Here is a 72089-nt window from a genome sequence, read left to right as displayed (position 1 = left end):
GCTTGTGTTGCCATGCTTTATGTGTTTAGTTGCTTCTTGGTAACATGTTTACGTGCTTATGTGGACGGATGTTTAGAAGTTTACTTTAACTGTCTCAGCATGATATATACACTTGTTGCTTTAGTACATTGTATATATTTGTGGGTCTTAGCATGTTGTATGTGCTTGTTTGTCTAAGTACATTGTATATGCTTGTCTTTTTTAGCATATTGATTTACACTTGTTTGCTTAGCATTAAGGTTATGCTTGTTTGCCTTAGCGTGTTGCATGTGTTTGTCATCCTTAGCCTGATTGTATGATGCATACATTGACTTGGCGTTAGGATTCCACCTTGTGCTTGAGCTAGTCTTAGGAAGACTTGTAGACTCTTTGTTTCGGGAACCTTAGTGTTCATTCTAGGAGATGATTCACTTCTTTGCTGTGAGGGATTGGACTCATCCAGGTGTTTGGGATTCACTTTAGTGAGTTTGTCCTTCTGTGGGACATTTCATCCCTTCTTGCTTGTTATTTTATGGGATTGTTATTTGCATAGTCATTCCTACCTGTTTATATGCCTTGTTGTTTTGAGCACGCCTTAGAAACATGTTAGGGGATGTGACTATTTGATGGTTATGTACTGGTATAGATGGTGTTTTTTCCATTTACTATATCTGTTTGCCATGTTAGCGTCATAGGTGATGTGTAGCTTGTCTTTGATGCTTGACCCCTATGTGATAGGTAGCATATTTGATTGCCCTTGTACACTATGTGTTTAGATGTTTGGTGCGTGGATTTTTGTTTACGTTTAGTATACTTGTACCTAGTGTGCTTGCGCGTTGTATATTTCAGTTCATTTTGGTTTTAGTATACTTGAGCCTGTATACTTGTCTACCATGGATTTATTACTGCTTAGTATACTTATGAGTGTATACTTGTACCTATACATTTATTGCGTTTCCGTTTTGACATTTCTTAGTATACTTGTGAATGTATACTTGCATATATATATATATATATATATATATATATATATATATTTCATGACTAATTGCTCTATTATTTCATTTCTTTTATCATTCCTGTACTGTGCCTGGGGTTGTGTGACCTTGGTTGTCGGGATTGTGTGTGTGAGCTTGATCCGATGTCTTGATTCTTAGGCGTAGTCTTGTGGTAGGTTAGCTTTAGGATGACGTGGAGGTTCTTGGGTGCATTGTTTTGTTAGGAGTCGTTGTGACTAGGGTGATGATGATGTTGTTTGATTTGTAAAGTCCGATCCATTGGCTTGAGGGCATAGACTTGTCAGGCTTTGGATTCATGACTGATGTGGTTAACAACAGCGTTTTGAGATTTGGGGTTGTCAGTTTCTCCAGTATTGAGGATTTAAGGCATTAAGCATAACGATGTCTATGACATTGTTTTTAGAGTTTTGGGATTGACCAGAATGGTCCGGCCGGACATCTTTGGACCATATCTCAACTCTTACAAAATGCTTGGTTTCCGTGGTGCTTTTGGTAATGATTGTTTAACATTGATGTCATTTGTATCGATAGGTTTCACAGGTAAGCTTGTTGGGGGCAGGTGACAAATTAAGGCTTTATACTGTCTTGCTACCATATAGGTTGTGTGTGGGCGAGTGCTAGTTGTCGTCAATGCTACCTTGCATTACCTAGCTAGTAATGTGAGTATGGGCAGGCACTTGACACTGTGGATGTTACCACACCTTGGTTACGTTGTGGGCGGGTTCTAGTCAGTATTCGTGTTGCCATGTTGCTTTTGGTTGTGTTCTTTGTTTCGATGTGTAGTTGCCTTGATCTCGTTGGGGTGGTTGACATTGGGTTAGTATGTCAATTTGTTGGAGAGGTGTCTCACGGTTCGTGGGTTCGTGTCCTTTCGTTGATCTTGAGACCTTTGGAGTTGTCCTTAGGTACTTTATGATCTATCCTTGGTGTGACCTTGTGTACGGTCCTTCTTCGGTTCTTCTGGGAATGTTCCTAATTTCGGGGATGAAATCTTTTTAAGGAGGGTAGGTTATAATGACCCGATCATTTCCTTCCTTTTCTTTTTCCTCAAAATTTTACGGATGAATTTTTGTCGTTGAAATTTCTTTTCTGAGTTCAGTTTCTCGTTGCTTAGTTTCATCTCGAGTGCTCAGAAATGGTTTCTGAGACTCTTCCCTTTGGATTGACAACTTCCTTTGAGAACCGAGTTATTTCCACATTTTTCATTTTTCGACACTATTCACTTTTCGTCCTTTTCCCTATTTTGTCTTTTTCCTTATTTTGTCTTTTCCCAGTTTGTCACTTTGTTGGCATAACCACACTCCTTGTGTTCGGAGTTGGTTTTTGACCTCACGTATCTTCATTCGAAGTGGATTCCACGAAATACGTATATTTACTTTTGCAAGAAAGTACTCTAGTTGCTCCCGGTGCCCATAGGGGCATGGATGCACAATTCTTCAAAATCTTTTTCTTTTCTTGGAGTGTTTTTCGTAAATATCTTTTGAAGATATTTTATGTCAGGGGGGTTTTAAAAAAAATATTTTTAGAAGATATTTTCATTCTGGGTTATTAGTGCAGTTTTCACTTTTTGGAGGGGCCATTATGCAATTAATGAAAGGTATTGCAAAATGCCTTGTTTTGAGCCTGGATCCTCGTACGAGATTCATTTTCATATTTTTTTGAGTCGTGTACTCTTAGAATTCCCTTCTCGTCGTTTTTCTCCAGTTTCAGGGTTTTTGGCTCCGGTTGCCGTTGAACTTGTTCAGGGTATATCTCTCTGCTCGGGACTCAGTTTTTGATGTTGTTTCTTCCATTGTTCATATTTTCTCATTTTGAATCTTTTTTATTCATGGAGTTTCACCGTTTGAGCACGTCTGCTCAAATTCCACTTTTCCGGACCTGGAGGGGCCCTTTCATGGCACTTTTAGGGTTTTTCTATAAATAGGGGACTTAAAGAGAAAAAATCAGATTTTCTTCTCTCTTTCCTCTCTCTTGGCCGGCAGCCATGGCTGCCATGGGGCTGCCACCCTTCTTCTTCTTTTTCCGGCCACTTCCCTCGAGTGAAATGTTGTCGTGCCTTAGTGTTTTATGTTCGCCATGGCGAGGCCTTCAATTCCACCGATTGGAATCTCATTTTGGCCATTTCTTGAGATCGGGTTTTAAGTCAAGTTGTGATTTTGATGGGGCTTCTTGGGGGTTCTTGTAGATCGTGTTGTCCCCGATAAAACCTAGGAGTTTCGTCGGATTCGAAGCGGTTTCATTTTGGTGGCTTTTAAGATTTTCATCTCAAATTGAGGTAGGGGATGTATTAGGATTATATATGTGTTGTATTGATTGTTTTATGAACTTATACAACTTGTATGCATGTTTTGTATAAATCCTAGAATTTAATTTAATTATTTTCTTGTATAGGATTTAATTCTAATGGATGTATGTGGCTTAGAATTGAATTGTGGCATGCTTGAAAATTAAGCCTTGATATATTGAGTAACATATATTAAATTTGGAGTATTTGAATAAGAATTGCAAAACTTATTTAATATTTATCTTTTATGAAAGTTTAACTCACATAGTTGAAACAAGCATGAAATCAACTTGTAATGTGAGATTAAAATAGGCATTGGCATGTTCTCTAACCTATGTTAAATTTAGAGCATTTGGATAAGTTTAGAAATCTAGAGATTTTGAATTAAATGAATTAATTAAAAACTAATTAATGGTTTCACTAGTTTGATTGAGTTTTTAACTTGATAATGGCAATGACTTGGGCTTGTTTACTTGCATATCCATTTGGGGCCATTTGGGGTTATTTTAGAAAATCTAGAGATTTAATTACTATGTTTCAATTAAACTCTATTTTGTTGTCTCAATGATCCAAATTAGTTTTTGAGTTGGTTTATGTAGTGACCATAGCATGTTGTTTAACATATTTGAATTAGGGATCGTTTGGATGAGATTGCATTTTAATATTGAAATCAAATTATCATAGCGTGTAACGAATCGTACACTGAAGATTCGATATTGTGAATGTCATTGTAGACTTGAACTCTAGGACATGGTTTGTGTGGATTCAACCTTACTTGTGCATGTAAATTGATTCCTAGACATTATTTGAGATGTATAAGTTTGGTTTAACTTATTGATTTTGCATAAGTTTTAAACTTATTATTTTTGGAGGCTTGTAAGGATCATGTTCATGTGATGGCTAGGGTTTGGCCCTAGTACGGATTCGTGAGTTTCCTAAGTCATATGAACTGCGCAGTAGGTAGTACCTTGTGGGTTGTAATTACCCGAAATAACTTATACACGTGAGCACTAGGTAGTACCTTGCGGGCTAGTAACCCGGAATAACTCGATTGGTCTGTAGCCAAGGATCCTAGTCTTTCCACTATTTGATTTCGCATTTAATTTCAAGTTGTTAATCATGGATTACTTGTAGCTTGAAAATTGATGCTTAATTTGGGTATTTAAATCCTATTTAGTATACTTGAACCTATATACTTGCTCCATGTTTCATTTTAGTATACTTGTGCCATATATACTTGTCTTGTGCATATTTGTTTAGCTTAGTATATTTGTACCATGTATACCTGTCTTGTGCGTATTTGGTTAGCTTAGTGTACTCGTGTTTGTATACTTGATTAATGAGTACTCTATACATATATCTTATACTTGTGTATGTATGCTAGATATTGCTTATCTTGTTCAACATGATTTAGGGTACTTGAACATATATACTTGTATGTCGTGTATTATGTTTTAATATGATTTAGTGTACTTGAGCATGTGTACTTGGAAGTCGTTGTTCATTCCAATTGCATGAGTGGCTTAGGATGCTCCCTGAGTCTCATTTTGACGTAGACATTAGGTGGCATGAGCCCCTTTAACATGTTTCACCTAAAGGTGATATAATTATAAAATGCTAGGTCGATGCATGCTCATCTCCTACGAGTAGCTTTATGTTACTCACCCACGTAGTGGGGAGATTTTTCAGGTACGAAGACTTGGTTCATTATACTTGTTGCTCCATGGATGATTTGTAGCTTTCAAGTTTTCATTTCATGCAAATGTTAGCATGGAATATCATTTGGTAGCCCTATGTATCAAAACTTGTATTCTTTGATTTCCAACTTGTAATGTGTGCCTAAGCACACTTTTTGACGCTTATTTCTTGTATATGATATAAGGCCAAGGGCAGAACTTCATTTGAAATTCATGTATATCCACAAATATAGAATATTGCCTTAAATGAAAATATTATGAAAACCATGCGTTTTAGTACGCTATTTTGCACCGGAATGTGCATTATGTATGAAATTCATTATTTGCCATTCATTTACCATGTATGAGGTGTGGCCAAGGGTCAAACACTCTTTAGTTTTCATTTTTGCATTTTAGTTTCATATTTTGTGTTTTGGGCTAAAATAGTAAAATCCGAGCCTTTAAGGGTTCATTTTCAAATCGGGTTGTGCAAAGTGTGTTCCGGCACATCCACTAGGACCTATTTGGTATGGATGAAGTATGGCCAAAGGCCAAACGGCCTTTTGAAAGCATTTAAGTCCGGTTGTTGCATTCTTTGTCCTTAAAAGGCATTTTTCACGCATTTGAGGTTTGAGAGGTCAAATTTTGCATCGGTGGTATTTTTAAGCTGTGGATCACTATAGCGTATCCTAATAGGTAAGTTACGTCTGCGTGCATGATCATTTTCGAGAAAAGCCCCTTCCATGGTGAAATGGGCCTCCTTTGGATTCATTTCACATTTTTCTTACATATTAGGGTTTAAGGGCATTTTGGGGTTTTCCTTTAGGAAATAAATTCCTGTCTTAACTCCGTCACATAGAAAATGTGATTTTAAGGGTAGTTTCTTCATGACATTTTTCCAGAAAATGTCGTCTTGGCCTTGAAAATCCCAATTCCATTTCTATTTTCCATTTCTGCTATTTTTTTTCCCAAAGTAGCAGGTTACAGTATGCCTCAGCCCAAAAAAGCCGGCTCTTTTATCAACTCAAGTGGCTTAGTTCTTAAAAGAGCCGACTGAATTGATTCGCACCTTATTCTAGTCATTTTTGGTGCTCTCGGCCTAACTCAGCCGACTAAGTTCTCAATTGTAATGACCTAGTCTTTTTCCTCCTTTTTCTTTTTCAGTAATTTTCTTTTTTCGTCTTTTTCTTATTTTGTCTTTTCCCTATTTCGTCTTTTTTCCCATTTATCAATTTTTCTTTGCATAACCTCACTTCTTGTGCTCGGATTTGATTTCGGTTTTGCATTCATTCATGATATTTGATTTCCATGACATTTGTATTTTTACTTTTGTAGAAAATACATTTTAGTTACTTACTTTTTCATAAAGGGCATGGGCGCATACTTTATTGTAATTATTCATTACTTTTGGGGTTTTTGTGTAATTACATAAAATAATTATTTTTCGTCTTAGTGACCTTTTTGCAATTTAATTTGTAAGATATTTTGAAAAAGGACCTTTTTACAATTTTTAGAAAATGTGACAAGTGTTACATTCTCATGGTGCCACTTGTTGGCAATGGGGTGGAGTGACTTGGATGTGTTATCTCTTGACATTTGGAGAGTGGAGATTCACCCACTTGTTGGCCTAAGATTGGAGCACTTGTTGGCTTAGATGGTTGACAAGTGTAAGCTTAGAATTGAGCCTAGGGAGGAGCATTGGATTTATGACAAGTGTAGGGTCATGATTTAGTTTTGCATTTGTGTGTGTGTGTGAGGTAGTGTAAGAATACATAATGAGTGGAGGATTTCTAGCCCTTCCATTCACCATTTCACACTTTATCTTTTTCATTTCACATGTTCTTCAAGAACCCTAGCCTAGCCACCATTGGAGAAAAGCTTGATTAATAGCTTTGACTTCATTTTTGGCCTCCTTCCATTCACCCTAGACTTAAGACCATAGAACACAAAAGTTTCCCCTCACTCTCCTCTTCATTAACCCTAAACTTGTTTTCCATTTTAAGCTTGGCAGCTTGGATTATAGAGATTCAATTCTCTATTGAGGTAGGGGTGGTAGTATGTTTATATTTTAAGTGTTTTAAAATCCTTTTGGGGTTTAATATATATTGTATACATGCTTTTAGAATTGTAGTATTGCATACTATAGGAAATCCTTATGATTAACTTAGGATTTTATTGATTAAGCATGTGTATTGTGTATGTATCTTGAGTAGGATTATTGATGTCGTATAGAACTCTCATTGATTTAAATTACTATACTATTACAAAAATGATTATTTAAAACATGTATGCATGTAATTGTGATTACTCTCATATTTGATTTCTAGTAGATTACTATTGGTAATTGTGATTATTTTAGAAGCTTATTGCAAAAATGTTAAGATTTAGTATTTAAAGCTTGTTGTTGAAGCATGATTGAAGTTGATAAGTTAGTAGTATTATTTTGCACATTATATCATGTTAAAGACTTGTCATTTATTATGCCATTCTAGACTTGGAACCCTAAGACATGGTTTGTGTGGTTTCAAAATGCTTGTGCATGGAAGGTGGTATATGTGCCTTAATATTATGTATAAGTTTTGAACTTGATGTATTTTGGATTCTCTTGGAATATGGTTACTAGTGACATGGCTAGAATTTGGCTCTAGTGCGGGAAGTATGAGTTCTCCCCAATTGAGATAGTGCACACATAGGGTGGTTTTCCCTACGAGGTATGAGTTCTCCAAGGATTCCACTTTTTGATTTCGCATTCAATTCCAAGTTGACAATCAATGTTTAAGTTGTAACTTGTAATTTTAGTTTCATGCGATTTGATGTTATAAAGTGCATCCATTTTGATATTGTGTTGCTAGATTCATTTAAGTTAGCTTAAGATGATCCTTTAAAACACCTTGAACATAGACGTTAAGTGGAATGCTCCTTTGTATTCGTCTATATTGATCTTGTAATGGTATTAAAACTTTAGGGTATACGCATATGCTTCTTCCTACGAGTAACTTGATTACTCACCCTAGTGGTTTGAGTTTTTTTTCAGGTAAGGAGACTATGTTCTTGGATGCGCATCATCCTTAGAGGCTAATAAGCAATTTGCAACATTTTTTGTATATTGACATGCAAGTGTTTAGTATGCTTTACTTTTGATGTTATATTTTTGTATACCATGGATGTATGGTATTTTAGAAGCTTATGTAGCTTTCTTGACATGTAATGATACTTAAGTATTCACTTTTGACATTATAAACATGTATGTATGGAGGCCAAGGGCCAAGCATGATTACTTTTGTACTTGTACGCTTTTGGTATCAAACTTTTACTTCAAAATGTGTTTTAACCATCTTGGAGGTTTGCCACATGAAATTCTTGTAATTGACATGTTCATATGTTCAATCTTCCTTAAAATGAATCAATTTTTAATCTATGCATGTGGGTAGAATGAATCCCATAGGTTCCATTGCAATTTCACATGTTTGGAGGAGCTTTCAGCAATAATTCGAGGAGTTTTGGTCGACCGAAACACCATCTCGGTCGACCGAACCCTTTTTGAAACCAAATGAACAGTAAAAATCAGCCTTCAGAAAACATTCTGTGAGTTTCGGTCGACCGAAACTCTAAGTTGGTTGACCAATCCCTTTTGTGACCAGTTTCGGTCGACCAATACTCCTAGTTGGTCAACCAAAATAGCCCCTGTGCACCAACACTTCCAGATTTCAATTCAACACTGATGGTCCAACTTCGAAAGGCCATAACTTCTTCGTTTCTTATCCAAATGGGGTGATTCTTAAGCCTAAACTCAAGGATTTTGAGTCAGATTTCCAATGGTACCTATGCAATTCTCAGATTCCAAAAACATTGAGAGATGTTCATATTTTAGTGGAGTGGTGTCAGTTTGCACTTCAACAGGGAAAGGGCATTTTGTGGGATTCTTAGCCAATGTTCTTAAAATCTCTTGGTATGTCTTGAAATGATTAGATTAGGTTGTATTCATCTTATTTAACTTGTTTAGAGTCAAGTTTCTCTCTTTAATTGTGAATTGATCAATTTGCCCCTCGGATAACGAATTTTGTCCTTTTTAACCTTTGTTTCCGCTTTTGCTCTCTTTAGGTCCCGTCATCTCATGAAAGGTCACATTCGTGTCTTAGGAATGATTCCTATCTCTTAAGACCATGGTTTATCATTTGCTTTCGCATTTCGGATCCGTTATCGAATTAACTTTCGGATTATCACTGACGCACCGGGTTGAAAAACTTGGGCCGTCACATCAACCAAGGCGACTCGGTTGCTCTCAGCCTAACTCAGCCGACTAAGTCGCTAACTCAGCCAACTAAGTTTGGTTGACCTATTTTCAAATGGTCATAACTTACTCATCTAAGGTATAAATTAGGTCATTTTTGAGCCTAAACTCAAGAGCTTGAAGTCAGCTTTCCAATGGTACCAACCACACCCTGAAACTCCAACTGTAGTGAGAGTTATGATGGTTTTAGTGAGATAGGTTCCGAGTGTCGCTTAGTCGCAGGACGCCGCTTTGTTCTATCTTCATATCTTTGTCATACAGACTCCGAATCAAGTGATTCTTGAGTTTATCCTTGTTAATTTTTCATTGTCTTTCCAATGTTGTGCACTGTGGCACCCATTTCAGTGTGAAATGACCATTTTTCCCTTAGATCATTTCTTTTCAGGTTTGGCATTCTTGCCTCATTGCTTGGCTCATTTGAGTTCTATGGCTTCATGTGGAGTCACTTTGGTGCCTTAGGGATGACGTACATCTCTAGAGGTCACCTTTCTTTTTTTGCTTCCGCATTTTGGATCCGTTTCGGGTCATCGCAGGACATACTGGGTTGAAAAATCCAGGGTCGTCACAAGTGGTATCAGAGCTTCTAGGTTCGAAAACCTTAGGACGACGGGTTTTGGGTACATATCATGCTTGTGTTGCCATGCTCTATGTGTTTAGTTGCTTCTTGATAACATGTTTACGTGTTTATGGGGACGTATGTTTAAAAGTTTACTTTAACTGTCTCAGCATGATATATACGCTTGTTGCTTTAGTACATTGTATATATTTGTGGGTCTTAGCATGTTGTATGTGCTTGTTGTCTGAGTACATTGTATATGATTGTCTGTTTCAACATGTTGATTTACATTTGTCTGCTTAGCATTAGGGTTATGCTTGTCTACCTTAGCGTGTTGCATGTGCTTATTATCCTTAGCCTGATTGTATGATGCATACATTGACATGCCTTATGTGACCTTACTACTTGTGTGAGTATGTGGTTGATTGCTAAGTTACGTGTGAACTGCTTACTTTTATGTCTTGTTTAGGCATTGTGGGTTGTTCCAACTTGGTTGGTTGAAATTGATGCTAAGGTATCATCTCTTGGGATTTCGTGGTGACCTTGATGTGATGACGTCATTGGGGTTTTGTTTCTAAAGTCATGGGACGACGAGTTGGATTGACTCGAGTCCTTCCTTGGGGATTGGGAGATTTGTTTTCGTGAGCGTCACGGTGAGGTCCTCGTGCCTTTTCTTCTTAGAGTGGTGGTTAAGGATTTGATAGGTGCATTGACCTGGGATTCTTCTTATCTTGCCTTGGACAGCTCTTACGAGCTAAGGTTGGGGCGTGAGTGTTTCTGAGTAATTATTTGCATTGGTGTAATCAATTATTCTTCCTCGTCATTGGAGTCTTGGGGTTGTGTTTAAGGTTCCGATAGGATCCTGTAGAGTTCTCATCGAACTCATCGACGTCTTGAGTTGATTTCTTCTGTTGATGTCTCATAATGGTTAGTATTGGGGCTATCTATTACCTTATTGTTTATTTTGTGTGGCGTTAGGATTCCACCTTGTGTTTGAGCCAGTCTTGGGAAGACTAGTAGACTCTTTGTTTCGAAAACCTTAGTGTTCATTCTAGGAGATGATTCACTTCCTTACTATGAGGGATTGGACTCATCCAGGTGTTTGGGATTCACTTTAGTGAGTTTGTCCTTCTGTGGGACATTTCATCCCTTCTTGCTTGTTATTTTATGGGATTGTTATTTGCATAGTCATTCCTACCTGTTTATATGCCTTGTTGTTTTGAGCATACCTTAGAAACATGTTAGGGGATGTGACTATTTGATGGTTATGTGATGGTATAGATGGTGTGTTTTCCATTTACTATATCTGTTTGTCATGCTAGCGTCATAGGTGATGTGTAGCTTGTCTCTGATGTTTGACTCCTATGTCCCATAAATAATTTAACACCAGTCCGTTTAAGTTACTAAAACAAACTAGCAATTTAAACATTCCTCCTTCATTGACAACATGCCTATTATATGATTAGGTTTCATGATGCCCCTTAGGATTCGTACCCTAGCATAAACCAACTATTTTAAGGCTTTAACAAGTTAATTTTAAACATTTAAAACCCCACAACATTTTTCAGAAATTCCATTTAAGCCCTTGGACTCAGAAAATTACCCGAAAATAATTTATGGGCAATTACAAAAGGTAGAGCCTGCTCAACCCACCTTGGAGCCACCTCAACACCTTGTGGAGCTGGCTCCACTTCAATGGAGCCGCCTCCACTCACCCAGCCTCCATTTTTCCTTCTCCGCTTCCTCCGTTTGCTTTCTTCGCTTCCGGCGAAGTTTCAGCTCTCTGTCCCACTTTTGTTAAAGATTTTTAAGGTTCAATTTAAGTCCTAACAATCCTAGAAACTTCTCCAATTCCAATATAAATTACTTAACAAAAGCGTAAACCATGATCGAAACAGTTTATACTTCCTCTGTTTGTCTTCTTCGCTTCCGGCGAAGTTCAATAAACTATTCCAAACTTTTCTTAAAGTTCCTCAGGTTTAATATAAGTCCCAATAGTCCTAGAAACTCCTCAACTTCTATTATGAATTGATTTACAGAAGTTTAAATAAAAAAAACAACACATATGCAAGAAACCTATTTCAGTTATTTAATCCGATGTAACATGCATCAACCATCAGTTTTAACAGTTGAATTAATCCCTGGAGACTATAAAAAATGCACAGAACACAAGTTTACAGAAAGGAGATAGAATGAAACTTGCCTTTAGGTTTTGGTTTGAAACCTTTCAACATCGTCTCTAGATTCCGGCGAATCCCAAGACTATTCTCCCCTTCTACTCATTGTTCTCCTCCTCTGTTGCCTCTTGGTTCCACCTACGAGCAACTCCTTTTCCTTACACCTTGAACCTCTCTGCTTCCTCTCAAATTCCTCTCTCTTAATCTCCCAAACCCTTCTCTGTATCTCTCTGCCTCACAGTACGTGACTAGGGTTCTCCACCCTAGCAGACATAACCAAGCATATATATATATATATATATATATATATATATATATATATATATATATACGGCTAAACCCTACGTTAGATTATACAGTATATATATAAGCTTCCACTAAACCCTAGTTCTAAACCCCAAATAAAATACAAGTCGGTGACCACAATTACCTAAAACAATAAAATCCTATGGCACATACAAATTATATAAGCTACCAAATATAAAACCCTAAATTACACGTCAATTAAATCAACAATAATCAAGTGTTTAAATAAACCAACAATTAAATTAAAACAATTTCAATTAAATAATTAAGTTAAAACAAATACACACTTAATCAATTAAGAAACCAAAACACATAAGTCACATAATTAAATAAAAAGTAATAAAAATCAAAATTAAATTCCCATCTTATCTTTTTGAAAACTAGGGGTATTACATTCTTCCCCCCTAACAAAAGGAATTTCGTCATCGGAATTCACGAAACTCTGAATTAATGTCTGTTTAAAATTCATTTCCGTTTTCGTTTGGTACAGTTTCTTTAGATGAGCTCCACCAAATTCCAACACATCCAACAATATACCAAGTTTTTATGTTTAAGAAAAACTATAAATGTACAACTCCTAGGTCGTATCAATCAACGATCCAATCCCTATCACTCCAAGTTCCATTAAACAAACGCATAAAATTCCGATGCATCCAGCGCTAACTAATTGGTAACGCTAAGCAATAGGCTACTGCCTAAATCAATAAACAAAATCCTTGAAAAATCAGTGTAATACGTAAAACTGACCTTCCTCCAAAAACATTGCTTCCAATATGGAAGATATCCCAAACAAACATTTCCTGATAGAAAACTCCTATGGACGAGTTCAACTATCTACCAAAATCCGACTGCCGCCTCCAAACCATGCACAATCATTACAAAAGAGAGTATTTTTCTCCGATGGATCCTTAAATAAAGGTAAGTTCTTATTATAGAACCTCGCTTCCATGCCAAACCAACCAATGAGAGATCTGCGCTACATACTATCCAAAATCCCAAACATTGTCGCACTAACCTCCTTGTACCAATAATAGCACAGATAAAAACTGAAAAACGAAAGAACACTTCCAATTACCCATGCAAACCTAGGATATATATCCTAAGTATATCCTCCATGATCAAATATAATGTCTCGATCAAATCTCCCGTCTAGAGATGTGAAATATAGTTGTTGCTCCAACATCTTCAGAAAATTCCCTTGACACGGCACTGTTAATTGATTAGACAAAAAAAACACATGTTATAACTCTGTTATCAGTGTAATGTAAAATTGATACCAAACGCCAAAGTAAACACTACTAGAATTAGGGTCCACAAGCAAACTCTCTCGATCCATTACTCAAAATCCGTATGGAATTAAAATTCCTAACTAATGGCGGTAATTTATACCAACCATTCCCTTCTGAGTAGTCCTACTCCCATTTTGATATAAGAAGTGGCTAAAACCTCCAATGATATCCAAGTATCAATTTTCCACCTTGTTAGTAGGTGACACTCTTGGAGACAGTGATGTACATGTCTCTATCTGTACCGGCTCACCAAAACGTACCTGGTATGTCGTGCTACAACTCCTAACCATTTGACTGCATCGTAAGATTTAGGAATTTTATAACTCAGTCCCTTTGACCTTCCTAGAACCAGTAAGACAACTACCAATCCTCCTTCAGTACCCGAAACTCATCTGAGTAAGGTACTACCTCCTGCGGGGTCAGCTCAAACATTCCAAGTTGACCGCCTCCACTTCCCGAGTAATAGCAAGTGTTAGTATTTTCACTTACTAAAAATGCAACAGATTGCGCAATAACCACCGCAGGTTCAATTACCATAGCAGTGGATATAATCATCCTCCTCCCTATTACCTCCACCAGATGAAACTTAATGCAAAGTGTGAACCACCACATCTATTCATCTAAGCCGTGTGTTGATCCATGTTATTCGTACGAACCGATATCTTACTAGTTCCAAAATAGAAAACAAAGCTGATTTAATTTTATCAATCAGGCAATACCCCAATCGGAATCCTGACCCTTGTGTAAAATCATAAATCTTTTAACTAAATCCGTAGAAACTACTCCGTCATTTCCATATTCAACAAGTAAGTGTTGACCTTCATGTCTTTGACATCCCACTTCTCTAACACAAGTAAGTGTCTATTAGATTTCCTGTCGAACTGGAAAAGCATATGGAATCTTTCCATCCTCCAAATAGTCAACAATTTCCTAGCAGCAACTGTTTGTTGCGAATTGGGACCTAAAAATAAAAAAATAAAAAAATTTCCATATTATTTGTGTAAATGAAGAGACTTGTTTCCGCCTCGATATGCAACTCCAACAACGCCTCCTAATGACACCCCCTCATGAAAGAAAATTCTTGATTAAGGATAAACTGATGAATAGTTAATCCGTATACTATCCTCAGTTGGTGGCGTTCCAATAAGTACTTAAACCATTACAAGATCCTCCTGCTGACTCAGGAGTACCTTTTAAAATTCCCGAGAAGCTATTCAGCAAAGTCAGTTCCTCTGATGAATCAGCGTGGCTTTACAGTTTATCAAATGAATCTATATCATTTGACTCAAACTGCTGGTTTAATTATTCCCTCCTGAAAACGCACTAAAACTACGCATGTCCAGGTTCATTAGATTGGCTAAAGTTAGGTATACTGACCAAATCCTATGACCCTAAGCCCAAAATCCTAGCGTAATTAACGCTATTCCTCCAAAATGGTAGTTGGTTGATCACACACTTGTGTCCCCAACTAAACCGCAATCCCGATCCTGAATAATTGATAAAAGTAAAACACATAATGCACACACAATAAAACACAATAAAAATCTACGTAAAACATCGTTCCTCATAGCAGAGAAAATCTCTTTTAGAAATCAACTTTACCTGATTGGTTCACAATCTCCTTTCTACAGTTTCGGAGGTAATCATCCAACCTCGGAACATAAGCTCAAACCATAGCTCAAAATAAAATCCATTTGCTTCAGCAAATTCCCAAGGATTAACCCTCATCCTCCTTATGCACAGAATGCAAACAGTCTAGTGTAGCTTAATAAAGCAACTTAGACCGTCACAACCTAATCCCCATACTCCCCGGAACGAGATATAAAATCATTCCTGCGTTCCGATAAGAACTCCATCCGATCCTAAACTCCTGAAGAGTTCTCTTTATTTACCTCTTTTAAAGGTAATACAAAAGGTGAACCATATGTAGGTCGATCCACACCAACTCTACAAGTATCGTTGACTATACCAATAACGAACAAAATCATCCTCGCACGATCCTTGGTTGTCAAGATTTAATACCCTCTTTCTTAGTTATGCTGAAATCCCTCCATGAGAATCCTCTTCAGAGTCCTATTCCTCGGTTGTCTCCTTTATGAGCACAACTGAAATCGTGTTGGCCCCTTTATGAAGTGACCTAAAACATACTCCTAAATCCTTCCTTGGCTTAGACTTCTAAAAGTATCGCCAACTGGAACTAAACCTTCGATCCCAAGTTCTGCTTCTGACAATGAACTCAATAACGTACTCCTTTACTCCTTTGGGTTTGTACTACTGTCGCCTTGGACCCCATCCTTCTCCTAGTGTCAACCATTCCATAAGTATGAAATATAATTGACATCAGCTGTTCCTCCTAATGAACCATAAAAGAGTACAACGAACCCTAAAAGGGCTCTAAGTTTTTAAGAGACGCAACGCGGAAGTCATATAATGAAAGACACTCCTAAGGACACTAGAACCTGGAGTGTTCTGATACTAACTGTGATACCCCTCGATTCTAGAGCCACGGGTGATTAAATCCGAGCACAAATCCGAGGGACACCAGACAATCAATATATAAACAAGCAAGAATACAAACTAAAATAAGAATAAATTAATAATACGCTGAAAGAATTCTAAAATAAAAATCCTTAAACTTTAAATAATAAATTAATATCATTTAAATCCTTCAAATCCGTACAATTCGGGAAACCGTCTAGTGGACCCCTAAATTCCAAATGAACAATAAATACAAAACCAAAATCCAAAACTAAAATAAGAAAGGAAATCCTAGGTAGTCGAAAGAGTGAGTGTCTGTATCTGCATCAATACGATCAAGCTCTAAGCCTAGTACTGACGAACACTTGAAAAATAAGAGTGGGTCAGGCCCACATGCAAGCTCCATCCTACTATAATCCATACATAAACCCGATACGCAGATACATCCTAAATAGCTTGGCAATATCTGAAATAGTCCATATAGATATAGATACACACTATAGGATACTCACTGACCTATAGACATCACACTTGAGTAGAAGGTAACACGCAAAACGCACGTAGCGTAGTCATGCACACCTAGACCTACCAAGGAACGTCATTAGGTCCAATTATCCATCCAGGCAATATACGCACCCTAACCATGATCAAGAGACTCAAGCTCGTATCATGGTATCATAAATATATATATAATATCCTTCCTAATACAGAAAAATAAAACAACCATCCGTTATGTCGTTCATCTATTTTAATCGACAGGACATGCATCCATGTAGGATTTAACTGTTTTAGTTAATCCATTCCATATGTATGACGAGGTAGGACTTAGCTTTTTGATCTAATCTATCTCTAATATGCCACCGTCACATACCGGTGCATATAATGCATATGATCCAATAAATGATGCACACTCAAATGAACATCAAATCAATCCAGAAACTAGCATAATAGAAAACAGATATTATTAAGATCCTATCATGCACCCAGTATATGATTATAATCATAAAAACTCCTTTTAAACTGTTAGAGTACTGATAAACAATTTAAATTATCCATATCCATCCAATTGACAAAATAGAAATTAAAACAGTTTATCAATAAACATCCATAGCATGGTATAATGATTATCAGAATTATGAATTGAGTACACTATACTAGAAATCCCAAACCATACTCTCATACTAGTTCATTTAAATCACTAAACAAAGACTAGTAATGAAATCCTCCACAATCCTTGACAGCATGTAAATTAGTATTTAAATTCCATGATGTTCCTTTAATCCTCAATGTATAAATCTTGCTCCTGACATAATGACACTCAGAAGTCTAGATAGAGTACACTATATGAATTCCAAGTCGTGGTTTCATACTAGTCCATTTAGTTCGCTAACACAAAACTAGCACTAAAACTTCTACAACAGCATAACCAACATTCTTGGAACTGAAATATGTCACATATATCATTAATATAAAATCCTATAAATCCCTTTTATATCAGTTCATTTAATTTGCTAAAACAACTAGCAATACAGTCCTCCTTCCTTCCTGACGGCATTCACATTAATATTTTATAATTCATGCCGTCTTCTGTAATTAACACACCAACTTATACTAACTGTTTTAAGAGTCTAACAGATTAATTTTAAGCATTTACAAGCTCTCATAATTTTCCAGAAACTCTGTTTAAGCCCCTGAGGTCAGAAAAATGGCCCGATACATAAAAAAAAAAAAAAAACACTTATTGGGCAATTACAAAAGTTAGAGCCGGCTCTAATTTAAGGTAGAGCCAGCTCAACCCACCTTGGAGCTCCCTCAACACCTTGTGGAGCCAGCTCCACTTCAATGGAGCCGCCTCCATTAAAGGGTGGAGCCGCCTCCACTCACCCAGCCTTCATTTTTCCTTCTCTGCTTCCTCTGTTTGCCTTCTTCACTTCCGGCGAAGTTTTAGCCCTCTGTCCCACTTTTGTTAAAGATTTTTAAGGTTCAATTTAAGTCCTAACAATCCTAGAAACTTCTCTAATTCCAGTATAAATTACTTGACAAAAGCATAAATCATGACTGAAACAGTTTATGCTTCCTTTGTTTGTCTTCTTCGCTTCCGGCAAAGTTCAATCATCTATTCCAAACTTTTCTTAAAGTTCCTCAGGTTTAAATTTTCTTAAACTTTTCTTAAACTCCTCAACTTCTATTACGAATTGATTTACAGAAGTTTAAATAAAAAAAAACAACACAGTTTATCCAAGAAACCTATTTCAGTTATTTAATCCGATGTAACATGCATCAACCATCAGTTTTAACAGTTGAATTAATCCCTGAAGACTATAAAGAATGCACAGAATACAAGTTTACAGGAAGGAGATAGAATAAAACTTTCCTTTATGTTTCGGTTTGAAACCTTTCAACATCGTCTCTAAATTCCGGCGAATCTCAAGACTGTTCTCCCCTTCTACTCACTGTTCTCCTCTTCTGTTGCCTCTTGGTTCCACCTACGAGCAACTCATTTTCCTTACACCTTGAACCTCTATGCTTCCTCTCAAATTCCTCTCTCTTAACCTCCCAAACCCTTCTCTGTATCTCTCTGCCTCATAGTACGTGACTAGGGTTCTCCACCCTAGGAGACATAACCAAGCATATATATATATATACGGCTAAACCCTACGTTGGATTATACAGCATATATATAAGCTTCAACTAAACCCTAATTCTAAACCCCAAATACAATACAAGTCGACGACCACAATTACCTAAAACAATAAAACCCTACAGCATATACAAATTATATAAGCTACCAAATATAAAACCCTAAATTACACGTCAATTAAATCATCAATAATCAAGTATTTAAATAAACCAACAATTAAATTAAATCAATTTCAATTAAAAAATTAAGTTAAAGCAAATACACACTCAATCAATTAAGAAACCAAAACACATAAGTCACATAATTAAATTAAATTCACATCTTATCCTTTTGAAAACTAGGGGTATTACACCCATTATGTTAATGAACCTTTTTAATGTATGAACATCTAATCTTTGATTTAAAATGAGAGTTTTGAGTTTAATTTATTCGAGTTTCTTATGAAGTCGCGAAGAGTGTTTCAATGACAACAGATTGAATCTTTGAATGAAAATATCTCAAGGTACCAATTTTGTCACTAGACCTTTTTAATGAATAAAGATTGAATCTTTAAAAGAAAATGAGAGTTTTGAGTTAAACTTATTCGAGTTCCCTTTTACATCCCGAAGTGTGTTCAGATAAGTAAAGATTAAATCATTGAATGAAAATTCCTCACTCAAGGTACCTATTATGTCACTAGACCATTTTCATGTATAAAGATTAAATCTTTGAACGAAAATGAGAGTTTTGAATTAAACTTATTCGAGTTCCCTTTAATATCACGAAGAGTGTTTTAATTAGTAAAGATTCCTTGATTGAGTTAATAATAAATTCCTTGATTGCATAATATTCAATCTTTACTTATTAAAATACTCTTCGGGATTTCAAAAGGAACTCGTATAAGTTAAACTCTAAACTCTAATTTTCTTTCAAAGATTCAATCTTTAGTTATTAAACAGGTCTAGTGACATAATAAATTCCTTGATTGAGTTATTAAAACACTCTTCGCCACTTCATAGGGAACTCGAATATGTTAAACTCAAAACCCTCACTTTCTTTGAAAGATTCAATGTTTATTCATTAAAAAGGTCTAGTGACATGGTAGGTACCTTGATTGAGGTATTTTCATTAAAACATTCAACATTTAGTCATTAAAACACTCTTCCCGACTTCATAAGGAACTCAAATAAGTTAAACTCAAAACTCTTATTTTCTTTGGAAAATTCAATCTTTATCCATCAAAAAGGTCTAGTGACATAATAGGTACCCTGATTTAGTTAATTTTATTGAAACATTCAGTACTTACACGTCAAAACACTCTTGATGTTGTCAAAGGCTACACGAATAAATTTAACAAAAAACTTTCATTTTGTTTCAAAGATTTAATCTTTATACATTTAAATGGTCTAGTGACATAATAGGTACCTTCATTGAGGTGTTTTCATTAAAACATTCAATTTTTACTTATTAAAACACTCTTTGAGACGTTAAAGTGAACAAGAATAAGTTTAACTCAAAACTCTCATTTTTTTTCTAAGGTTTAATCTTTATATATTAAAAAGGTATAGTTACATAATAAATACCTTGATTAGGGTATTTTCTTTCAAAGATTCAATCTTTATTCATTAAAACACTTTTCGCCACTTCATAAGGAATTCGAATAAGTTAAACTCAAAACTCTCGTTTCCTTTCACAGATTCAATCAAAAAAGGTTTAGTGATAGAATAGGTACTTTAATTATGTTATTTTCATTGAAAGATTCAATCTTTAATCATTAAAACACAAGTTAAACTCAAATTTTCTCATTTTCTTTCAAAGATTCAATCTTTATACATTAAAAATGTTTAGTAACATAATAGGTACCTTGATTGAGGTAATGTTATTCAAAGATTCAATCTTTACTCATTAAAACACTCTTCGTGACGTCAAAGGGAACTCGAATAAGTTTAACTCAAAACTCTCATTTTCTTTCATATATTTATTCTTTATACACTAAAATGGTCTAGTGACAAAATTGGTACCTTGATTAAGGTATTTTCATTCAAATATTCAATCTTTACTCATTAAAATACTCTTCGGGACGTTAAAGGGAACTCGTATAAGTTAAACTCTAAACTCTAAGTTTCTTTCAAAGATTCAATCTTTATTTATTAAACTGGTCTAGTGACATAATAAATACCATGATTGAGTTATTTTCATTCAAAGATTCAATCTTTAGTCATTAAAATACTCTTCGTCACTTCGTATGGAACTCGACTATGTTATACTCAAAACTCTTGTTTTCTTTCAAATATTCAATCTTTATTCATTAAAAAAGTCTAGTGACATGATAGGTACCTTGATTGAGGTATTTTCATTAAAATATTCAATCTTTAGTCATTAAAACACTCCTCGCGACTTCATAGGGAACTCAAATAAGTTAAACTCAAAACTCTTATTTTCTTTCAAAAATTCAATCTTTATATGTTAAAAAGGTCTAGTGACATAATAGGTACCTTGATTTAGGTAATTTTATTCAAAGATTCAATCTTTACACATAAAAACACTCCTCATGTCGTCAAACGCTACTCGAATAAATTTAACAGAACAGTCACATTTTCTTTCAAAGACTTAATCTTTATACATTTAATTTTTTTAGTGACATGATAGGTACCTTCATTGAGGTATTTTCATTCAAACATTCAATTTTTACTTATTAAAACACTCTTTGAGATGTCATAGGGAACGAGAATAAGTTTAACTCAAAACTCTCATTTTCTTTCTAAGGTTTAATCTTTATGCATTAAAAAGGTCTAGTGACATAATAATAAATACCTTGATTAAGGTATTTTCATTCAAAGATTCAATCTTTAGTCATTAAAACACTCTTCGCCACTTTATAAGGAATTCGAATAAGTTAAATTCAAAACTCTCATTTTTTTTTTAAAGATTCAATCTTTATACATTAATAAGGTCTAGTGACATAATAGTTACCTTGATTGAGTTAATTTCATTCAAAGATTTAATCTTTACTAATTAAAACACTCTTCGTGACGTTAATGGGAACTAAAATAAGTTTAATTGAATACTCTTATTTTCTTTCAAAGATTTAATCTTTATACATTAAAATGGTCTAGTGACATAATTGGTACCGTGATTGAGGTAATTTCATTAAAATATTCAATCTTTAGTCATTAAAACACTCTTCACGACTTCATAGGGAACTCAAATAAGTTAAACTCAAAACTCTTATTTTCTTTGAAAAATTCAATCTTTATACATTAAAAGGTTATAATGACATAATAGGTACCTTGATTTAGGTAATTTTATTCAAAGATTCAATCTTTACACATAAAAACACTCTTCATGTCGTCAAAGGCTACTTGAATAAATTTAACAGAAAACTCTCATTTTCTTTCAAAGATTTAATCTTTATACATTTAAATGGTCTAGTGACATAATAGGTACCTTCATTGAGGTGTTTTCATTCAAACATTCAATTTTTACTCATTAAAACATTCTTTGTGTGACGGCCTAAGTTTTATAAACCCGTTGCGTCGGTGATGACCGAAAGGTAACCCGATAATGAATCCAAAATGTGGAAGTAGAATGTGTAAACTAACCTCTAGAGATATATGTCATCCCTAAGGCACCAAAATGACTCCCCATGAAGCCATGGAACTCATATGAGCCAAGCAATGAAGCGAGAATGTCAAACTTGATAAGAAATGAACCAAGGGTAAAATGTTCATTTCAAACTGAAATGGATGCCACCGTGCATACCATTGGAAAGACAACAAAAAATTAACAAAGATGGACTCAGGAATCACTTGATTTGGAGTCCGGACGGCAAAGATATCAAATCTTGAAGTCGAAGAAGAAAAACCGTATCCCGGTTCGAGCCAAAAACTGACAACCCTCCACTAAAATTTGAATATCTTGAGCTACAAAAGGAATCTGAAACTCTAATTGGTACCATTGGAAATATTATTTCAATTTGGTCAATTTAGACTCAAGAACGAACCAATTCAGAGTTAAAATGAAGAAGATATTATGATTTGAAGTCAGAGGTGCAGTGCTGAACCTAGACACACACACACACACCCATGAACAGTACCATGAACGCTCATGTAAGGGCTTTGAGTGCTCATACAGCACACACCCAAGGGCCAAAACTCTCTGCCCCATCTTCGAGCGCTCGTGCGACATCTTCGAGCGCTTGTTCTGCTGAAGGCTTAGTAGAAAATTGAGTTTAAAATGTGATTTTGAGGACTTTCTGGGCCTTTTTTGGAAAAAAGTGGTGAAGAAATCCCCCTTAAAATAATGTTTTATGGTTAACCATGTCAAGACTAACATTTATTTTTCAAGTAAAATACCAAAAATACCCTTGAGGTCTGATTTAGCAAAAATGTGAAAATGAATGCTACTCTAAGTGTTCATTTCATAAAAAATGGTGTTGTGTGCCAAAGTGAACATGCACGCATATGTAAAATGAATAAATACACGTGTTCCAATAGCCCATGGCCACATAGCATGTCATATACAAAATACGACCTATCAAACCTCGAATTCTCATAATTTCATAAGACAAACTATGGGATTAAACTAGCATACATGTGATATAAATGTACATGGCACTTGGCCTCATATTATGCATACAAAATAGACATCTTCAAGTGTTCTTAGATATACATTACATATCAAGGAAGCCATCTTAGCTTTTACAATACCATACATCCATGGTATACAAAATTTAACATCCAAAAGGAAGGCATGCTAAACAAATGCATGTCAATATACAAAAATGCTTCAAGTAGCTCAAAAGCTTCTAAGGATGATGAGCATCCAAGAACATGGTCTCTTTACCTAAAAAACAACCCAAACCACTAGGGTGAGTAATCAAGTTACTCGTAGGAAGAAGCATATGCATATACCCTAAAGTTTCAACATCATTGCAAGATCAATATAGACGAATGCAAGGGAGCATTCCACTTAACGTCTATGTTCAAGGTATTCTAAGGGATTATCTTAAGCTAACTTGAATGAATCTTTAGTAATACATATCAATATCAATGTACTTAGCAACATCAATTCGCCAATAATAAGAATTTCAAGCTATAAGTAAGCATTGGTTGTCAACTTGAAATTTAATGCGAAATCAATTAGTGGAATATTTGGATATCACGTCTCGGACTAAACCAAGAACAAAATGGTTATTTGGGGCATTAACCTGCTGGGAAGACCACCCTAGTGCGCACTATCTCAATTGGGGAGAACTCATACCTCTCGCACTAAAGCCAAACTATAGCCATGTCACTTAAACAATGTCCCAAGATAATCCAAAATATATCAAGTTCAAAACTCATATATGTAGATAATAAAGCATATCAACCACCTTACAAACATAAGTACTTTGAAACCACACAAACCATGTCTTAGGGTTCCAAGTCTAGAATGGCATGCTAAATGACAAGTACTCTTCATGATATTATGCACAATACAATACCACTAACTTATCAATTCAAGTCATGCCTTAACAATAAGCTCTATATACTAATTATCAACATTTTAGTAATAAGCTTCTAAATTAATCACAATTTGTAATTCATAAGAACATAGAATTATTATCACAACAAATATAGTAATTCAAGTCAATAAAAATTGCATATGACATTAATAATTCTACTAGAGTTCTATATTACTACCACATGTGAATTTACTAGAATTTAGCATATCACTAAATTACATAATACTTCTACACATGGTTACACATATCATACATGTTTAAATCAATAAACCCTAAGTCAAGATGTGAGGGTCTCCTATAATATGCAAGACTATCATATTAAAAGCATGTATATAATATATATTAAACCCCAAAGATTATAAAACACTTAGAATATAAACATATTACCACCCCTACCTCAATCGAGAATCGAATCTCTATAATCTAAGCAACTAAGCTCAAAATGTAAAACAAGTTTAGGGTTATTGAAGAGGAGAGTGAGAGAAATCTTTTCTCTCCCAAGGTTTTTACTCTAAGGTGAATGGAAGTGAGCCAAATTGAAGGGATAAGCTATGAACTAAGCATTCCTCCAATGGTGGATTGGCTAGGGTTCATGAGAGACAATGAAATAAAAAAGGTAAAGTGTAAAATGGTGAGTGGAAGGGATAGAAATCATCCACTCACTATGTGCTCTTGCACTACCTTACACACACACACAATACAAGACTAAATCTTGATCCTACACTTGTCACTAATCTAATGCTCCACCCTAGGCTTAATCTTAAGCCTACACTTGTCACAAATCAATGGTTACATGTGCATTAATCTAAGGCCAACAAGTGGGTGAATCTCCACCCTCCAAATGTCAAGAAGTCATGGTGCCAAGTCTCTTCACCCAAATGCCAACAAATGGCTCCATGAGAGTGTGACACTTGTCACGCTTTCCAAAAATTGCAAAATGGTCCTTTTCCAAAATATCTTCCAAAATAAATTGCAAAAAGGTCCCTAAAATGAAAAATAATTATTTTACATAATTATACTAAAACTCCAAAAGTTATGAATAATTACACTAAAGTATGCATTCGTGACCTTTATAAATAAAGTAAGCAACTAGCATGTTTTTCAACAAAAGTAAAAATACCAATGTCATGGAAATCAAATATCATGAATGCATGCAAAACTGGAATCAAATCCGAACACTAGAAGTGAGGTTACGCAAAGAAAAACGATAAACGGGAAAAAGACGAAAAAAGGAAAAGACAAAAAAAAAAAAAAAAAAAAAAAAAAAAAAAAAAATAGCCGAAAATGGAAAAGGAGGAAAAAGACTGGGTCATTACACTTTGAGACGTCAAAGGGAATGATAATAAGTTTAACTCAAAACTCTCTTTTTCTTTCAATGGTTTAATCTTTATACATTAAAAAGTCTAGTGACATAATAAATACCTTGATTAAGGTATTTTCTTTCAAAGATTCAATATTTAGTCATTAAAACACTCTTTGCCATTTCATAAGGAATTCGAATAAGTTAAACTCAAAACTCTAGTTTTCTTTCAAAGATTCAACCTTTATACATTTATAAGGTCTTGTGACATAATAGTTACCTTGATTGAGTTAATTTCATTCAAAGATTCAATCTTTACTAATTAAAACACTCTTCGTGATGTTAATGGGAACTCGAATAATTATAACTCAAAACTCTTATTTTCTTTCAAAGATTTAATCTTTATACATTAAAATGGTCTAGTGACATCATTGGTACCTTGATCGAGGAATTTTCATTCAAAGATTCAATCTTTACTCTTTTAGACACTCTTCGGGATGTCTAAGGGAACTCGAATAAATTTAACTGAAAACCCTCATTTTCTTTTAAAGATTCAATCCTTATTAAAAAGGTCTAGTGACACAATTGGTACCTTAATTGAGGTATTTTCATTCAAAGATTCAAACTATAGTCATTAAAACACTCTTCGCGACTTCATAGGGAACTCGAGTAGGTGTAACTCAAAACTCTCATTTTTGTTCAAAGATTCAATCTTTATAGATTAAAATGGTCTAGTGACATAACTGGTACCTTGATTGAATTAATTTCATTCAATGATTCAATCTTTTGTCCCTAAAACACACTTTACGACTTTATAGGGAACTTGAATAAGTTAAACTCAAAATTCTCATTTTTTTTCAAAGATTCAATCTTTATACATTAAAAAAGTCTAGAGACTTAATTGGTACCTTGTTAGAAGTAATTTCATTCAAAGATTCAACATTTACGCATTAAAACACTCTTCGGGACGTCAAAGGGAACTCAAATAAGTTTAAAACAAAACTTTAATTTTCTTTCAAAGATTCAATCTTTATACTTTAAAAAGGTCTAGTGACATAATAGGTACCTTGATTGAGAATTTTTCATTCAAAGATTCAATCTTTTCTCATTAAAATACTCTTTAGGACGTCAAAGGGAATTCAAACAAGTTTAACTCAAAAATCTCTTTCTCTTTCAAAGATTAAATATTTTTACATTAAAAAGGTCTAGTGACATAATAGGTACCTAGATTGAGGTATTTTCATTTAAAGATTCAATCTTTAGTTATTAAAACACTCTTCGCGACTTCATAGGGAACTCAAATAAGTTAAACTCAAACCTCTCATTTTTTTGCAAAAATTCAATCTTTATACCTTAAAAGGGTCTAGTGATATAATATCTACCTTGTTGAGGTATTTTCATTCAAAGATTCAGTCCTTAGTCATTAAAACACTCGTCAGGACTTCATAGGGAAGTCGAATAAGTTTAACTCAAAACTCTCATTTTCTTTTAAAGATTCAATCTTTATACATTAAAAAGGTCTAGTGACATTATAGCTACCTTGATTGAGATAATTTGATTCAATGATTCAATCTTTACTCATTAAAACACTCTTTGTGATCTCAAAGGGAACTCGAATAAGTTTAACTCAAAACTCTCATTTTCTTTCAAAGATTTAATCTTTATACATTAAAATGATTTAGTGACATAATAAGCACCTTGGTTGTGGTGTTTTCATTCAAATATTCAATCTTTACTCATTAAAACACACTTTGGGACGTCAAAGGGAACTCAAATAAGTTTAACTCAAAACTCTCATTTTCTTTCAAAGATTCAATCGTTATACATTAAGAAGCTCTAATGACATAATAGGTACCTTGATTGAGATATTTTCATGCAAAAATTCAATTTTTAGTCATTAAAACACTCTTCGCGGCTTCAAAGGGAACTCGAATAAGTTAAACTCAAAACTCTCATTTTCTTTCAACGATTCAACCTTTATACATTAAAAAGGTTTTGTGACACAAAAGGTACCGTGATTAAGGTAATTTCGCTCAAAGATTCAATCTTTACTCATTAAAACACTCTTCGCGACGTCAAGGGGAACTATTATAAGTTTAACTTAAAACTCTCATTTTCTTCGAAAGATTTAATCTTTATACATTAAAAAGGTCAAATAACATAATAGGTGCCTTGATTGAGGTTTTTTCATTCAAGGATTGAATCTTTAGTCATTAAAGCACTCTGCGATATTACATTAGGAACTCGAATAAGTTACACTCAAAAATCTCTTTTTATTTCAACGATTCACTCTTTATACATTAAAAAGGTCTTGTGACATAATAGGTACCGTGACTGAGGTAATTTCTTTCAGATATTCAATCTTTACTAATTAAAACACTCTTCGTGATGTTAAAGGGAACTCGAATAAATTTAGCTCAAAACTCTCATTTTCGTTCAATGAATTAATCCTTATACATTAAAATGGTCTAGTGACATAATAGGTACCTTGAATAAGGGATTTTAATTTAAAGATTCAATCTTTACTCATTTAAACACAATTCGGGACGTAAAAGGGAACTCGAATTAATTTAACTTAAAACTCTCATTTTCTTTTAAAGATTCAATCTTTATTTATTAAAAAGGTCTAGTGACAAAATTGGTACCTTGATTGAGGTATTTTCATTCAAAGATTCAATCTATAGTCATTAAAACACTCATCGCGACTTCATAGGGAACTCGAATGAGTTAAACTCAAAACTCTCACTTTAAATCAAAGATTAAAACTTTATACATTACAAAGGTCCGTTAACATAATAGGTACCTTGATTGAGGTAATCTCATACAAAGATTCAATCTTTACACATTAAAACACTCTCCGTAACGTGAAAGGGAACTCGAATAAGTTTAACTCAAAACTCTCATTTTCTTACAAAGATTTAATCTTTATACATTAAAAATGTCTAGTAACATTATATGAACCTTGATTAAGGTAATTTCATTCAAAGATTCAATTATTTGTCATTAGAACACTATTCACGACTTCATAAGGAACTCGAATAAATTAAACTCAAAACTCTCATTTTCTTTCAAAGATTCAATCTTTATACATTAAAAAGGTCTAGTGATAGAATAGGTACCTTGATTGTGTTATTCTTATTGAAAGATTCAATCTTTAGTTATTAAAACACTCTTCGTGACTTTATAGGGAACTCCAATAAGTTAAACTCAAATTTCTTATTTTCTTTCAAAGATTCAATCTTTATACATTAAAAAGGTTTAGTAACATAATAGGTACCTTGATTAAGGTAATTTTATTCAAAGATTCAATCTTTACTCATTAAAACACTCTTCGTGATGTCAAAGGGAACTCGAATAAGTTTAACTCAAAACTCTCATTTTCTGTCATATATTTATTCTTTATATATTAAAATGGTCTAGTGACATAATTGGTACCTTAATTAAGGTATTTCATTCAAATATTCAATCTTTACTCATTAAAATACTCTTTGGGACGTCAAAGGGAACTCGTATAAGTTATACTCTAAACTCTAATTTTCTTTCAAAGATTCAATCTTTATTTATTAAAAAGGTCTACTGACATAATAAATACATTGATTGAGTTATTTTCATTCAAGGATTCAATTTTTAGTCATTAAAACACTCTTCGCCACTTCATAAGGGACTCGAATATGTTAAACTCAAAACTCTCATTTTCTTTCAAAGATTTAAACTTTATTCATTAAAATGGTTTAGTGACATGATAGGTGCCTTGATTGAGTTATTTTCATTAAAATATTCAATCTTTAGTCATTATAACACTCTTCGTGATTTCATAGGGAACTCAAATAAGTTAAACTCAAACTCTTATTTTCTTTGAAAAATTCAATCTTTATATATTAAAAAGGTCCAGTAACATAATCGGTACCTTGATTTAGGTAACTTTATTAAAAAATTCAATCTTGACACACATAAAAACACTCATCTTGTCGTCAAAGACTACTCGAATAAATTTAACAGAAAAGTCGCATTTTCTTTCAGAGATTTAATCTTTATATATTTAAATGGTCTAGTGACATAATACGTACCTTCATTGAGGTGTTTTTATTCAATCATTCAATTTTTACTCATTAAAACACTCTTTGGGATGTCAAAGGAAACGAGAATAAGTTTAACTCAAAACTCTCTTTTTCTTTCAAATGTTTAATCTTTATACATTAAAAAGTCTAGTGACATAATAAAGATCTTGATTAAGGTATTTTCATTCAAAGATTCAATCTTTCTACATTAAAAAGGTCTAGTGACATAATAGTTACCTTGATTGAGATAATTTTATTCAATGATTCAATCTTTACTCATTAAAACACTCTTCGTGATCTCAAAGGGAACTCGAATAAGTTTAACTCTAAACTCTCATTTTCTTACAAAGATTCAATCTTTATACATTAAAAAGGTCTAGTGACATTATATGAACCTTGATTAAGGTAATTTCATTCAAAGATTCAATTATTTGTCATTAGAACACTCTTCACGACTTCATAAGGAACTCGAATAAATTAAACTCAAAACTCTCATTTTCTTTCAAAGATTCAATCTTTATACATTAAAAAGGTCTAGTGATAGAATAGGTACCTTGATTGTGTTATTCTTATTGAAAGATTCAATCTTTAGTCATTAAAACACTCTTCGCGAGTTTATAGGGAACTCCAATAAGTTAAACTCAAATTTCTTATTTTCTTTCAAAGATTCAATCTTTATACATTAAAAAGGTTTAGTAACATAATAGGTACCTTGATTAAGGTAATTTTATTCAAAGATTCAATCTTTACTCATTAAAACACTCTTCGTGATGTCAAAGGGAACTCGAATAAGTTTAACTCAAAACTCTCATTTTCTGTCATATATTTATTCTTTATATATTAAAATGGTCTAGTGACATAATTGGTACCTTAATTAAGGTATTTTCATTCAAATATTCAATCTTTACTCATTAAAATACTCTTCGGGACGTCAAAGGGAACTCGTATAAGTTATACTCTAAACTCTAATTTTCTTTCAAAGATTCAATCTTTATTTATTAAAAAGGTCTACTGACATAATAAATACATTGATTGAGTTATTTTCATTCAAGGATTCAATTTTTAGTTATTAAAACACTCTTCGCCACTTCATAAGGGACTCGAATATGTTAAACTCAAAACTCTCATTTTCTTTCAAAGATTTAAACTTTATTCATTAAAATGGTCTAGTGACATGATAGGTGCCTTGATTGAGTTATTTTCATTAAAATATTCAATCTTTAGTCATTATAACACTCTTCATGATTTCATAGGGAACTCAAATAAGTTAAACTCAAAACTCTTATTTTCTTTGAAAAATTCAATCTTTATATATTAAAAAGGTCCAGTAACATAATCGGTACCTTGATTTAGGTAACTTTATTAAAAAATTCAATCTTGACACATAAAAACACTCATCTTGTCGTCAAAGACTACTCGAATAAATTTAACTGAAAAGTGGCATTTTCTTTCAGAGATTTAATCTTTATATATTTAAATGGTCTAGTGACATAATACGTACCTTTATTGAGATGGTTTCATTCAATCATTCAATTTTTACTCATTAAAACACTCTTTGGGATGTCAAAGGGAACGAGAATAAGTTTAACTCAAAACTCTCTTTTTCTTTCAAATGTTTAATCTTTATACATTAAAAAGTCTAGTGACATAATAAAGATCTTGATTAAGGTATTTTCATTCAAAGATTCAATCTTTCTACATTAAAAAGGTCTAGTGACATAATAGTTACCTTGATTGAGATAATTTTATTCAATGATTCAATATTTACTCATTAAAACACTCTTCGTGATCTCAAAAGGAACTCGAATAAGTTTAACTCTAAACTCTCATTTTCTTTCCAAGATTGAATTTTTATACATTAAAATGGTTTAGAGACATAATAGGTACCTTGATTGAGGTGTTTTCATTCAAATATTCAATCTTCACTCATTAAAACACACTTTGGGATGTCAAAGGGAACTCGAATAAGTTTAACTCAAAACTCTCATTTTCTTTCAAAGATTTAATCTTTATACATTAAGAAGCTCTAATGACAAAATAGATACCTTGATTGAGGTATTTTCATTCAAAGATTCAATTTTTCGTCATAAAAATACTCTTCGCGACTTCAAAGGGAACTCGAATAAGTTAAACTCGAAACTCTCATTTTCTTTCAAAAATTCAAGCTTTATACATTAAAAAAGTCTAGAGACATAATTAATACCTTGTTAGAAATAATTTCATTCAAAGATTCAACCTTTACTCATTAAAACACTCTTCGGGACATCAGAGGGAACTTGAATAAGTTTAACACAAAACTCTAATTTTCTTTCAAAGATTCATTCTTTATATTTTAAAAAGATCTAGTGACATAATAGGTACCTTAATTGAGAATTTTTCATTCAAAGATTTAATATTTTCTCGTTAAATTACTCTATGGGACGTCAAAGGGAATTCAAACAAGTTTAACTCAAAAATCTCTTTCTCTTTCAAAGATTAAATATTTATACGTTAAAAAGGTCTACTGACATAATAGGTACCTTGATTGAGGTATTTTCATTTAAAGATTCAATTTTTAGTTATTAAAACACTCTTCGCGACTTCACAGGGAACACGAATAAGTTAAACTCAAACCTCTCATTTTCTTCCAAAAATTCAATCTTTATACCTTAAAAACGTCTAGTGATATAATAGGTACCTTGATTGAGGTATTTTCATTCAAAGATTCAGTCTTTAGTCATTAAAACACTCGTCACGACTTCATAGGGAAGTCAAATAAGCTTAACTCAAAACTCTCATTTTCTTTCAAATATTCAATCTTTGTATATTAAAAAGGTCTAGTGACATAATAGCTACCTTGATGGAGATAATTTTATTAAATGATTCTATCTTTACTCATTAAAACACTCTTCGTGATCTAAAATGGAACTCGAATAAGTTGAACTCAAAACTCTCATTTTCTTTCCAAGATTTAATCTTTATACGTTAAAATAGTTTAGTGACATAATAGGTACCTTGATTGAGGTGGTTTTATTCAAATATTCAATCGTTACTCATTAAAACACACTTTAAAATTTTCAAACTTTGCAACAATTTAGGAAAATTTTCAAACCATTCCACATCACTTCAAGCTTTTGCAACCTCACACGATTCATTAAAAATTTTTGAGAAATTTTTTTTTAAGAATGCAATAAAAATGAGAGTTTATGCACATGAGTAGCATTCCAAAGCCAATGAAATTGCCGGATAGAGCTGAAAATTTCCAGGAGTGAAAGAAAAAGTTTCAGAAGGTCTAGGAAAGCCTAATGTGAAGTTTGGAACGCAATTAGAGACACTTCCGGAGGAGGTCAAATTTTTGGCTTTCCTTAGCGAATTTCCAGAAAACTCAAGGCTCAGGCAATTTTATTGGGAGAGGGAAGCTTGAACATCGAAAGAATTTCTTCCCTTGCTTTGCTAAATTTAATGTTGATAGCTAGACGAAGTTAGAGTTGGCACTAATCCTCATAAATTGGGTCCGTCAAGAGGACTTTCTCAACTTTGCGGGCTGGGATTGTGCCATCAATGCAAGGCTTAAGCCATTGGCCATTAACCTTGAAGAGTGATCCACTTGCAGGATCATGAAGTTCGATTGCTCCGTGAGGAAATACGGTAGTGACAATGTATGGACCATCCCATCTTGACCGGAGTTTACCGGGAAAGATTTTTAAGCGGGAATTGAAAAGCCAAACCTTTTGTCCCGGGGCAAAAGACTTTTTGACGATGTGTTTGTCATGAAAAGCTTTAGTCTTTGCCTTGTAGATTTTTGCACTTTCGTACGCGTCATTACGCAATTCCTCAAGTTCATTTAATTGCAACGCATGATTAGAGCCGGCTTGTTTGAGATCAAAATTGAACCTTTTTATGGCCCAATAAGCACGGTGCTTTAATTCTACCGGGAGATGACATGCTTTGCCAAAGACAAGTCGATATGGTGACATGCCAATGGGTGTCTTATAAGCTGTCCGGTAAGCCCAAAGCGCATCGTTTAGCCTTAATGACCAATCTTTGCGGTCCGGTCTAACCATTTTTTCCAAAATGTGCTTAATCTCCCGGTTAGAAATCTCTACTTGACCACTCGTTTGAGGGTGGTAAGGTGTAGCAACCTTATGAATGACTGAATACTTAGCAAGGACGGATTTGAGATAACGATTTCGGAAATGAGATCCGCCATCACTAATTATTGCTCGGGGCATACCAAAACGACTAAAGATGTGAGACTAAATGAAATGGATCACGACTTTATGATTATCGGTTTTGGTAGCCTCGGCTTCAACCCATTTAGACACATAATCCACCGCTACAAGGATGTACTCATAGCCATAAGAAGATGGAAATGGTCCCATGAAGTCAATCCCCCAAACATAAAAAATTTCAACAATTAAAATGTTGGTGAGGGGCATCATGTCTCTTCGGGACATGGATCCAAGTTTTTGACATCGTTCACACGATTTGCAAAAATTGTATGCATCCCGAAACAAGGTAGGCCAAAAGAATCCGCTTTGAAGAATTTTGTCAGCGGTCTTTCTAGCACTGAAATGGCCTCCACAAGAGAGAGTATGACAAAAATTTAGAATGCTTGTGGTCTCAGTTTCAGGAATGCATCGCTGGATGATTTGGTCCGGGCAATACTTGAATAATTCCGGATCATCCCAAAAGAAGTGCTTGATTTGGGAGAAAAACCGGTCCTTCTCTTGTTTGGACCAATGAGCTGGAATTTTGCCAACCGTAAGATAATTGACAATATCCGCAAACCATGGAAGAGTAGAATGTGAAACTTGAAGAAGTTGCTCATCCGGAAAGGAATCACGGATGGCTGCGAATTCTGAAGATTTCTCAATAAGTAAGCGAGAGAGATGATCGGCGATAACATTGTCAGTCCCTTTTTTGTCCCGGATTTCAATGTCAAACTCTTGAAGTAAGAGGATCCATCGAATTAAACAGGGTTTTGTCTCTTTTTTCGCTAACAAATGCCTAAGAGCTGCATGATCCAAAAAGACGATGACCTTGGAACCAAGAAGATAAGAGTGAAATTTATCCAAGGCGTACACCATAGCTAGCAATTATTTTTCAGTGGTGGTGTAGTTCAATTGGGCATCGCAGAGAGTCTTGTTGGCATAATAAATGACATGCGGAAGTTTATCCACACGTTGGCCCAAAACCGCCCCTAATGCATAGTCGGATGCATCACACATGATCTCAAAGGGAAGAGACCAATTAGGCGGTTTCATAATTGGGGCGGATGGAGAAGAGTGCGAAGTTTAATGAAAGCTTCCATGCAAGCGTCATCAAAATTGAACGGAACATCCTTGGCTAAGAGATTACACAAGGGCCGTGAGATTTTGCTAAAATCTTTGATGAAGGGACGATAGAATCCAGCATGGCCAAGAAAAGAACGGATTTGACGAACGGAATTCGGAGGAGGAAGATTAGAGATCAACTCAACTTTTGCCTTGTCTACCTCGATTCCCCATTTAGAAATGACATGTCCTAAAACAATGCCTTCTTGGACCATGAAGTGGCTTTTCTCCCAACTTAGAATGAGATTCGTCTCTTTGCATCTTTGGAGCACAAGAGATAAATTTTTGAGACACGAGTCAAAGGAGGAGCCAAATACGGAAAAATCGTCCATGAAAACTTCCAAGAACTTTTCAACCATATCGGAGAATATAGACGTCATGCACCTTTGGAACGTTGTCGGTGCATTGCATAGACCAAAAGGCATGCGTCGATAGGCAAAAGTACCAAAGGGACATGTGAATGTTGTTTTCTCTTGATCTTGGGGGGCGATTGCCACTTGGTTATAGCCGGAATAACCATCAAGAAAACAATAGAAGCTTTGGCCAGCTAACCTTTCTAGGATTTAATCAATAAATGGGAGTGAAAAATGATCCTTCCTAGTTGATGAATTAAGTTTTCGGTAGTCAATGCACACACGCCACCGGGTGGTGGTTCGTTGTGGCACGAGCTCACCCGCTGAATTTTCAACAACGGTGAGACCGGATTTCTTGGGGACAACTTGTGTGGGGCTCACCCACTTGCTATCAGAGATAGGGTAGATGATTCCCGCATCTAGCAATTTGATCACCTCTTTCATGACCACTTCCTTCATATTTGGATTTAACCGGCGCTGGACCTCTCTAGTAGGCTTTGCGTTATCCTCCATATGAATGCGGTGCATACAAATAGAGGGGTCAATTCCTTTCAAATCTGCCACTGTCTAACCAATAGCTTCTTTATGCTCTTGGAGCACCGTTAAAAGGTTGGTCTCTTGGTCTTTTTGAAGGTCTGAGGCAATGATGACCGGAAGGGTTTGCTTTGGACCAAGGAACACATACTTGAGATGGGCCGGGAGCGGCTTAAGCTCAAGTTGTGGCGGAGATAGTAATGATGGGACCGGAGGAGTAGTGGAAAGTTGGGGAAGTGGTTCTTTTGGAATTTTCCAAGGAGGTACATCCATGATAGCATTAATATCAAGCAAGGAATTGACTTCTTGAATGGCTTGATCAACATCAAAGTTTGAGAAGTCAAAATGGGACATACAAGTTTCAAGAGGATCTTTGCTTAGAATGAAGGGGAGAGATTCTTCGACCACTTCATCAATGACATCCACAAGAAAACAATCATCCTCATTGGAGGGATGTTGAGTTGCATGAAAGATGTGGAGTTTGACTTGCATGTTTCCAAAAGTAATGTCCATCACCCCAGTTCGGCAATTAATTGATGCATTAGCCGTGGCTAAAAATGGCCTACCAAGGATCACGGGAATGTGCTTTTTTGGGTCATGGACCGGTTCCGTATCAAGAATCACAAAGTCTACTAGGAAGTAGAATTTGTCCACTTTGATGATAACATCCTCAAGAATGCCTCGTGGATGCTTGACCGCTCTATCGGCAAGTTGCAAAACCATGGAAGTCGGCTTAAGATCTCCCAAACCAAGTTGTAGGTAGACTGAATATGGAATTAAATTCACACTAGCTCCTAAGTCAAGGAGGGCCCTATCAATTTTTCTGTCACCAATGACATAAGAGATTGTGGGGGCACCCGGATCCTTATACTTCGGAGGAGTGCTGTGCTGAATGATAGCACTAACATTTTCAGTCAACCTCACCTTTTTTGGCAAATGATTTTTAGAAGTGCGCTTTTGAGTGCACAAATCTTTGAGAAATTTTGCATAGGGAGGGATTTGCTTAATAGCATCCAAGAGGGGCAAGTTAATCTTCACTTGCTTGAAAACTTCCCACATGTCTTGAATTTTACAATTCTTCTTCCCAAAATGTGTCAACTCTTGAAGACGTTGAGGAAACGGAGCTTTTGGCTCATAAGTAGTTTCCACATTTGGGGTGACATGTGTGGGATTTCTGTGAATGGTATTTGGACAAGAATTTGGATTGGAAGAGCTTGGATTTGGATTAGAAGAGCTTGGATTTGGATTTTTCAAAGAAGGGTTTTTCTCACTTGTGTCTCCATCAACCTTGTTGTCAACCACTCTACCACTCCGAAGGGTGGTGATAGCTTAAACTTGTTCATGAGTCGGTCCACTCGGAGGAAGGGTTTCATTAATCACATGCATTCCTCTAGGATTTTCAAAAGGTTGAGCGTGAAGCTTACCCTTGTCCTTTTGGAGCAATTGGTTCACCGAATTAGCTATTTGGCCTACTTGATTTTCGAGCTTAGCTATGGATTGAGTATGGGAGTGAACCATTTGGAGAGTAGTCTGCAAAGATGTCAAGAGTTGCTTATTGGAATCCATGATTTGCTTGTTCAATGATTCCATCATTTGCTTGTTTGCAGCTACTATCTCGTCAGTTGGACACACAAGAGGTTGATTGGAAACATTTGGATTGTAAGGAGGATGGTAGCTTGAAGAGGCTTTGAAAGGCCTACCTTGATATTGAGAAGAGGGCTGATTTTGAGGCCCTTGATTTTGAAATTGGGAATTTTGTGGGGCTTGTTGTCTCCACGAAAAATTCAGATGGTCCCTCCAACCCGGATTATATGTATTGGAATACGGGTTATGCCCGGGCCTTGAGAACATGGCATTAGCTTGCTCTTGGTTGGGATTGGGAAATTGCTCTGGTGTGGGGCAATCTTCCGAGAGATGGAATGGACTAGTACATGAAGCACAAACTGAACTTGCCGAATTTTGAGACAATGAAGGAGGAAAATGTGGTGCCATCAATTGGTAGAATTTATGAGCGATGGCATCCACTTGAGATGATTCCTCCCTTATTGATTTTGGTTGATAAGGGTTGGTGTTCTTTGCAATGGTTGAGGTCGGAGCCCTACGAGAATTATGTTGAACTGAATTTTCGCTTAAATTCTCAAGTAAGGTCCAAGCCTCATCCTCATTCTTGGACATGAACATCCCACCACAAGAAGAGTCAACCATGAATCTATGGGTGTCGGTCAAGCCGGCATAGAAAGCTTACATTAATTGCCATTTTGGGATCAAATGATAAGGACACTTCCGAAGAAGATCTTGTAACCTTTCCCAAGTCTCGTGGAGTTGTTCTCCATCAACTTGAGGAAAACTTAGAATGGAACGCCTCATTTGGTTGGTTTTACTCACCGGATAATACTTCTTAAGGAATTCTTGTTGCAATTGAGCCCAAGAAGTAATGGAATTGGGGGCAAAGGAGTTCAACCAATATTTTGCCCTATCCTTTAGGGAGAATGGGAAAAGATGGAGATAGAGTGCATTGTCCAGAAAACCTCTCAACCGGATGGTCGAACAGATTTCAAGGAACTTATCAAGATGCTTATATGGATCTTCATTATCAAAGCCATAAAATGATGGAAGCATTTGGATGGTGCTTGATTTGATCTCATATTGAGCTGCATCGATGTTTGGCATTACTATGCAAGAAGGAGAAGCATAGGTGGTAGGGATGAAATGATCTCTAAGAGTCATTGGCTCGATATTAGGAATTTCAGCCCTTTCATTCCCCGGATTTCCTATATTATCTCCCATTGTATTAAATTCAGTTTCAAGATCCCTTGTAAGAGTAGATTCCCTAAGGTTTCTTCTAAGAGTTCTTTCAAGAGAATTGATATCAATGGGCGAATCGATTATGGGCAGAGAGAGTAACCTACGACCGAACATCAACAACACAGCATATAATCAACAAAGCAATTCATTATCCACAACTCCACATACGATGTTCCCTTTCTCCTTAATTATCAAGATAGAAAATAAATGGCCACGACAAGGACCGATGCTTGAACACGAAATTAAAACAATAATATAGCCTTAACAAGGGCTTGCAAATAAATTAACTACTTCTAAGCTTAACACATGCACAATATATAACAATGCGAAACTAAAAGGTCAAGAAGCTTACCTAGGGTCCTCTAGACTTACACTTTGCTAGCGTTCCCACGGCAAGCGTCGAGTCCCTAGAATCTTACAACACGAAAATGGTTAAACCACACGAAAACAATGCACAAAACACAATATGCACAATCAAACTAAATTTAACCCTAAACTTTGGTTGCTAAACCGTTTGCAAGTCCCCGGCAACGGCGCCAAAAATTGATCGACGGTCGAAATCAATTATAAATCAACCCTCTTCGCAATAGCACGAATCATTGTAAAATAGGGCTATTGGACGGGTAAGTCGAACCACTGGGACTGCGCTAGTCTTAAGGCAACCTAAGTATCTAAAGTCATTTTAGAGTGATGAGGGGTTAATAAAGGGTTTGTGTGTTTGTCACTAAGCTAAGAAATTAAAATGCATAAAACAATAGATTGCAATGAAATTGAAGAAGTGAGATACAAGTAGAAAAGACTGGGGAGATGAATTCACTCCAACCCTATACACATTCTAGATTAAGATTAAATTGGAGAAAAACAACACAAATGATGGTCATGATACATGGCAACACTTGGTTGCTATAGTATTTTCAAGAAGTTCATTAAATCAACAACAAGAATAATCCATCAAAGGTTCACATACTCAAGCCACCTAAACTAGGGTGTAGCCTCCACATGCTCCCTAAGCCCAAAATTATCAAGTCCTTAATGGAATGATGAAAGCACATAAAATTAGGAATTAAGTATCGACCATCAAAGGGGGATCCTAAGCAATGGACTATCTAAGTTCTCCAACTTCATGTCAATAAAACCATTTCATGATCTAACTTCCATTGTCACTATGAAAGTGTAAGCACTATGATTAAGAGAAGCAATCATCTAAGACAAGAGGAATAACTCAAAATAATCATGTATAGACATTAAAGTTCATTACAACAAATATGATGCTCTAGATCATAAAATAACCAAAAACTATATATTGTTCTCCCCAAAATAAAATCTACACTAGCACATGCTTACAAGGGAGGAGCTTCATCACCTCCCTAGATGGAGGTTTAGCTCTCCATTGATACAAAAATGGAAGAAGAAGAAGAAGGATCCATCTCCATTTTCGAGCTCCTACTGTAGCACTCAAGAACACCCTCTTCCTTGCTCTCTTCTCTCTCCTCTCATCTTGTAAGAATGAATGATTCCATCTATGTGGTCCTCCCTCTCTCTTATCAATCTCAAGTCAAGGCTCTCTCTCCTCCAAGGAACACCTCCAACCACTTCATAAAGAAGGAAGATGGCATTGAGGAAACCAATGTGAAAGTGGCTGAAATTGAGCCATTTCTGAGTGCAATCTGCCAGAATTTCGAGCACTCGAAATTAGTGTAATGAGCAACATGCAATTCTTGCCCATCTCTGACCCACTGTGGAAGAATGACCATAACTTTGTGCTCCGAACTCCGAATGATGATCTGTTTGAAGATTTGGAGAGCTGATTCAGAGCTTTAAAAACTTCATGTTTTGATGAAGACCCAATTGTCAAGTTTGGATGGTTGAAAATGGGGAGAAATGCAGCACTTCAGTGCTACCAGGCAGTTCTGCGCACCTCTGGTAAGAAGATCATAACTCTCTGCTCCAAACTCCGAATTATAAACTACTTGAAGATTTGGAAAGCTGATTCAGAGCTATAAATATTTCATGTTATGATGGAAGTCCAGTTCTTGAGTTTGCTAGGTCGAAAATGGTGACAAAAGTCAGGTTCTACTGCTGCCAGAATTTCAGAATTGGCACCCTTTTTGTTCAAAATTCCATAAGGCATCATTTTTGCTTCCTTTTTGCAATTTAACCTGAAAATGTACAAAAACATGCAAATGGAGATAATCTACATAAAATAATCAATTAATGGACTTTGTTAATGTAATTTAGGGCGCTTGAATATACAGTATTCGGCGCTTATCAAGTACATTCCACCTCAAATGCAAAGCCAAGGTTCCCAAGGTTTTAGATCATCATATCAATCATAAGGAAACCAATTTTCAAATTCTCATTTTCCTAATCAACTATCATATTCCCAAGGAAATGTTAGAAGTCCCGCTTTTGAAGAGAAAGTTTTGACCACTTTGGGCACTTTAGAGGCAAACACACAATTACTTCATTCTCACTCTCAATCCATTGCAAAGCTAGAAACCCAAGTAGGGCAAATAGCTAGCACTTTAAATGTAAGAGAGAAGGGAAAAATGCCTTTGAATGCCCCACAAAAGCAACAATGTGTTGTGGAGACTCATTCCTCATTGGAAGGTCACACAATAGTGCATGTCAATGCAGTGACTACCTTGAGAAGTGGAAGGATTTTGGATAACCAAGTGGGTATGTCCAACGAAGAGAGTGAACCGGTGCAACACAAGTTGACACCCGTCCCGTTTCATATCATATTCCTCCTTCATTGCATGTGCATGACTATATAAATGAGAATGTGTTAAAAAGTGATTTTGAAAAAAAAGATGTGCAAAATGATTTGAAAACTTCTTGTATTGAAGAGACTTCAAAGAAAATTTCCGAAAAGGTTTTTGAACCAAAAGCTCCATTTCCGGATGCCTTAAAATGATCCATTTCAAATGACAAGTAAAAGGCCAAAGTGAATCAAATTATGGATGTGTTTAGGCAAGTGAAAGTCAATCTTCCACTTTTGGATGTAATCAAGCAAATTTAGGCTTATGCCAAATTCTTGAAAGACTTGTGCACCCAAAAGAGGAAGAACAAAAGCCAAGCACCTAGGAAAGTGGTCTTAACCGAGCAAATGAGCTCAATTTTACAGCATAACACTCTTCCAAAGTTTAAGGACCCCAGCTCGCCTACCACTTCATGCATCATTGGTGATCATATCATTAATCGGGCTCTTCTTGACCTAGGAGCAAGTGTTAATCTTCTCCCATACTCGGTTTATGTCAAATTAGGCTTAGGAGACTTAAAACCAACGTTGGTACAACTTGCCGACCGATCAATCAAAAAGCCTAGAGGTATCATCGAGGACGTATTGATTAAAATTAATAAATTCTTCTTTCCCGTTGATTTCGTTGTCATTGACACAGAACCGGTTCCAAATCCTAAGAGCCAAATTCCCGTTATCCTTGGCCGTCCTTTCTTAGCAACCGTGAATGCCAACATCAATTGTAGGACGGGGATAATGAAAATCTCATTTGGCCACATGAGGTAAAGTTGAATATTTTTAATCCAACCCCCAATTCATTTGGCAAGCATGAAGAGATTAATGTTGTAGAGAAATGCCATAACCTTAAAAGTGAAGGAATTGAGTTTTTGTGTGAGCCCAAAGTTTCAAAAAGTCCATCTTCGACCTTGAAATCAAAGAAAGTTGTTTCAAAATCTTGTTTTGAAAGGGTATGGAAGCCCAAAGATTATTTTGACCAAGGACCGAAAACATCTTTTGAGCTTAATCCAACAAGTTCCTTAAAGAACCATTTGTTGGGTGGAGTTCAAAACACTTATCACCCCATTAAGGAGGGGATGCACTACAAGATGTTTGATCCGGGTTAAAAGAGCCCAACGTCTTGCTAGAGACGTTAAAGACTAGCACGACATTTCGTAGGGTGTCAAAACCCTATTCATCCCTCATTTCTGTGACGACCCTAGATTTTTCAACCCAGTGTGTTCTGTGTTGACTCGAAGCGGATCCAAAATGTGGAAGCAAAACAAAACCAAGTCCTTAGAGATGTACATCATCCCTAAGACACAACAATGGCCCTTCAAGGAATTTTGAGACTCGGCGGAAGCAAAATAAAGACAAGGGTATCAAAACCCTACCAAAAGAAGGACCAAGGGTAAAATAGTCATTTTACCCTAAGAGGAAGATATTTGAATCCCAACAAGTCAAATGAGATCAAAAACATCCAAAAACATCCTTTGGTAACTTCACATGAAGTCTCAAGGCCAAAGGAAATGAAATCCCAGAAAAACACTATCCCGGTTCGAACCAAATCCGACACCCTCTCACTAAAATGAGAATATCATGAGCTAGGAGAAGAAGTTGAAACTGAAATTGATACCATTGGAAAGCTTACCTTGACTCAGTCAATTTAGACTCAAGAACGGACCACTTCGGAGTTAAAACAAAGAAGTTACATCAGTTTGAAGTTGGAAGTCTAAAACTGAAAACTCTGGAAGACTTGAACCAGTTCAACATCCTTGAACCGGTTCAACATTGGCAGTACATCCAAGCTGAACCAAAATGACACCTTGAACCGGTTAAACTATTCTTGAACCGGTTCAACTTGAACAGAACACCCAAAATGCAGCAGAAATAGTGTTTTAGCAGAAAAATGAGTTTGCGACACAGTTTTCAAGATCAAGATGACATTTTTCGGAAAAATGTCGTGAAGAAACTCCCCCTAAAATCACATTTTCTATGTGATGGAGTCAAGAACGGAATTTATTTCCCAAAAAAAATTCCCAAAATACCCTTAAACTGATTTTTTCAACAAAAAGGTGAAATGAGTCCATAGGAGGTTCAAAACACAAACGAAGGGGTTTTCATGAAAATGATCATTCACGCAAATCTAAATAGTGATTTTGAGCTCGTGGGAATGGTCCGCGGCTCCCAGAAATGGCCGAGTCAAAATCCGACCCCCTGACGGCCGAAAAGGCGAAAATGAACTTAAAATGGAAACTTTGAAAAACCAAAATCAACAAATGACTTCAAATGACCGTTTGGGCCTTGGCCACACTTCATACATGATTAATAAGACCCTATGAAATAATGAAAATGGAATTCCCACACCCAATGTGTAATACCCCTAATTTTAAAAGGATAATCCTGGTATTTAATTTATTATTTTAATTGAATTTTTATTTATTTAATTGTTTATTTGACATATTTGTGACTTGTTTAAATTGGTGTTTAAGTTGCATGACGTGTTTAAATGTTTTATTACTTGAATTGCTTGCATTATTTGTAATTTAGTAAGTTCAGTATGACTTGTTTTTAATTATTGTATTTAATTCTTTATTTTTGTTTAAGTGGATTAATTTAGTTATTTTAATTGAATTAATTTAATTTAATATAATGGTTTAATTGTATTTAATTAGGGTTTTATTTTAAAAGTCACGTTTGTAGCCGACATAGGTTTTTAATTAAGTTTCTTTGAGCCGGTTAGGATTTCAGTTGGGTTTTGAATTAATTTAGGGTTGGGTGTAACGTTATAAATATATAGTAGATGGCTATTTAGGGTTTAAAAACAAATAAAACCAAAACACGTCTGTGGAAATAGCAAAGGGAGAAACAGAGGAAGTTTTATAATATTTGAGTTCGCCGGAAATCTTAAAAGACGGCGTAGAGATTTTGAACAAAGATCTCAAAGCCAAGTTCTGTCTTAACTCTCTCCCTTAGACCTTGTGTTCTTTGCATACTTAAATAGTTTCAGGATGAATTACATGTTTAAAATAAAAACGTTATCTATTTTCTTGATTAAAAGTTTAATTGTAACAGAGTCTATTTTACATGTGTTAAACTGTACCAATTTGAAACCTTTTTGTTTAGTTCTCTGTTTAATCCATATTAGTAATATAATAAGGACTGAAACAAGGGTTGGAATCTACTGGGACTAAGTTAAAATCTCTGGGAACCTATATTGTGAAGTGCCGGAGGTGTAAACGATGACTGAAGAAGAAAAACGAGGCAGAGGAGGGAGAGAGCCGGCTCCTTTTTGGATTGGAGGCGGCTCTTCTTGGTTTGGAGCTGGCTCCAAGGCCAATAGAGGCGGCTCCATGTTTTTGGAGCCTGCTCCATTTTTGTTTTTCCTAGTTTTCTACGTTCTGTTGGTTTTTCTTTTGGTTTTTAGTGAGACAGGTGCTTGATTATGGAATTTCTAAGTGTTCTAAGAGAATTAAACACTATAATGGATGGTTTAATAGTGGTCTGGAGTGGGATTAAAGTTCCAAGAGATTGAATAATACAGATTTAAACACCTAGTTTTAAACAGTAAAACTATATGGAATTTTTTATGTGCTTTGCAGACTTGTTTGGTTTTAGTTAGTGTATTTCCTAATTATTTTAGGAGTTTCTGTGAGAGTTGTGCACTGCTATCTTCATATTCAATACGGAAATAGACGCTAGGAATCTATGTTTTCTTAAGCTTAATTGGTAAGTAAATTTCTAAAATGCGGTGCATCAATCTGTTGAGCAGAAAATTATAAGTATGAAAATTTCCTTATACTTCTGTTGCATGCCATGGAATTTAATGAGACAATATTTATTTTAGGCTCTGTTAATTATATGGAAGCTGGGAATAGAGTTATAATACAGATACAGTCCTGGGTGATCAAGTTATGATTCCTGTATTGGTTTAATTAAGCATGTCTGTTAATCTGCACTAACATATTTAGTTTGGAATTCTTGGTATTGACATTTATATGGTCAGTATGCTATCAACCGTTAGTTTAATTAAAGCATGTTTGATAATTTACTTTAATATGCTTAGTATGGAATTGTTGATATTGTTATTGTAAATACTTTATCAACTATTGGATGGATAAGATTGTATGCACCGGTATGGGACGGTATTATACTAGGTTTGGATTAGCTCAAGTTGCTAAGTCCTACCTATTTTGGAATAAGGGCACGGGTTATTAAATAAAATCCTCTTTATATTTATGGGTCGGTGCGGTTGAATATGCCGAACAACTTACTGGATTTCTTGTGGATGGTTAGGAACGGAATTTAAATATATTTTTATGTTACCATGACATGAGCTTGAGTCTCAGAGTTGACGGTTAGGGGGCGTATATACAGTTGGATGTGTAGCTGGCTGTGAGGGTTGAGGTATACCCTGTTTAGGTTTAGGTACTCATGCCCACTCAGGTGCGTTTTGTGTGATGCCTTCTATTCAGGTTGAGACCCTCTTCATTGTCTAGCGAGAGTCCAGTAGTGTGGATATATTTATGTATGGATTATTAGTTATTGTTAAACTATTTAGCATGTACATGCGTATTGAGTCTCTGCTTGGATTGTAGTAAGGTAGAACTTGTTTGTGAGCTTGACCCACTCCAATTTTTTAGGTGTACGTCAGTTCCAGGCTTGAGCTTGTTCGTGCTGAGCAAAGACGATCTTCGATTTTACCGATGATGTAGGATTTCTTTCTAGATCTTGGATTTGGATTTTATATTCAGTTTTACCTTCATTCAGTTTGGGATTTCTATTAGGGGTCCACTAGAGATGGATTCCCGAGTTGTTTAATTTATGGAGGTTGTTTTGGATTATTGGGATTTAAGTATATTTAATATTAAAGGATTTTTTTTTTATATTTTAGTTTTCTTTCAGCTTAAATTATTACTTCTTAAATTCATTTTATATTCTGTGTTCGTTTAAAGTATTAATTGTTTGATATCCCTCTGGTTTGGGCCTGGGCCTGATCAACCCGTGTCTCGAATCTGAGGGGTATCACACAATGCACCCATGGTGAAACAATAACTTGTGATTTTTCAATATTTTCATAAAATCTTATGAAGTCAAAATTTACATAGGATACAAAATACATGTCATTGGCCTCCGGCATCATCTTATACATGTTGAATACATTGTAAGAAGTGCACTCATGTACACACTACATATATGGATTCAATTATACACATTTTGACAAATAAGGTTACAAATGGCATTCCAAGCCAACCTTCATAAAGATGGAAACCTCCAAGTCCACAAACCATCCAAGCATAATGAGAGTCTCAACTTTAATTCCTGTACTTGAAAAATATCCCCACAACGTGGGTGAGTAACATAAAGCTACTCGTAGGAGATGAGCATGCATCGACCTAACTTTTTATAATTTTATCACCTTAAGGTGAAACATGTTAAGGGGCTCATGCCACCTAACGTCTATGTCAAGGTGAAACTCAAGGAGCATCCTAAGCTACCCTAGACCATTTCTAGCATACATCACATCATTCATGCAATTCCAACAACATAGTAGCATGCCTACACAAAGCAACAAAATGTAGATTCTCAAGGTTATCAACTTGAAATCTAAAATGCTAGAATAACCAAAGTGGGTCATGCCACCTAACATCTATGTTCCAAATGAATCTATAGGATTATTCCTAAGTCACATTTGAACAATAAATCATAATCACAACATTTATGCAATTTAACCAACATAGAAGCATGCTATACAAAACAACTAGACATAGATTCTCAAAGTTATCAACTTGAAATCTAAAAGTACGAAAATAACTAAATATAACAATTTAGTACAATTAGAATTTCTAATACCACATGTCAAGACATAGATTCTCAAAGTAATCAACTTGAAATCTAAAAGTATGAAAACAACTAAATATAACAATTTAGTGAGGATGTACTTAACAACATCAAATCGCCAATAGCCAAAACCACAAGTCACAATTAAACATGATTGTCAACTTGGAATTGAATGCGAAAACAAATAGTGGAAGACTTGGACATCACATCTCGGATTTTCGCCGAGAACAAAATGGTTATTCCGGGCATTAACCCGCTGGGAAGACCACCCTAGTGCACACTATCTTAATTGGGGAGAACTCATACCTCTCGCACTAAAGCCGAACTTTAGCCATATTACAATAATAATGTCCCAAGACTCCAAAATAATCAAATAAGTTCACAACTTATACATAATTTATATAATCCACGAAAACCACCTTCCATGCACAAGTAAGTTGAAACCACATAATCCATGCCTTAAGTTTTAGTGCTAAAATGACATACATAATGTCAACACAAAGTGTACAATTCCTTACACAAGTCAATCATATATTCAATATTGGAAACAAGTTCTCATGAATATAAATTTAACAACAATGCTCTTCAATGCTTAAAAAAATAATCAAGTGAATACTCAACAAGTCCAAATCCATGATCTCAACATAGAAGCAACTTCTAAAACATGATTAAATCCATGGATAAACAAGATAGAATTTAATTAAATCAAAATAATTAAACTCTCTAGATTTCACATCATTTTCAAATGGCCTCAATTTAATATATGTTAAAGGACAAATCATGGTCATTACATATATGCATTCAAAAGTTTAATTAGGCCAATGAAACCACAAAATAGATTTTAATTAATTCATTTAATTAAAGTCTCTAGAATTTCAAACTCAACCAAATGCTCTCAATTTAAAGTATGTTAAAGAACATGCCAAGACTTAATTTAAAAATATAACACAAGTTCATTTCATGTAAAGTATGGCCATGGGAATTAATCTTTCACAAAGAAAAAAATTAAATAAAAGATGCAACTTTTATTCAAATAATCCCAATTAAATATATGTTAACAAAAATATTAAAACTAAGCTTTCTAGTATGCCACAATTCAAATCCAAGTTATATATCATCATGAAAATTTAATCTTATACAAAGAATTAAATATTACTAACTTTCTAGATTTGATACTGTTGGCCTAAGGATTTTATCTAAAGGTCAATCTTATATTTTGATGATTACAAACCATTAATGATGTTTATGTACTAATATTTTCATTGAGTGATGTATAGTTGATCAATCATTTTAATCCTCAATGATGAGCTAGAAGTTCCATTTCAAGCATTCCAAACACTCAAGCAATGGATTCAAGGAAGCATCAAAGTGCAAGAAATTAAAGAAGAACTCGGACTTCAAAGATTATTTAAGCTTTTCAGTAAGTCTTCATCAAGCCTAAATGATCATGGTCAAATAATGAAGAAAATTGTAGATAGGATGGTGAGAGCTTAAGATTCAATTTCAAAGTCTTTATGAATACATTTGAAGCTCATCTCTATAGGACCATGCATATCATACATCATTTATATGCTCCTACATCATTAGCAATAGATTATGAACTTCAATACATATATATTTAACATATGAAGTCTTTGCTAAGAATGAGTTAGTTCAAGCTTGCATAAGCTTTGACAGAACTCACATCTTAAGCTAGAAATGCTAGGACCATGCACATTAATCATAACATTTATTTTGGTCTCTAGAAAGTAAAGGAAAAGGCATTGAAATCAATTTTTCATCTTTAAAGCCTTTGTTGCCAAAATTTGGTAAATGACTCTAGGACACAATGCACTTGAAATTTATCATCTTCATATGTCCCTAGACTCTTAGAAATAGGCCTTGAACTAAATTGAACCATTCATCAAAGTCCTAGGTGCTAGAAAGATGGATATCTCAAAAGAAGCAATTTTCAACCCAGAAAAATTTCAGGCCAGCTTGCATTAAAACTACTATAACTATTTGTGTAGTTGGAATTTTTACACAAGGCCAGTGGCATTGGAAAGCTGACTTCGATCCCTTGAGTTTAGACTCAAATTTCACCTAAATTGGATTTAAAATGACTGAGATATGAGCTTCACAAAAAACCTAATTCTGCTCTGCGAAAATTCTGACTAGGTTGCACTAAAACGGCCATAACCATTACTGTGGTTGGAATTTTTGAGCAAGGCAGGTGGCTTTAGAAAGCTAACTTCAAGGAAATAAATTTAGACTCAAATTTTACCTCATTTGGAGTTTCATGGACTGAGTTACGTCCATTTGAAGTCATGCACTTTTTCTATCCAATCCAATTAGCAGCAGCCTTCATGAAGCAAGAACAGCCTCTATAAGAAATAGCGCCAGCTCTCTCAAGACCAATGGAGAAGGCTCTATGAAAGATAAAGCAGGCTCTCAAAGAATAGAGAAGGCTCCATGAAAAATTAGAGAAGGCTCAAAGAATAGAGAAGGCTCAATGAAAAATTAGAGAAGGCTCAATGAATTAGAGAAGGCTCAATCAAAGAATGGAGAAGGCTCCATGAAAATGGAAAAGGCTCCATGAAATTAGAGACAGCTCTATGAAAATGGAGAAGGCTCCAAGAAAATGGAGAAGGCTCAATGAAATTAGAGACGGCTCCATGAAAATAGAGAAGGCTCCAAGCAAATGGAGCAGGCTTACAAAGAATAGAGCCGGCTCTGTAAAAGACAGAGCATGCTCTCTCAACATTCCAGTAAGCTATTTTTCAACAAAAAATTAATCTTCCAACCAAAGAGTAGGCTCCCAAAATAGGGAGCAGGCTCTCAGAGGCTGGGAGCTGTCTCCATGCAATGGAGAGCCGGCTCTCAAGGATAGGGAGCCGCCTCCTCTTGTTTACAAGAGCCGGCTCCTTCTAGGGTTTTGAACTGTAATGGAAACATTTTCATTCATTGCTCCCCAACTACTTCTAACAGCTATATTGAAGCTTTGAAATTCTATAAATGCAGAGGGGTTGTGTGCTGAATAAGATGACCATTTTTTAGAGACATTATATTACATCAAAGAGAGCTTTTGTTCTCATATCTTCTCCTTATCTCTCTCATTCACTCATATACCATTTGAGAGAGCATTCAAAAACATCATTCAAGTGCATCCAAGAGAGCTTTCGGCTCTACCATTATACAGAGCTTTGTTCTAGTTTTACTCACTTATAGAGCCTTTGTTCAGACATCAATCTTCTTCTCATATACAAGCTTCCATAGCTGAACCAGAGTGAACTTTAGAAAGCATTTAGTGAGCCTTTGCTGAACTTTTGTTCTAGTATTTCATCAGAGCTTTTGTTCTGCATTTACCTCATCATCTCTCATATATTTCATACTTAGAGTTTGAGCTTCACTTGATTTCATATATACTCTATTGTGAGGTTTAATTTGTATCAGTTCTTGAGAGGATTTCTTGTACTACAAATTCTATCTACAAATCTGCTACAAACTTAAGAGGAAGAGTTTCTCTTAGCAAAGAAATTGTAAGGGCTGGTGTGGCCTATGTAAAACTAAGAGAGGTGGTCTCTTAGTAAGGATATTGTAAAGGGTTGGTGTGACCCAAAAGGAAGCCTAGGAGAAGGGTGTTCTCCTAGCAAGAAAGAAAAGTAAGGGCTTGCTTCAATTGAAGGTTTGCTCTCCACCATTAAGGAGAAGCTCTAAGGAATTTGGGAAGTCTCAAGAGGGATCTTGAGCCGAGGAGTAGGAGTTTCTGAACCTCGCAAAAATCGCCGTGTTATTGTTTGCAATTTCTCTTCCCTTATCTCTTTTACAATTGTGCTAAATTGATTACTTTCATATCTTATTTATTGCATAATTGGTTATACTATTGATTATAAATTGTATTTCTATAGTTTGCGAAAATTGACCATTGACTCTATTCACCCCACCCCCTCTAGAGTCAATTCTTGGGTAACAATTGGTATCAGAGCCTAAACTCTATTAAAGGACTTAACCGTCTTAGAGTACGATCATGGCCAATAATAGTAGTATCACAGACTTAGAAGGTTATCCCATTGATAAACCTCTTTGTTTTGATGGAAATGATTATATCTATTGGAAAATTAGAATGAGAGCATTTTTAAAAGGTATGGATATTGATGTGTGGAAAGTTATAGAAAATTGTGGTCATATCCCAACCAAAGTTTTTGAAGGAAATAAAATTCCTAAATCGAAAGGGGAATGGGATGAAAATGATCATAGATTAATACAGTGTAATACTTTAGCCATATGCCATCTTTATTGTGCATTAAACAAAAGTGAGTTTAATAGAATTATCTTTTGTAGAACGGCAAAAGAAATTTGGGACTTGCTTGAATTAACATATGTTGGATAAAGTTATGATAAGGATTCAAATATAAATGAACCCTCTAGCATAAATGAGATTCATTTTAGTTTTACTAACATTACTAATCATTTGAATGTTATTGGTAGAACTAACTCATCCACCTATAGTGAAGAAAGTGACGATGTGACGACCCTAGATTTTTCAACCCAGTGTGTCCTGTAATGAACCAAAACAATGACCCGATAACGGATTCGAAATGCGGAAGCGAAGGAAACTAAGTGGCCACTAGAGATGTATGTCATCTCTAAGGCATCAAAATGACTCCCCATGGCATGATCAAATTGCATTACATGCTATTGTCTGATGATGTGAACATACACACAAGTGTAAAACGATATTTTAAACATGCAACAATGGCCCATGGCCTTATTACAACTCATTTACAACATTTGACATGTCAAACCTCCAAGTTAGAAAAATTACATTTCAATGGCAAACTCAAACATGCAAACACTTGTATGTGTACAAGAATACATTTAAATGGACTTTAAATCTACAAATCACCCAAGGAAAGTGCAATCCTCCAGATCTTGAATCTTGTACCTGAAATATACCCCAGTAACTTTGGGGTGAGCAACATAAAGCTACTCGTAGGAAATGAGCATGCATCGACCTAACGTTTTACAATTTTATCACCTTAAGGTGAAACATGTTAAAGTGGCTCGTGCCACCTAACGTCTATGTCAAGATGAGACTCAGGGAGCATCCTAAGCTACTCATGCAATTTCAAGTGAACAACGGCATACAAGTATACATGCTTAAGTATACTAAGCAATGTTAAAACATGTAATACAACAAACAAGCATACATTTTCAAGTATACTAAACCATATTAAGACGAGTTATGCAATGTCAAAGCATAATTACATAAGTATGCATTTTATATGGAAATCTCATAAATCAAGTATACGAACACAAGTATACTAAACTAAACAAAATGCACATAAGACAAATATACATGGCACAAGTATACTAATTGAAAGTTAAACTCATGGAGCAAGTATACAAGTTCAAGTATACTAAATAGGATTCGAATATCCAAAGCAAGCATTAATTCTCATAGCTACAAGTAATCCATGATTAACAACTTGAAATTAAATGCGAAATCAAAAAGTGGAAAAGACTAGGACATATGGTCGCTAGACCAAGTAGGTATTTTCGGGTAATTACGACCCACAAGGTACCACCTAGTGCACACTTATGACTTAGAAGACTCTTGTCTCCGTACTAGAGCCAAACCCTAGCCAACACATAAATTATGTCCTCACAAGCTTTCCAAAACCAATAAGTTCAAAACTTATACAAAATCAAATGCAAGTTACCACATTCCATGCACAAGTAAGATTGAATCCACACAATTCATGTCGTAGAATTCAAGTTTAAATAGCATATGACATGTCATGTCCTCAATATACAATTTACATATAAGCAAGAATATTTTACAATAATTGAGCAACATTACCATCCTAAGCCACAAGTACTAAATAGGCTACAATTTAATATCAAGCTTTCAAGGTAAGCAATTGTAATATTCTAACAAGCTATATACCTACACAAGATATATTTAAACAAGCTATTCAAGACAATGATATCACATATCATACTAAGTCAAATTACCATCTTTAGAGACTACATGTACTAATTCTACAACAAGTTAGTAGCATGCTGACAAGGTAATTAAACACATTACATTTCAAGAGATTTTCATCCTAACATGGAAAGTCTCTAGATTTCAAATCAATTCCAATTAAGCTCAAATTAATACATGTTGAAGGTCATAACATGGTATTCACATACATTATACCCAAAATCAATTTAAGCAACTACAACACTTAGAATAAAATTAATTAAGCTACTTAATTAATTTTCCTCTTGAATTTTCAAACATATCCAAATGTCTTCAATTTAATATATGTTCAAGAACTCACCAAGGCCTATTTTAATATCACATTACAAGTTGATTTCATGCTCAATACAACTATGTGAATTAATCTTTCGCTAAAGATAAATATAAAATAAATTTAGCAATTCTTAATCAAATGCTCCCAATTTAATATATATTAACCAACATACCAAGGCCTAATTTTCTAGCATGCCACAATTTGATTCTAAGTTGCACAATATCATGACAATTAAATCTTATACAAAAAATAATTAAATTAAATTCCTAGAACTTAAACAAGGCATGCTTACAAGTTATATATGCTCATAAAACAATCAATACAACTCAAATAACACCCTATAACATCCCCTACCTCAATTGGAATGAAAATTCCAATTACCACCGAAGTGAAATTGCCCCAAATTTTTGGTCCGCAAGACAGATATTTCAGCTTGTTACCTTCAACTTGGCAAATTTATAAAAAATTCAATTCTAATCCAAATTGAATGAATCCAAAGCCCAATGAAAGCTTAAACACTGTAATTTGATAATATCAATTTAGTTTAACAAAATACTTTCCCAACTGAAACAGTTTTGACCCACAACTTCGAAACAAATTCTGCCCAAAAAACACATTTTTAGCCTGTAGCTTCCAACTTTGAAAATTCCTGAAAAATTCATTTGACATCCAAATTGGGTAAACCTAATTTATTTTGGAAGTAAACATATGAGAGTGTATAATGGAAAATTTAAGCCATGATCCAATGTCAAAAGCTTAGTAAAATAAATCATCTAAAAATATGTTTTTCAGCTGTAAAAAAAACATGGACAGTAGATAGTTTCGGATTTTTAAAAAAATTTAGAAATTCTCTAAAATCGTGAAAAATTTCTAAATAGTGTAGAATCCATGGGTAAAGTTCCATTAAAAATTTTAAGGTAATTGAAGTACCACAGCTCCATATAAAAATTCGTTTCCGGACCGGATAAGAAAAGATTTAAATTTCCAGCAACTAGCTTGCAACTTCAAAAATTCATAACTAATTCATTTTAAATCCAAATTACATGAAATCAAAACTAAATGGAAGCTAATTGATTATATTTTTATGTTATATATTTAATTTGACAAGATTTATTTCAAGTTAAAACAGTTTAAGGGCAGAATAAAAGTCCTTCTCTTCTATGCATGTAAAACACTCAATAATGACATAAAAATACTTCAAAATAATAGATCAATACCTCACTTGAGAATTGAATCTCTAGTTACCAAAGCAAAACTAGGAGACAGGCAAGATCCTTCAAGGGTTTTGAAGAGGAAGATGAGGGGAACAAAAAGTATTCCAAGCTTTATGGTCTAAAGTAAGTGGAAGGGCCTCAAAGATCAAGGTCAATGTCTAAAGCTTCAAGCTTCATCCATGGAGGCTAGGGTTTTGTGGTGAGGAAGAAAGAGATGAAATCTGAAATTGTGTGATGGAGGAAATAGAAATCCTTCACTCACTATGTGATCCTACACCATGGTTAACACACACATCTATGGTTAATTGCACAAAAACCCTCCTTTAAAACCATAATCCCAAAGTGGCCCAAGGATATTTGCAAGACTAAATTGTGAACCTACACTTGTCACCAATCCATGGCTCTTTCCTGGGCTTAATCCCACACCTACACTTGTCAACCATCCAAGCCAACAAGTGCACCAATCCTAGGCCAACAAGTGGGTGAATCCTCACCCTCCAAATGTCATCATCCAATGCATCAAAGTGTTTCCACACAAATGTCAACAAGTGGACCAATGAGAGTGTGACACTTGTCACACTTTTCAAAAATTACAAAAAGGTCCTTTTTGAAAATATCTTCCAAATTTAATTGCAAAATGGTTCCAAGATGAAAAATAATTACTTTATTTAATTACACTAAAACCCCACAAATTGAGAATAATTACACTAAAGTATTCATTAATGCCCCTTTATGAAGGAAGTAAGCAATCAACATGCTTTTCTAGAAAAGTAAAAATACCACTATCATGGAAATCAAATATCATGAATGTATGCAAAACCGAAATCAAATCCGAGCACAAAAAGTGAGGTTTTGAAAGGAAAAAGGATAAACGAGAAAAAGACAAAATGTGAATAGTGTTCGGAAAAATAAACTATGGAAATGACAAAATCCCCAAAGGAAGTTGTCAATCCAAAGAAAAGAGTCTCAGAAATCATTCCAGAGCACTCGAGATGACATCAAGTGATGAAAAACCGAACCCAAAAAGGAAAAGGCAACGGAAAAAAAATATCCGTTAAAATCTAAGAAAAAGAAAAGGAAGAAAAATGACCTGGTCATTACAACCTTCCCACCTTAAAGAGATTTCGTCCCTGAAATCTAACCCCACCAAAACAAAAAGGTGAAACCAGGATAACTATGGAGTACGTCTCTGAGTATCCCACACAACATGCTACGAAAGCAATCACAAAACTAAAGACAACGTACAACCCTATGTCATTCGTACCCACGTGCTCACGACAGGATAACCCCTCAAAAGAAAAGTGATCACATGGTCACACCACAAGTCGAAACTCACACACAGAACTTAAGGCCAGACGAGGGAATGGAAAACAACAATTGAAAGCACCCCTCCTGACGAACCATCATAAGGAACCAAAAACAACCACCAACAGAACTCCAAGATATCCATAAATCAAATCAAAGTACTAAACAAAGACGACATGGCAATACGAATAGCGACCAGAACCCGCCCACGATGTACTCAAATGTGTGGTAACAACGACAATTCCTAGTGCCCGCCCACACTTACTCGTCAGTAAGGTAGCATCGATGGCAACTAGCACCCGCCCACAGTACACAACTTATACGGTAGCATGACAGTATAAGGCACCAATTCATAACCTGCCCCCACTAGGTCTACCCATGAAACCTCTCGATACAAATGACGTCAATATCAAAAATGATCATTACTAAAAGCACTACGGAAACCAACATTTTGTGAGAGTTGAGATATGGTCCAAAGATGTCTGGCCGGACCATCCTGGCCAATCCCAAAACTCTGACAATAATGCCATAGGTACCGCTACGCTTAAGGGCTTAAATCCTCAATATAAAAAGACCAACAATTTTAACATCCCAAAACACTACTATCAACAATATCAATTACGAATCCAAAGTTTGACAAGCAAAACAGCAACCCCAAAATCCCAGATATCATCCTAAAATAAATCAACTATAAGACTACTCACCGTAATCAAACATCGGATCAAAATCCCTATCACGGATAACTAGATCCTCGAAATACAAGTCCACAAAGTGGCACACAAACCAAAATCATGACAACCAAGGTCATAGAATGAGTCTCTCAAAATCGTACTTGACAACACCAAGTTAAATCAAAATTCCTCAATTTCGATCCATCCATAAACAACCACTGGAACTACGATTCCTCAAGGCCATGCCTATTCATAACTAGGACGAGAAAACTCCACAAGCAAGCCATATCCAACAACGATCCTCCAAAACTCCTCCTAAGAGTCAACCACATCCAGGCCTCCAAAACTAGAACAAGTCTCCAAAAGACATTCTCAAAAGAGCATCGAGCTCACCTCACGAATCAAACAATCCTCAAAGATATAGATATAAGTCTCCGTAAAATGATCTCACACCAATCAACTCACTTTGAGCACCACAACCGTCAACAACCACGGTAGGAACTCCCCAAGGGAAGACACGAAAGAAAGGGGACCACCAGTCCTAAAAAGGACAACACCACGACTCCATCTCTGAAATGAAAGACAACAAGGTCAAAGACTTCACCCCCTACATGGAAGTAAGTCGACCAAAATCTATCAAATCCTCACCAAGGACTCAAGACAACAACGATGATCCTTATGGACCAACCAACCCCAAAACAGTGCACAACGCAACGGAGGGAAGAGACTCATTCCTTGTGAAGTCCCTAACACGAATCAACACAAAACCATTGTGGAAACCCGCATACAGACTGCGTGCGACCAAGGGAACCGAATGGGAAAACCAAACCAGGAAGTCATGCATATGACAAGGAATGTAACTACCAGAAAGAAAATCTACTCACATAGATGAAAATCAAAGGCACATGTTGCACGTCTCCACATAAACACAAAAGCATGTCATTAAAGCGCAGTAACAACGTGGCATCTCGAAGCATATAAGAAAGGCATGCTATTGCCACACAACAAGAAGGTAAATGTGGATAGACCTCCACCTACTCATGCATCACAATATCATAAATCATACTACTAACATGGTAGTAAATGAAACTGCAGAAAACAAAAGTGATGCAACAATGAACCCTATGGACATCGTGTCCTAGAGTGCCTAGGTAAAAAGGAAGGACCAGTCCTAGCCATACACTGACTCCAAAAACCAATGCAACAACAACCTGTCTCAAAACAAACGTGAGCCCTTACCACAATGGTAAGACTCTTACAATCCATCTCTGAATCTAAGGGTGACACTACAAGTGACACTAACAATGCAATGCTCTATCTACCCGAAGTATCTATCAATCGACTTGATCCCAAAAGCGTCATTGTGCAAGGAAAACTCAAAGAAAATGGCAACTATAGCCATACCAACAACAACCAAATCAATTACCATGAATGATCTCCAAAACAACCATCATTATCACCGATCAAAGGACAATACCTATCAAAACAAAACCAACACTGATTCCATCCGAACTGCGCTTGTAGCTAGCTAGCACGGTAGCATGACAGTGCAATACACCCGCCTACAAACGTACCCGCCCACGAAAAATGCAAGTTCTAGAGGAATATTCCTGGACAATCAAGGATCCTAAGAGGTCCATAACCTCATAATGGCCCAAAACCAACAAATCCACCACTACAGTAACGCCAAATGACTCATCTCACAAGAGCCTAAACAAAAGGTGACCATTACCTACCTCAAAACCAATACTAGGTCGACAACAACCTATACTACCACGAAACTGTGACTACAATCACCATCAACCTCAACTCGTGCCTCAATGACCAATCACATGTCATGCCAAATATGCAACACAATTATGCATATACAATTCTAATCTAGCATACGTCACATGTCATGCACTTTACATTAGAATAAAACAATGCTAAACAAATGGCATACAACATGTAGCACGTAAGCACATAAATATGTTATCAACCAAAATATGTTATCATAAAGCATATAAATACATAGAGCATGGCAACAAAAACATGATATGCACCCAAAACCCGTCGTCCTAAGGTTTTCGAACCTATGAGCTCTGATACAACCTGTGACGACCCTAGATTTTTCAACCCAGTGTGTCCTGTGATGAACCAAAAGAATGACCCGATAACGGATCCGAAATGCGGAAGCGAAGGAAACTAAGTGGCCGCTAGAGATGTATGTCATCCTTAAGGCATCAAAATGACTCCCCATGGCATGATCAAATTGCATTATATGCTATTGTGTGACGATGTGAACATACACGCAAGTGTAAAATGGTATTTTAAACATGCTACAATGGCCCATGGCCTTATTACAACTCATTTACAACATTTGACATGTCAAACCTCCAAGTTAGAAAAATTACATTTTAATGGCAAACTCAAACATGCAAATACTTGCATGTGTACAAGAATACATTTAAATGGACTTTAAATCTACAAATCACCCAAGGAAAGTGCAATCCTCCAGATCTTAAATCTTGTACCTGAAATATACCCCAGTAACTTTGGGGTGAACAACATAAAGCTACTCATAGGAAATGAGCATGCATCGACCTAACGTTTTACAATTTTATCACCTTAAGGTGAAACATGTTAAAGGGGCTCATGCCACCTAACGTCTATGTCAAGATGAGACTCAAGGAGCATCCTAAGCTACTCATGCAATTTCAAGTGAACAACGGCATACAAGTATACATGCTCAAGTATACTAAGCAATGTTAAAACATGTAATACAACAAACAAGCATACATTTCCAAGTATACTAAACCATATTAAGACGAGTCATGCAATGTCTAAGCATAATTACATAAGTATGCATTTTATTGGAAATCTCATAAATCAAGTATACAAACACAAGTATACTAAACTAAACAAAATGCACATAAGACAAGTATACATGGCACAAGTATACTAAATGAAAGTTAAACTTACGGAGCAAGTATACAAGTTCAAGTATACTAAATAGGATTCGAATATCCAAAGCAAGCATTAATTCTTATAGCTACAAGTAATCCATAATTAACAACTTGAAATTAAATGCGAAATCAAATAGTAGAAAAGAGTAGGACATATGGTCGCTAGACCAAGCAGGTAATTTTGGGTAATTACAACCCATAAGGTACCACCTAGTGCACACTTACGACTTAGAAGACTCTTGTCTCCATACTAGAGCCAAACCCTAGCCATCACATAAATTATGTCCTCACAAGCTTTCCAAAACCAATAAGTTCAAAACTTATACAAAATCAAATGCAAGTTACCACATTCCATGCATAAGTAAGGTTGAATCCACACAATTCATGTCCTAGAATTCAAGTCTAAATAACATATGACATGTTATGTCCTCAATATGCAATTTACATATAAGCAAGAATATTTTACAACAATTGAGCCACATTACCATCCTAAGCCACAAGTACTAAATAGGCTACAATTTAGTATTAAACTTTCAAGGTAAGCAATTGTAATATTTTAACAAGTTATATACCTACACAAGATATATTTAAGCAAGCTATTCAAGACAATAATATCACACATCATACTAAGTCAAATTACCATCTTTAGAGACTACAAGTACTAATTCTACAACAAGTTAGTAGCATGCTCACAAGGTAATTAAACACATTACATTTCAAGAGATTTTCATCCTAACATGAAAAGTCTCTAGATTTCAAATCAATTCCAATTAAGCTCAAATTAATACATGTTGAAGGTCATAACATGGTATTCACATACATTATACCCAAAATCAATTTAAGCAACTACAACACTTAGAATAAAATTAATTAAGCTACTTAATTAATTTTCCTCGAGATTTTTCAAACATATCCAAATGTCTTCAATTTAATATATATTCAAGAACTCACCAAGGCCTATTTTAATATCACATTACAAGTTGATTTCATGCTCAATACAACTATGTGAATTAATCTTTCGCTAAAGATAAATATAAAATAAATTTAGCAATTCTTAATCAAATGCTCCCAATTTAATATATATTAACCAACATACCAAGGCCTAATTTTCTAGCATGCCACAATTTGATTCTAAGTTGCACAACATCATGACAATTAAATCTTATACAAAAAATAATTAAATTAAATTCCTAGAACTTAAACAAGACATGCTTACAAGTTATATATGCTCATAAAACAATCAATACAACTCAAATAACACCCTATAACATCCCCTACCTCAATTGGAATGAAAATCCCAATTACCACCGAAGTGAAATCGCCCCAAAATTTTGGTCTGCAAGATAGATATTTCAGCTTGTTACCTTCAACTTGGGAAATTCATAAAAAATTCAATTCTAATCCAAATTGAATGAATCCAAAGCCCAATGAAAACTTAAACACTGTAATTTGATAATATCAATTTAGTTTAACAAAATATTTTCTCAATTGAGATAGTTTTAACCCACAACATTGAAACAAATTCTGTCCAGAAAACACATTTTCAGCCTGTAGCTTCCAACCTTAAAAATTCATAAAAAATTCATTTGACATCCAAATTGGGCAAACCTAATTTATTTTTGAAGTAAACATATGAGAGAGTAAAACTAGAAATTTAAGCCATGATCTAATGTCAATGGTTAGTGAAATAAAGCATCTAAAAATATGTTTTCCAGCTGCAATAAAAACATGGACAACAGATAGTTTCAGATTTTAAAAAAAAATTTACAAATTCTCTAAAATCGTGAAAAAATTGTAAGTAGTGTAAAATCCATGGGTAAAGTTCCAGTAAAAATTTCAAGGTAATAGAAACACCACAGCTCCATATAAAAATTTGTTTTCGGACCAGATAAGAAAAGATTTAAATTTCCAACAACTAGCTTGCAACTTCAAAAATTCATAACTAATTCATTTTAAATCCAAATTACATGAAACCAAAACTATATGGAAGCTAATTGATTATATTTTCATGTTATATATTTAATTCGACAAGATTTATTTCAAGTTAAAACAGTTTAAGGGCAGAATACAAGTCATTCTCTTCTATGCATGTAAAACACTCAATAATGACATAAAAATACTTCAAAATAATAGATCAATACCTCACTAGAAAATTGAATCTCTAGATACCAAAGCAAAACTTGGAGTTAGGCTAGATCCTTTAAGGGTTTTGAAGAGGAGGATGAGGGAAACAAAAAGTATTCTAAGCTTTATGGTCTAAAGTAAGTGGAAGGGCCTCAAAGATCAAGGACAATGCCTAAAGCTTCAAGCTTCATCCATGGAGGCTAGGGTTTTGTGGTGAGGAAGAAAGAAATGAAATGTGAAATTGTGTGAATGGAGGAAATAGAAATCCTCCACTCACTATGTGATCCTACACCATGGTCAAGACACACATCTATGGTCAATTGCACAAAAACCCTCCTTTAAAACCATAATCCCAAAGTGGCCCAAAGATATTTGCAAGACTAAATTGTGAACCTACACTTGTCGCCAATCCATGGCTCCTTCCTAGGCTTAATCCCACACCTACACTTGTCAACCATCCAAGCCAACAAGTGCACCAATCCTAGGCCAACAAGTGGGTGAATCCTCACCCTCCAAATGTCATCATCCAATGCATCAAAGTGTTTCCACACAAATGTCAACAAGTGGACCAATGAGAGTGTGACATTTGTCACACTTTTCAAAAATTACAAAAAGGTCCTTTTTGAAAATGTCTTCCAAATTTAATTGCAAGATGGTCCCCAAGATGAAAAATAATTATTTTATTTAATTACACTAAAACCCCACAAGTTATGAATAATTACACTAAAGTATGCATTAATGCCCCTTTATGAAGGAAGTAAGCAATCAACATGCTTTTCTAGAAAAGTAAAAATACCACTATCATGAAAATCAAATATCATGAATGCATGCAAAACCGGAATCAAATCCGAGCACAAAAAGTGAGGTTGTAAAAGGAAAAATGATAAACGAGAAAAAGACAAAATGTGTATAGTGTTCGGAAAAATAAAATATGGAAATGACACAATCCCCAAAGGAAGCTGTCAATCCAAGGAAAAGAGTCTCGGAAATCATTCCAGAGCACTCGAGACGACATCAAGTGATGAAAAAATGAACCCAAAAAGGAAAAGACAACGGAAAAAAAATATCCGTTAAAATCTGAGAAAAAGAAAAGGAAGAAAAATGACCGGGTCATTACAGACGAAATGCAAAAGAAGAGTAAAGCTCTCTAAACTTCTAGCAAAGAAGCAAGTAACATCAAAGAGGTGGTCAATCTTTGTCTCATGGCCAATGAAGAGGAGGTAAATTCTAATCATGAATCATTTGATTTAGAAACTTCCTATAAAGAATTAGTTGATGAGCATAATGATTTGCATAATGCATTTAAAGAGTTACATGGTGTGCTAGAAACAATGCTTGTGAAATGTGCTTTGTTTAAAAAGGAAAACCATGATCTCTCTCAAAGACATAAAAAAGTTCAAATGGAAAATGACTCTTTGAAAAAGGAAAATCATTATCTTGTGCAAGAATTAGAAAAGATTTAAATTGAAAATAAGTCATTGAAAAATGAAATGAAATGTGTATTTTCTAAAGAGTCGTCATCAATTGATCTTGTTTCAAAAAATAAGTCTCTAAAGAAAATCATTTATGATCAAAATGACATTTTAGCAAAGTTTACCAAAGAAAAGGAGAATTTGAGTATTATGCTTGGAAATAAAAAAGATGTCTTTTTGAAAAATGAAATACAATATGATCCTCACACTAAAGATGAATGTTTGTTAAGAGGAAGAAATCCTTTGTATGATTATTTTATTAAGAGTGGTATCCAATCCTCTAAATGCAATTATTGTAAAAGATTAGGTCATAAGATTCATGCTTGTCCATTAGAAAGAAGTTGAGGTCAAAGAAGATTTGGGTTCCAAAAGGAACTTATGTTCCATTGCCTAGCTTATATGGGCCTAAGAAACTTTGGGTACCAAAAGAAGAATATGTAACCCTTTCTTGTAGGGTTACTTGATGGCATCAATCAAGGATTATGACAGAAGCATCACACTTGGGGAAAACTCCAAGGGCAAGGTAATTGGTAAAACTCCACACAATCTTTCCATACTATGAATTGCTTAATTCATGGTTTGTTGAAACCATTCATATATTGTGGAAATTTTCTTTTATTATAATTCAAGTATTCATCAATTCTGTAAAATAAATTTAGTGCATCATTTTCAAAGATTGAAAATTTATTTTTCATGCATTACATTCATATGAATTACTTGTAAATTATGCTTGGAATGATACATCTTAAACAAGAAGATAGATTTTACTTGCTTAGAAGGGAAATTGGAATGTCCTCAGAAGAGGAATTATTTAAGTGAAGTAAACAGCAGCAGAGCAAGCTACATTCAGAAAAAGAGTCGTCTCTTTGAAGAAAAAGAGCCGTCTCTACACAAGGCAGAGCAGTCTCCACAGATGATATCAAATTGCTTGCTCTCGGGATCTCAAAAATTTTAAGAAAGAGCCTGCTCTATAAAAACAAGAGCCAGCTCCCCAACCTGCATACAAAATTGGAATAGGAAGAGCCGTCTCTAGAAAAAGGTAGAGCCGGCTCCTTTAGTGCTATTTTCTTCCAACTCTCGGGATCTCCTCTGCAGACAATTGAACCTGCTCAACAAAAAGGAAGAGCCGGCTCCTAAAATACCTTAAACAACCAACTCTCAGCATCTCCCAAAAGCCTAAAAGAGCCGGCTCTAAAAATTACTTGAGCCGTCTCCAAAAATAATCTTGAGCCATCTCCACAAATTATCTGAGCCGGCTCCACTCATGTTCTTTTATTTTACTTTCTCTCGGCACTTCCTCATTTGAGGTCCTAACAGAATCATTCCAGAGAGTTAGGAGACTTCATCTTGCTTTGGGCGAATTCCTCCATTTTGTTTGGGCGCTTCCACTGATAGTGACACTTCATTGAAGAACCCATCTCCAGAGAACTATAATGAACAGATCCAACAGGTCCAGTGCTCTAGTTCAGACCCTATACTTCCGGCGTACTCATGTCCAGGTCTGGCCAAGTTATATTCTATTAAAACAGGTCGGCGAACTTCATTCTAATCATCACTAACCAAACCATTGATAACGGCCACCGTTAAGGTTCAAAGACCAAACCAAAAGCTACAGCAGCTCTGTCCACAACTTAAATCGTCCACAGCCTCCGGCGAGCTTTCCTTTATTTATGAACTGAGTATTTCAGTTCGGTGAAGATGCTACAGCTATCAAATTTTCCAGCGATAACTCAGCTCAACGAGACCCAAAACTAAAAGCTCTGACCTTGTATTCAAGTTAGTTCCGGTGAGCAAATTACAAGTTCCAGCTGTAGTTTCAGTCGGCGGATGAGACACAGCTATCTCCACTAGTCTGGCGAACTAAATTAATGTGTATATCAGTCCAGTCTAAATAAACAGCAGTTCCAGCAAGCTTCAGTCAAATCCAGCAAGTTGCAGAGTCTAATCTCTTCCGACAAGATACTCAGCGGCGTCTCAGTCCCACGAGCCCAAACAAGCAGAATTTCAGTCCGGTGAAGTTTCCATTGATCTCGAAACGAAAAAATCATTGATTCCAGTAAGCTTCACTCTCGGGATCTCTTTGATGTAGCAAGAGTCGGCTCCAAATTTACTAAGAGCCGGCTCTAACAACTTTTGAGCCGGCTCCCACAATGCTTCTCTAAGTCTTCGATTCTTAAGTGCACTGTAGGTTGGTTAGACATACTTAATAGATCTCGGCACTTTATTTGGAGCATTGTAGTTGACATTTCCAGTTTGGGGCTAATCGGGGCCAGAAACCTTGAAACTGGAGAAAACAACCAGAAGGAAATTCCAAGAGTACATGACTCAATGAAAAGTGAAAATGGATCCTGTATGAGGATCCAGGCTCAAAACAAGACATTTAGCAATAACTTTCATTAATTGCACAATGGCCCCTCCAAAAAGTGAAAACTGCACTAATGGCCTAGAATGAAAATATCTTCCAAAAATATTTTCTTAAAAACCCCTGAAATAAAATATCTTCAAAAGATATTTATGAAAAACACCCCAAGGAAAGAAAAAGTTCCCAAAGAACTTTGCATCCATGCCTCTATGGACACCGGGAGCAACTAAAGTACTTTCTTGCAAAAGTAAAGATACGTATTTCATGGAAACCACTGAGAATGAAGATACGTGAAGTCAAAACCCAACTCCGAATACAAGAAGTGTGGTTATGCCAACAAAATGACAAACGGGGAAAAGATAAAATAGGGAAAAAGACGAAATGTGGAAAAGGACAAAAAGTGAATAGTGTCAAAAAACTAAAAATATGGAAATGACTCGGTCCTTAAAGGAAGTTGTCATCTAAAGAAAAGAGTCTCGGAAATCACTCCAGAGCACTCGAGATGACACTAAGCTACGAGGAACTGAACTCAGAAAGGAAAAGATCAGCGGAAAAAAAAATATCCGTGAAAATCTGAGAAAGGGAAAGGAATGAAAATGACTGGGTCATTACAATTTATATCTTTAATTTCAATTCTTGCGAAGTCTAGATACTTGTTTTTGGTTCATATGCATTGCTAGGAACTGTGATTAGGACTGCATGCACTTTTATGTTGAGATTGAGCATTTTGCATAAGTTCAATCAATCTCCAAGGAGTATTCGATCGATCGAACTTCGACCTGCATCCAACACTTAGAAAATTTTCGACCTGCATCCACCTGCATCCAAATCACCTCTCTATCCCATCGATCAAATATGTTTTCAGATCGACCATAAGTTCTTAGATCGATCCAAACTTCAAGTTCGATCGATCTTGAGTTCCAACACTTAGAAAAAATTTTGAACCCAAAAACCTGCATATTTTCAGCTCTCTGTCAGATCGATCGAACATTTTGTTCAGATCGATCTCTGTTTTTCATCTCATTGCTTTGACTTTGTTTTGACTTTTTAATTTTAAAATTCCAAATTTTTTTTTTTTTTATTTTCCAAAAATCCCAAAAAGATTTTATTTTATTTTAATTCTTCAAAAATCCAAAAATATTTTCAAATTTTCAATTTTTAATTTTTAGATTTTAATTTTTCTATTTTTTTTTAAAAAAAAAAAAATTTCAAAAATTTCAAAAAAAAAATTTTCAAAGAGAGATCATTTCAGTTCGATCGATTTGAGGTCTCAGTTCGATCGATCGAACTGGTTCGAGGAAGTTTTAAAAAATAGAACCGAGGGTTTGTAGATCGATTCTAAAGATCGATCTAACCCTCTCAAAACCCTATCCCTCTCATCACCGCTGCACCCATCTTCCCCATCTCCGGCGAACAACTCTGGCGAGATCCAAACGTCGATTCTCTCTCTCTCCTCTCGGATCTTCATCTCTTCTCATCCTTCGATTTAGGTAAGATCCGAATTCCCCTTTGTGATTCAAGCTTCGATTTGCTACATACATGCTTTAAATGTTAGATCCATGTTATGTTGATGATGAAAATCTCCATTGATGAAGCTTCGACTCACTTTGTATATATTTGTATATATATGTATATATGTATATATATATATTTTGTTAGATTTTTAATTTTTTATTTGATTTTGGGAGTATGGGCCTTATTAAGTGATTATGATTGATGCTTTGTGTGTTGATGGGCCCACGACCTTGTTCGTGAAAGTCCCATGCCATCCACGTCACAGATCTGTGACTACTCATGTTCTTCGCACAGTTCGATAGATCGAACATATTTCTCAGATCGATTTAGTGAGATCGATCGAACTTAGTTTCTTAATTTCTCAGATCGATCATGTGAGATCGATCTCACATTTTTTGTGATCGATCTAACTTCAAAAATTTCATATACACATTCCATCTTATCTTATCTTGTGTCCATGCTATCTCATTCATGCCCAATACCTGTGATTTTCCACATTGGATGCATTTTACACTTATACTTCTTAGCATGTTCACATCCTGTCACTTCCATATATTCATGACATTTATCTATTTTGTCTATCTTACTTGACATACATGATTCTATTTTGTGCTTTAAAATTCTTTATTCTGGTACTGACTTCCCTTGCAAGTTTTCAATTATTTTACAGGCCATGGCTAAGGTCAAAACTGTAGCCCGCGGACACTATCACCGCCAAGGCAGGCAGACTTTGGATGACGGGGCCAATCCATCTCATGCCAGGACCCCATATAGGAGGAGCCAGCGGAGCCTATATAGTCACCCCATTCTGACAGCAGATTACACTCTGATGCTGGCGCATCTCCTTCACACGGTGACGCTGAGGCTGAGCACATACCATCTCCACCACCACAGCCAGCTTAGCCAGCTCAGGAGTTAGACCAGCCATTACGTAGATACTCAGGCCTTCCAGTGGCGCATGAGTCAGTCTTCAACGCAGACTTCTTTTCCCGGTCGGTACTTACCCGATCAGCTTATGAAGATATACTACGGAGGGGCCTTGCAGCCATTCTTGCCCCTGCCACATACCTGGTGTACCCGAGGCTAGTCCGGATGTTTTTCCAGAACCTCCGGCTTGCCCCGCATAACATGGCGGAGCTGAGGACCTCCATTGATGGCCATCTGATTTCTATTTTTTGTGGACACATTATCCAGATCGTGCCATTGTCCACATGACTGCCATCTAGAGCTACAGGAGACATATCCCAGGCTATACCGGCCTTCATATGCAAATATGGCCGTTTTCCTTACAGGACATTATGCCGATGGTGAAACCTTTGCCACCCGCACCTATTTGCTAGATGACTTGTGGTTCTTTGACTTAGTCTTATTCCGCAACGTTTTCATGGCCTGCCATAAGATTCAGCAGAAAGGCGACTACTTGATAGCTCTGTACGCTTTCTATACAGGGCATTGGTTGTCTATCCCTGTGCTCATCTGGAGCGTGATGAGGAAGCTCTATGATGATCACATTAGCAAGGAACGGCCCAAAAGGGCTAAGTCTTTCCCATTTGGCCACCTCATCACCCAGATCTTGCTAGACCAGCATTATCTTTTCCATCCATGGGAGCACCCTGAGAGAGGATCCTGTACCTTCTAGAAGAAGGACTGGGATAAGAGCTACAATGCTATTATCAAGAGGTTACAGGATGACGCAGTAGAGGCGGCAGAGGAGCTAGAGGCTGAGGAGGCAGAAGCAGCAACAGACCCGGCAGCGGACGACACAACAGTTAATCCAGCTGCCGTACACATGGACATTGATTTGGAGCAGCATGTAGAGGACGCAGAGCAGCACTCTCCAGTTGGGTCACCCATTCATGATGAGGAGTAGGCTCAGGATCATTATTCTCTCAATCCAGCACCTGAGGCTCCAGATCACATACCTAGCTTTAGAGAGCGTCTTCAGACCCTGGAAGACACAGTGGTATCTATCCGTGGAGAGACTATCACCCTCAGAGCTGACATTACTTCCCTCCGCACGGATGTCATGACCGCATTCAGAGATCTATCCAGAGGCATCCGCAGAGCGCGACCTACCCGTCCTACCTCTTCTTCCTGATCTCTCTATCCCTTTCCTCCTGTTATTTTATATATCTGTAATCTCATCATGCTTTTGATACTGTTATACAATTTTTGCAGCCGTGTCTGTCGGCTCTGATACTGGATGTACTATACTTTATTTTTATTTATATATGTTTTCTGTATGAATGTCATAATCTTATATTCTTATTTATGTCTGTTTGACTCCATCAGGTGTATATCAGTGACTTCAGTGAGAGAGAGTGCTACACAATTTTCAGGACCACCCTTATACCTTTCTCTATTTTTAGTTGCTATCCCATTTACACTTACATGACCACTGTGCATTGTATTATCCCTTTTGTTATCTGATGAGTTTATCCGAGTGCCAAATTTCAGGACCATAGTTAATCCCAAGTTTGGGGGGGCTATGCCACCCACTTTGGATACTTCTGTCCCAGCCATTCTTTGCCTTCATTGCACTGGTATACTCTTTCTTTTTGTTCTCTTTGCACATTGAGGACATTGTGCCATTTAAGTTTGGGGGTAATGGTGCTTTGCAGTGTTTGTTTTTAAATTCAAAATTTTGAGCATGACTTGTGTCTTTGAGGGATTTTCTATGATTGGTTCATGATTAGCTATGATTTTGATCTTTTGAGGACTATATTGCTTAAAATTTAACAATTGCTTGACTTGAGAGTTCAATACTCCTTGTATGCCTTGTGGATGCCATTTAGGAGTAAATTTTTCGAAAAATTGATATCTTGCTTACACTTGTGGTCCACATCATCTTGATTTTGTGATTGTTTTGAGATTCATTCTAAGATCCTACACTATCATAGGCGCACACTAGCATTCATTTGTGGGGTACATACTTTGTTGATTATTGAATTGGTTATATCCCAATTGAGCTAGTAGTGCATTGAAAGCTTCATTCTTGATAAAGGTGGATAACAAACCATTTTCATTGAGTAGCCGGGATTCTACCCTCATCAAGCACTGAATTTCTCACACCGAAAGGTGGAGGGCCCAAACTCTAGGTTAATAATTGAATGTTGAAAAAAAAAAAAAAAAAAAAAAAAAAAAAAAAAAAAAAAAAAGTTGCAAAAGTAATAAAAAGTGAGGACTTCTCCCAAAAGATGAGAAGTGGGAAATGATTAGATGGAGGTTGTTTTGATTTGTAGCCTAATTGATTTGAGTTTGTAAGTCTGTAGGGGTTTTTGAACACCTAATGCCCCAAAGCCATCTGGTTTGGGAGTCATTGACCTAACGCTCGACCTCATGGATCGCTAGAAAGCTTAATAGATCACTACATTGCACTATGCTTCCATCTTTGATCCTCTTAAAAAAAAAAAAAAAAAAAAAAAAAAAAAAAAAAAAAAAAAAGAATAAGCGCACCTAGAACAATAAAGCTTTAATAAAAGGTTCACTTTTGTCTTGATGATCGGTACTAGATTTGTGTGCTAGTTTGAGGGTAATGATGTGATTAATTCTTTAGTTGGCTAAGATAGCAACATATTTGATGCCGGTCCACTCAAAAAGGATTCTAGAGTTGTTTTGATTTTCATGATCATTTTCTTGATGTGTGGAGGACCATACTTGCTTGCTTGATGATGAGATTTTGGGAAACTACTCAGAAATGTTTGAAAAATTGCATACTTGAGGTAGTTTTCTCCCAATGTTTGTTTGCAATATTGGTACCTCTTTTGAAAGAATGAGCTTAATGTTTGTGGGTATCATTTCTGGAAACCCTCACGAGACTTTACTTGTCCACTAGGGGTAACCTAGGGGTTTAAAAGGCTTGTTGCATATGCTAAATGCAATCGTGTTCTTTACGAAAGTGGCGTTATCCATTTATTGCTTTCTGGTTCATAGTTGTATAGTTGTTCATTTCATTCCTTTACTTTCTAGTTCATTGCTAGGGACTAGCAATATTTAAGTTTGGGGGTGTGATGAGCGTTGAAAAGTGCGTATTTAAACCCCTTAAGCTTAGGTATTCTAGAACATTTATCTATCTTATTTACCGTTTTGTATTGATTTCGTGTTATTTCCATTTTCAGGTACTTATCCCCAAAATAAGCTAACTCAGCCAAATAAGAGCATAATTGAAGCAATTCTAGGATGAATCAAAGAAATGAGCAAAGTAGAGCAAAAAGGAAGCAAAGGGTGGAATTTCAGCAACTTCGATCAATCTCGAGAAAAGTTCGATCGATCCAACTTTCATCGATCTCAGCACTTCAAGATGGATCTGAGCCATTTGTACCACCCTACCAACCACTTTTGTCCTTTTCCCAAAAATATCTTCAAAATATCTCAGATTTGTTTTTATCTAAAAAGGCGCCGCCATTGAGGATCGATCCAGCCTAAGTTTGATAGATCTCAGCCATATTCGATCGATCCAAGTCCAAGGTTTGATTGATCGAACTTCCTCTAGTACGAAAAAGTTAAATTTCCAGCTCATAAAAAGTTGTCCTTTATCCAATCATTGGGGAATATTTGCTGTACGACCCCAGCTCATTTTGGGTGTCATTTGACCTACCTATATAAGGATAAGGATTACTTTTTACATCATATCATATCATACCTTGTAGAACTCTTAGGGAGGAAGAAAAGGAGAAGGAGGCTAGAGACACCATTGGAGATTCTTCATCAACCAAGGAGCAAATTTCTTCCATGGAGCTTGCCCTTGAGGGTTGGAGGACATCATCCATGAGTGGCTAGACATCCCCTTGGGGCTAGAGTTAGCCCTAAGCATGCTTTCTACTTCTTGATTTATGTATTTTTGAGGAGATTTGTATTGTGATTAATGTCTTGACACTTCTATATATATATAGATCTTGTTTCTTCAATGATTTATGTGGTTTAATGCTTACAATTGATCATTTCATTCTATCCATATGTCTATGTATGCTAGAATAGATGTTCATGTGTTTGTCTCTATTTCTTGTGTTATTGATGCATGCCTATATGTGTTGATACTATAGATCTAGAGATTGTCAAGACATAGTGCTTAATGTC

This window comes from Cornus florida, unplaced genomic scaffold (genome assembly GCF_030987335.1).
Source record: "Cornus florida cultivar Cherokee Brave unplaced genomic scaffold, ASM3098733v1 CherokeeBrave_3.0.0_Hap2_Chr04, whole genome shotgun sequence".
In the NCBI taxonomy this organism is placed as follows: Eukaryota; Viridiplantae; Streptophyta; class Magnoliopsida; order Cornales; family Cornaceae; genus Cornus; species Cornus florida.
This window is presented reverse-complemented; position numbering follows the sequence as displayed.